General features: G+C 39.6%; 2 protein-coding genes and 1 non-coding gene across 8 annotated transcripts in view; 2 read left to right on the top strand and 1 right to left on the bottom strand.

Moving 5' to 3' along the window:
- SUB1 (SUB1 regulator of transcription) overlaps positions 1–7397 on the bottom strand; it is a 16089-nt gene extending 8692 nt beyond the window's left edge. For 2 of the 4 annotated variants that reach the window (XM_034773004.1, XM_034773007.1), the window contains exons 1-4: positions 7290–7397; positions 4143–4215; positions 2763–2882; positions 383–491 (exon numbers count right to left, since the gene is read on the bottom strand). In XM_034773004.1, the coding sequence (XP_034628895.1) occupies positions 383–491; positions 2763–2882; positions 4143–4214 (301 nt within the window). In that variant the 5' untranslated portion in view covers position 4215; positions 7290–7397. Of the gene's footprint in view, positions 1–382; positions 492–2762; positions 2883–4142; positions 4216–5875; positions 6044–7053; positions 7192–7289 lie in introns of those variants that run through there. The other 2 variants (XM_034773005.1, XM_034773006.1) reach the window with 2 other exon arrangements.
- A 12678-nt stretch (positions 7398–20075) lies between these two features.
- Positions 20076–71558, top strand: ZFR (zinc finger RNA binding protein). Of its 3 annotated transcripts, none has more exons than XM_034773136.1 (20): positions 20076–20228; positions 20406–20490; positions 38635–38917; positions 40661–40805; positions 44958–45176; positions 46530–46777; positions 47800–47991; positions 49169–49457; positions 50410–50606; positions 51166–51285; positions 51908–52053; positions 53157–53319; positions 54569–54774; positions 55029–55179; positions 56959–57100; positions 62120–62217; positions 63035–63130; positions 68016–68127; positions 68265–68362; positions 69052–71558. In XM_034773136.1, exons 1-20 carry the CDS (start codon positions 20192–20194, stop codon positions 69229–69231), a joined length of 3207 nt encoding a protein of 1068 aa, XP_034629027.1. In that variant the 5' UTR covers positions 20076–20191; the 3' UTR covers positions 69232–71558. The 3 variants fall into 3 exon arrangements, 2 of the variants coding, with proteins under 2 accessions (XP_034629027.1, XP_034629026.1); XM_034773135.1 differs by having other exon boundaries at positions 49169–49469; XR_004646063.1 differs by lacking the exons at positions 62120–62217; positions 68265–68362; positions 69052–71558 and having other exon boundaries at positions 49169–49469; positions 68016–68037.
- LOC117879699 lies at positions 35045–35181 on the top strand. The gene has a single exon (XR_004646354.1). It is a non-coding gene; the product is annotated as a small nucleolar RNA SNORA66 (small nucleolar RNA).
- Positions 71559–72089: the final 531 nt, after the last annotated feature.

Raw genomic sequence — 72089 nt, 5'->3', positions numbered from 1 at the left:
TTTAAGTTACGGGGTTGTATACCCTGTTCTAAAACTGTGGACCGTATCCTCATTGCCAAGGAACCAAAGTAGACTTTTAGGAGTGGGAGAAGAAAAGGAAAAGGACTAGAACTGCAGCATGTGCCTAGATTCCCCCTCCCCCCCGCCAATATTAACGCTTTCCCATTAAGACATCTTCTAAGTAACTCTAAAATATGTTATCAGGTAAGAAGAAAGTAGAATCAAGGCACATTAAAATTTTGTATTAGAATCAAGAATGGCCTCATTATTTAGCTGTGAACCATATGAAACTTCAAGTTAAACAATTGTCCACTTTCCTCAATAAAGCTAAGCTAAATATATTTTAATACTATGCAACCAATGACACAAAATAGAAGTTCACCTTTTCTGCCAGGTTTCATTTCACCTTCTTGATCCATCCAGTATTCTCTAATATCAATTAGGACTTTCCCTTTAAAGTCACGAACACTGACATACCTCATTTTGCCAATCTGCCAATAAAACAAATCAGAACAATAATACATTTTACACAGTACAGGATTATTAATTTTTCTAATCAGCATTAAATACTTTGACATGAGGCACTGCATATTGCTGCAGCTTATTTTAGATTTAAGTAGAAATGATTGGATTAAGTATTTTCCCGAAGTAGTATATCAGGACTAATAAGTGATGACAGCATTATTGGATGAAGGACTTAACACATTAAGAGAATTCACTATTATTTCCTGGAAAAATGGGTGTCCTCAAAAGAAAATTCATGTGTACGTAAAAGCTGAATGCCTAATAAATATTGCCAACTTAAATTACTGATTCTTTCAGAAAAAAAATCCTGCTTCCTTGTGCAAAATTTTTTAATGAAACTAGAAAATGCTAGAGAAGACAATACATTCAAATTTGTTTTCAAGCTATGAGACTAATGAAGATGATAGAAGAGCTATCACCTCCTCCCGCTCTAAATCGGAGTTCATTTCAATGCTTCCAGAAACAAAGATCTGCATGGGTTAAACAAACAAAAATCCTTGAAGTTCTGAATGTACTGGAAAAATTAATGTGGTGGAGGCCACAAGCTCCAAAACACACACAGATTGTCTGATGCTTAGCTCAAGGCTAAATCCTCACAGAATTAGAGAATTGGATATCACAACCAAATTAAATCCTATATGGCAAGCAACTGTCTGGTTTTCTCAGATTAACTGCACCTGACAGCACCATTAGAATTTCCAGAAGTCACCCTCTCACTGTGAAAAACCCCTATGAAGCACTGTATTGGGTCCACTATTTTCAGACACCAAATTACATTAAAAGAAGCTTAAAAGCACAAACACTTTAATATTGCTTTTCCAGGTAAGCAATCGCTTTACTTGCCATAGGAATTTTTAAGTAATCAAGAATGGGAGGGAACAGTACTTTACCCTACATTTAAGAACTCCCTGCCTATAGATGCCAAATTCTGAAGTATGTTACAAGTTTGAAAGCAATGTAAAATAAGTGAAAAGTATTCCAAGATGGGAGACTTTCATTCAACATAAAAAGTAAAAACATATTTTACTGGTTTTCCTATTAATCTTCATATTTAATTTCAGCACCGATATGCCACTGACACTGCTAACAGACAAAAGTAAGTCCGAACCAGAATCCCAATCTTTGGAAATGTTCTGATTCAAGTCAGATTCTGGATACATCACAGTGTGCTCTATTTTTAAATACAAGGCAGACTGAAGAGCTAATGCGGAGTACTAAAGTTCAAGCCCAACTCTCACTTGCTTTGTCCCCCACCCCAAGCTACTCCCTTTGCCAGCACTCATGCCCTACGTTTAGGCTTCTTTTCAGGCCCTTTCACCAAATTCTTCAAAAGCTCCTCCCTCACTCCTTGAGTGGAAAAACCCTGTCCCTTTCTTATTGTCTTAATGCAGGCATTCTCCCCTCCCCAATCTTTCTTGCAATGAGGAAGAGAAAACTGAATAGTTATATTCCTGCTCCTTTCTCAGCACACTGACTGATGTAAGGCTTACAACTCCCAGATATCCTCAGGAATCCCCCTGAATGCCTCATTGCAGAAATAGGACAGTATTGAACCCTGGGCCTGTCTTAAAGAGGCCAGCATACTCTGTTGCAAATACCACTAGCAGTTGTCCATGAAGATCTGTTTCAATCTTCTCTGATATTCTGTTAGTAAAAACTGAACCACAGAATAAAGAAGCACATATAAACTGAAGGACAAACTTATCCTGAGACCCTGTCTGGTACAGTGAGAGCTCTGACAGCTGCTCTTGGTCTAGTTGGGTAGACAAGAGGAGAAGCCATACTGATTTCTGGGAACCTCTTGTCAAAGTGCCCTGATTAAAAGCATTCCCATATAGCTCTGGTTTTGAACTAACATTTACAGCCTAATCATAAGCCTATTAATAGAGTCTACAATAGAAATGCCAAACTCTCAAAAAATGACACTATAAACCAAGACAAAATACTGGGAACAAGTGATACAATCAATGAACCAAAGTTACAATTGAATGGCATAGCATTGATTATTTTACTCTACCAAATCTCATCATTGTTTTTTCTGGGTATCTCACTTTCACTCTAACATTGTAACCATATTTAGCCAAAAGATGACAAGAGATTGAATGCTATACTATACCTGGATAAAAAACCAAAGCATTCAAAGTTCTCTTCATAAAGATTACAGAATACAAACTATAACATGCTTCCTCAGGAACCCTTCAATCAACAGCCTCTAGAAGTAGCATTATCAATATTACCTGGAACATATTCTCATCTCTGTTGCTGCTTTGTTTAGAGGAAGCTGCACCTTTAGAACTTTCACCAGTCTTTTGTTTCTTTACAGGCTTTTCTGGAGCTGCTTGCTTTTTCCTCTTTGCCTTTAAACCAAAAATACCAAGCACATCCCATTTTATTAGTTATTAAAAGAAGAAATTAGAGGCTGCAAAGAACTATTCTATTATGTAGTTCATCTCACTACCAATACAAGACTTTAATACAGTGAAATTGGGGTGGGATTTTCAGAAGTGCTTTAAGATGTCCTAATTCTGCTCCTACTGAAGTCAATGGTAAAACTCTCATTGGACTCCAAGAGGATCATATTTAGGGGAATAAGCACTTTTGTAAACTCTATCTTTTGGAACCCAAAGAAGATCCAAATAAAATTGAGGTGGACAGTACATTTTCTTTTTATACACACTCACCTTGCATTTTTTACATCTCCCCAATTCAAGGGAAAGGGAAGGAGAGAAAGAATGTTCCTCTCTCTCTCTTTTATTCTGACTTTACCATTTTGTTACTAATTTACATACAGCACTCCATGATCTTCGTGCTTCCACACCTTTAGGCCTTGGCTACACTCGCAGATTCATAGTGCAGCTGCGGCAGCGCTGTGAAGCGCAAGTGTAGTCGCGCCGCCAGTGCTGCGAGAGCTCCACCTCTCTGAGGAGAATAGCTTGCAGTGCTGCGAGCGAGCGTGCAGCGCTGCAGGCGCTGATTACACTGGCGCTTTACAGCGCTGCACTCGGGGGGGGGGGTTCACACCCCTGAGCGCAGCAAGTGCAGCGCTGTGAATTGCCAGTGTAGCCAAGGCCATAGTATCTGCAGTGAACTACAGAATATACATAACAAAATAATACTGTTTTGGCCTATCTACAGAAAACTCAGCCAGCACTTCAAATGCAGAATGCTCACTACAATCATTGTAGCCCAGCGTGTATATCAACTCTTGATGGGCTTGAGAAGCTAAACAATCATGTTTAGCAACATCAGCTTTCACAGCTGTTTAGGAGGAAAAGAAATGTTAACAGAGCAAGGGAACTAAAATGGTTTAGTATTCTTGCTCTCACCACAGATCTACAGAACTACAAGAACCTTGTGGTTAGATGCCACAAGTGAAATAACAAATGATACAAAGCCAATCAATCTTAAAACAAAAAATAGATTCATTCCATATTTAGAAGCATCTCACCTTCCCACCACTGATCCCAGTTTTAACAAAAGAGCTAGGTAACAAATAGCATGGTATACATATTCCATCAGAATTGAATTGCCTCCTAATCAAATCCAGAAGTTTGTTTGGTGTTTTGTTTTTTAATTACTACACTAAAATGCAGTAAACAATTGTGTCCAATATTCACCTTTTTGTCAACTTCACTATCTGAATCACTGGCAGATGAGCTTGAAGACACAAGTTCCTTTGATTTAGGCATTCTGGAGAGAAGAAAGATATTGTGAAAATATCATACCGGAAACACTGCCCTTTATGACTGGAATGCACACCCCAAACCCCTTTGCTAAGCCTCTTCTCTCATCTTATTCAAATATCTCCTATTTGAAGTCAACAGGAAGTGGCAGGAAACTTCAATGTCTATCTGAGCAAGGTGTAATCTCATTATCACCCTAGTCCTTCATCTCCCTTTCCTTTGATCCATTCCCTTCATTTGTGTACTGTCTTACTTATTTTGAAACTTCTTCGGGACAAGGACTCAGGGCAGGTCTACACTTAAACCGCTGTACCAGCAGCGGCTGCACCACTGCAGCGCTTCATTGAAAACACTACTACACTGAAGGGAGAGCTTCTCCTGTCAGTGTAGTTAATCCACTTCTGCAAGAGGCAGTAACTATGTCAATGGAAGAAGCCCTCCCGTTGACACAGCGCTGTCTACACCAGGGATTAGTTCGGTATAACTACGTTGCTATGGGGTGTGGATTGTTCAGACTCTTGAGGGACGTAGTTATACTGATGTACGTTTATAGTGTAGACCTGGCCTCCGTTTTTACTTGATTTGTGATACACTTAACACATTTTGGGGTGCACAAAATAGTAATAAACTGCTCAGTCTAAGGGGGGGGGGAGGGTTGATTTAAGATACGCAAATTCAGCTACGCTGAATTCGGCGTATCCTACTCGACTTTCCCTGCTGTGAGGACGGCGGCAAATCGACCGCCGCGGCTCCGCCGTCGACGGCACTTACTCCTCCTGACGAGGTGGGAGTAAGTAAGTCGATTTGGGGATCAATTTATCCGTCTAGATGAGACTCGATAAATCAACCCCCAAGAGATCGATTTCTACCCGCCGATCTGGGCGGCTAGTGTAGACTAGCCCTGAGTTACTAAGTATTTAATTTATTAACAAAACAAACTGAAGTTTTCAATTAATGTCACAAAACATATGGGTACAGCATTATCTAGCAAATGACTCCCTTCACTCTTATGTATTGTTATTTTATCTACTTTGATTTCCAGGTCACAGAATGGCAAGTACTGGTAAACAGATACAGAACCATCATTATAAACTTTTCTACCTATGTTTCAAGAAATTAAAAGAAAATATGGTGTTGCGGTTAAACCACATTTAGGTGAGAATATCTAAAATTGTATTCTCAGTTCTGCCACATATTGCCTAGGTGATCTCAGGCAAACCACTTATGGCCCAAATTTCATTAGTTAGGCATGCATGGAAATCCATATCTTTTTGAAGGCATTCTGCCAGATGCGTATACTCTGCAAACCTATCGATACAGTATGTGAACATCTAGTATTCCATGTAGAGAAGAGGCACAGGAAGGATTCTAATTAATTGCTTTTAATACCTTCCCAGCTTTTGAAAGAACAAAGCAGAAAAGTATGTTATAAAGGGGAATAGTTTGTAAGGAAGGAACTATAGTGGGAGATTGGGGAATATGTGGACTACTGGTTTATGTCAAGTAAGGGGAGGATGACTATCAGGGCAATAATATAGTACAAGGTAGTGTTTTAGGAGGAAGGCACAATAATATATGGCATGGATAGCCAAACTGGCTCATGAGCAGCATGGGGCTCTTTTACAGTTAAAAAGTGTGTCTCATGGAGCCCCCTACTCGCCACCTACCAGACTTGGTGGGGAGCGAGGAGGCTCAGGACCTCTGCCTTACAGCAGGGTGGTGGGGTAGGGGCTTCTATCCAATGGGGAGGGGACCTCAGGGCTTCAACCCCATGCGGCAGGCCTGTCCTGGCTTTCGAACTTCTAAAGGTGGTCTTCTGTGGCTCAGGGGGTCAGTAAGTTTGGCCACCCCTGACATATGGAATGAATACATGTGGGGAAAGAACAGTGTCAGGTGAAAAAGCAGCCAACATGAGGGGAAATGGAACACAGGTGAGGAGGAGAAGGGAGAATAGGAAATTGGAATGTGCTGGGGGTTACAAAAGGGATGAGAGGGGGAAAAAAAACGGTCTGCCATGTTATAGGGTTGGAAATATGTTGAAGAGGGGCAGGACCCACTACGTGGGTGGGGAACAGGATGAAAGAAGGTAGGCCAGTGAGTCTGATACAGTGTGCAGGCAACAGTACAGAATTTTTTTAAGGGGGGGGGGGGGGAATAGCAAAAGGTGCATGAAGGGAAGAAGGAGGAATGGGCACCAAGAATGAGAATGGGGTGAGGGGGATAGAGAACCAATGGGGAATAATATAGGGGATGGGTTCAGATTAGGGAGAGACCATATGGAGTAACAGGGCAATGGGGATCGAATGGGTCACTCAGAGGCAAGGTTATCTAGTATATAGGGATGGGATGCGGGTCACGAGGTGGGAGTGGATGTGGGGCACCCAGAGGAAAATGGCGTGGAGGGGAGTCACTGAAAGGGGAATGGAGGGAGATGAGACTGGACAGGTCACTGAATAGAGAATGGGGGACAGCCTACAAACACAGCAGAGAAAGGGGGGGAGACGGTTCTCAGCCGCCATTTTCTCCCTCGTTCAGACGCTCCCCTCCCCCCAATGACTAGAGAATGGGGCAAAGATGGGACGGGTTAAGCAAGGGAGACGCGACACCGAATCACTGAGGGCGGACGGGGTGGGGGACGGGGGCGGCTCACGGCGTGGGGGGGCGGCTGTCATGTCATGGAGTGGAGAACGGGAGTGGGTCGCGCAGTGGGGGATGGGGGTAGGCGGTTCCCCGCCGCCATTTTCTCCCTCGTTCGGATGAGCTTTCTTTGCCCCCCAAACATGGCAGCGTCTCCTGACGCAGCGCTCCTCCCGCCCCCCCGGTGACCGGGGGAAGGTCTTCCTACCCCACGGCACTGGGCAGAGCAGGAGCTCGGCGGGAATCCCGCGGGCCGAGCCTTCCCCAGCGTGCGAGACGCGGCGGCTCAGCCTCCCGCCTGGTCCGAGCGCGGAGCTGCCAGACCACCCCTCCCCCAGCACGACAGGCCCTGAGCTGGGGAGGAGGGGGATAGAAGATGGCGGCGGGTGCAGGCGCGCGGCCTCCCGGGGGGGGGAGGGGGCGCGAGAGCGCTGCGATACTCACGTCCCGCTCACTCTGCGTGCTGCTCTCTTCTCCGAAGCACACCACCACTAAGAGAAGCGGAAATGTCGCAACCGGCAAGCCCCACCCTCCTGCCTGCGTCATTGCGTCACGCAGGGTACTCCGGAGGCGGGGGTGTTTAAAGAGGAAGGAAGCGTCTCTTTATTCCAAGCCACGAGGCGCCATGGGCGGCCCTGTGCTGCCCTCCCCGGCCTAGAAGGGACCAAGCCCAGAGAACGGGCAGGAAGCTGAGCCCTATTCACCCCCTTCAGCTAGGGGGGGGGGAGCGTAAAAGCCCCTTTGTGCAGGGCCTGTCTTGGTTTCCCCTGCACCCTAAATTGAAGGGAGACTGGACACATCAAGAGCAGGGACTCTGGGCCCAGACTCCCCTTGCACAGCAGGTGTATCTCAGCCCCCTTAGTAGCTGGGGGACTACTAACACTATGCCACCCTGCTGATAATCTCAGCACATTGGGGGAGTAAGCTAGTTTCACAGCCTTCAGCAGTGGCCTTTCCAACCTGTGTCATGGCTATCACAGAGCAGTAGCTTGTAGCTGCATAGGGCCCTATCACGTATCCTTGAGATTTTGTCCTTCTCTAAGAAGTCTCTAGGTTGTAGAGTTGCAAATAGACCCTTCCAAATGTGAACAGATGCAGTGCCATCCTACCAATCAACAACTAAACATGCAGTAGCTCTAAAAGATTCCCTCATTCATCCTAATGGGTGTTAATTCTGAATGCTAGTGACAATTTAAGTGCTAGTTTAGTGATGAAATAGAGCGGTGCTGAGTTTCAGGGGAACATGTATCATCAGTTGCAGAGTTGTACCAACTGCCCTACTAATAGAAGACAATGTTCCAAGGCGGTCACCTTCCACAAGCACTAAATTCACACTATTACTATTTCAAACTATTACTTTATGAAGCTTCGGCAACAGTCTTGGGTAGGGTGATCAGATAGCAAGTGTGAAAAAATTGGGAGGGGGTGGGGGATAATAGGTGCTTATATAAGTAAAAGCCCAAAAAATCAGGACTGCCCCTATAAAATCAGGACATCTGGTCCCCCTAGTCCTGAGGGGTTGAAGCCTGAGCCCTGCCACATGTGGCAGGGCTTTGGCTTTCTGCCCTGGGCCACAGCAAGTCTTAGTGCTGGCCCTGCTGGGCAGCCCTCCTGCAACCTGCTCACACACACCTAGAGGCCCTCAGACCGCTGGTTGAGAACCACTAACTTAGAACGTCCTCTGTACAAGAATATAGCATGCACGCCATTATGGGTATGTCTACATTGCAGCTGGGAGCAAGGTGTTCCAGCCTAAGCAGACAGACTCACATGAGCTCCACTCAAGCTAGTACACTAAAAATAGCAGCATGGTATGGTTATTGCAGTTCAGGCTCTCAAGGGTCTGAGTCTCCTCGGAAGTGGTAACGTCCACACTACTATTTTTAGAGTGCTAGCTCATGCCAAGCTTGTGTGAGCAGGCTTACCCAGCTGGGCCTGGGATGTTCGCTGCCAGCTGTAGTGTAGACGTACTCCCTGCTAATAGATGGTAACCATGCAAATGAGATGATGTAACGCTAGTACAGTAGTGACTTTGCTATGTATTTGTTAAATGTCAGAGAATGCTCAGTATGAAGAAGGCATTTTCCAGAAGCCTGAAGAATCTCATTCTGAATTCTTCCATTGACCTACCTCCCAAGTGTTTAGTACATGTTGCACATAAGGGTCTTTGACACTGCTGGACAATCCACTTCATTTGGTGTCCCATGCCTGCCATACAAGATACTGTACCTGAAAGAGCTAGTTCTCTTCTCTTAACTCTAGTGAAGGAGTTTAATTCCTTGCTGCAAGACTCTGTGGGGAATACATGCACCTTATCATTTGGTCATTTGTATTAGCTAGAAGGTTCCATATCTTCATTGATAGCTGGGGCCAGATTAAGGTGTAGGCACTAAAGGCCTATGCCTAGAGCCCTAGGAGTCATGTTATTACATAAAAACAGATTCTTATCTTTTTTTTTTTTTTAAGAAAAGTTTCTAACCCTTCTAGTTGGAAAGAATAGGTTGAAAAGATGACCTGAGTGTATCCAATGCACTGACGTCTGAATAGGTCTACAGAGTCTAGAGCCTAAGACAACAGCTCTAAGATGGATGTACTACCCCATTTATCTCAATGAGGTATTAACAACAAGAATCACTGCTTTGGAGCGCCATGCCAACACCAGTCCAGCAGAGAACTCTGGGTAGCAGGAGAACAAGAATGCAGCACCTATCCAAGTAGATGCACTCCAGCTACTGAGATAAACAAATCTCCTGGCAGCTCTTCCAGGGAGACAAAGGGCCCCAGTGTCCCTGCCTTTCTGTGAGGGAAGAAGGGGGCTACCATTTTCAAGTTGTGCTTTAAAAGGGCCAATTTCACAAAGCTGGAAACAATTGAGCTAAATCAGTTCAGAGGAAGAATTTTATCAGAAAAACATGTATGATAATTGGGAATTGTTTAAGAACATTATACTAGATGCCCAAAAAGACACAACCAAGGGAAAAGGCTGCATTGTTGTTTTTTTTTTTTTTTAAGAAAGTTGGTTTAGAGAAGAAGTGAAGGCAGATATAGAAAATAAAATAAATTTATATATAAATAAATAAATAGGAAGAAGTGGGAAGTTGATAGTCATTAATTTAAATCAGAAGCTAGAAATTCTAGAAAATTGATAAGGGAAACAAAGAGACATAACGAAATCTATGGCCAGCAGAGTTAAACACAATAGGAAGGAGTTTAAGCATATTAGGAACTAAAATAATTCTAACTGTTATTGGTCCATTAATAGAGGGAAATAATAGAATTATCAATAATAATGCAGAAGAGTTTGTTACATATTTCTGTTATTTATTTGGGGGAAGAAACATCAGATTATGAGTACATCACCTACACTCTTTCCATTCCACCCTCTCAGGAGGATGTTAAACAGCAGCTACTAAAAGTAGTCACTCTTAATTCAGGAGATCCAGATAGCCAGCCCTTTTAAAGTCTTGGATTAAAGTTAAAGGGCTAACTGGACCATTAATGTTTATTTTCAATAAGTCTTGGAACACCAGGAAAATTCCAGAAGATTGGAAGAAAGCTAATGTTGCACCAGTATTTAAAAAGAGTAAATGGGATGACCCAGATAATTATAAGCCTGTCAGTCTGACATGGATTGCAGGCAAGAAAATGGAACAGCTGATTCAGGACTCAGTTATTAAATAATTAAAGGGGAAGGAATATAATTCTATAAACCCATGTTGATGGGCATTAAAGTAGAGCCTGTCAAACTAAGTTGATATATTTTTAGGAGATTCTAAGTTTAATTGATTAAGGTAGTAGTGTTGATGTAATATACCTGAACTTCTGTAAGGCTTTTGACTTGGTACATGACATTTTGATTAAAAAAGTTAGAAAGACATAAAATTAACATGGAATGCATCAAATGAATTAAAAGCTGTAAACAGGGAATGGGTACCTCGAGTCCTGCAGGGTTTGCCCTATGCGATTTAACGTTTTTTATTAATGACCTGAAAGAAAATATAAAATCATCTCTGATCAAGTTTGCTGATAACACAAAAAGTGGACCACTTGGAAACCTGGGCTCAAGCAAACAGTATGCATTTTGATATGACTAAACTTATATATCTATGCACCAAGAATGTAGGCCATATTTATTGCTTCCCAGGATAGTCCTGCATTGTGAGAGTCTGAAAAAGACTGAGGGTTTTGGTGAATAATCATCTGAATATGAGCTCCCACTGCAGTGCTGTGGCCAAAAGGGCAAGTGCAATCCTTGGTGCATAAACAAAAGTATCTTGAGTAGGGGGAGAGGGAGAGAGACTGTTTTACCTCTGTATTTGGTAGTAGGGCAACCATTGCTGAAATACTGTGTCCAGTTCTGGTGTCCTCACTTCAAGAAGGTTGTTGGTACATTGGAGAGGGTTCAGAGAAGAGCCATGAGATTAAAGGATTAGAAAATATGTCTTATAGTGACAGATTTAAGGAGCTCAATTTAGTTTAACAAAAAGAAGGTTAAGGAGTGAGTTGATTACAGTCTATAAATACCTATGAAGGGAACAAATATTGAACAATGGTCTTGTAACGGGTTCCCTCCAGGATGCCACTTGGAACTGGGGTACCACTGAGCCTTCTGACCCAACAGCCTAGGCTCCCTCTCTCACTGAGCTGCTGTGACAAGTTGCAGACCCACTCCTTGTCCTAAACGTCCACCAGCATTCATACAGCTAGGGACACACCTAGCTGCAGTTACCTGCAGGCTCTCTGACCAGCCCCTGCATGACCCAATAATAGAGAGGCTACAGCCAATGTAACCACCAGCTTCCCACCCTATGGCCCAGAGCTGTACCGTCCTGCCCTGGTCCAAACCACAACTACTATGAATTTATTATCCAGGTCGCCTCCCCCTCAATGTGGAAAGGAATATGCAACAGTCTTCGTCCCTTGACCTATGATTTTCCACGCACTTCATTCCAACTCGTTGGTCTAGATTAAAACAAAAAACAAGTTTATTAATTACAAAAAGATAGCTCTTAAGTGATAGCAAACAGATCAAAGCAGATTACCTAGTAAATAAACAAAAATGCAAACTAAATCTAAGATACTAGACTGATAGGATATTAATTAACAAATTCTTACCCTGGCTGATGATACAAGCAGGCTGCAGATTCTTAAGGGACAAGCTGCACTTGCTTTACAGCTTGGAATACCCGGTCTTTCATACACAGGCTAGAAATCCTTTTAGCCTGGATCCAGCACTTCCCCCAGTTCAGTCTTTCCTGGAAACACCTGAAGAACAATCTTCTTGTGTGGGGAGTGAAGAACCACTGATGATGTCACTCCCTGCCTTATATAGCTTTAGCATATGGGGGAAACCCTTTGTCCCAAACTCAGTTTGTGGAAAAAACACGGACATCCCAAGATGGAGTCCAGAGTCACGTGGCCTGGTCACAGGCCCTTGCATACCTTGTCATAGAAGTCATTACTTACAGGCTGTCTGGAGCATTCTCAGGAAGGCTCACCAGGCTTGTCCTAAGGCCTATTGTTTTCCCTAATGGATCTTTAATCTTAATAAGCCCTTCCCCACCCACTGAAATTCTCTGAAAGCATCTTGCCTAATGGACATCGCCCAGGTGTAACTACATTTGAAGTACAGATACAGTCAATATTCATAACTTCAGATACAAAAGTGATAAATGCATACAAATAGGATAATCATAACTTTTCCAATGAATGACCTCTTACATAAAATGCATTATGATTATAGCATAATTATAATATCCCTATGAAGAATATGGGGTGCAGTGTCACAGGGCTCTTCAATCTAGCAGAGGTATAATGCAAAGTTGAAGCTAGCCAAATTCAGACTGGATATAACTTTTTTATCAGTGAGAGTAATTAACCATTGAACAATTTACCAAGCGTGGATTCCCCATCACTGAGAATTTTTAAATGAAGATTGGATGTTTTTCTAAAAAATACGTTCTATGAATTATTCTGGGAAGTTGGGGGGGGGGCGGAAACAATTTCAGATATGCAAATTCAGCTACAGGAATAGCGTAGCTGAATTCAATGCATCTGATCCAACTTATCCCACTGTGAGGACAGTGGCAAATCGACCGCCGTGGCTCCTCCGTCGATGGCGCTTATTCCTACCTGGGCTGGTGGAGTACGCGTGTCTATTTGGGGATCGATTATTGCGTCCCGACGAGACGCCATATATCGATCCCCGAGAGATCGATTTCTACCCACCAATCCGGGCAGGTAGTGAAGACCAGCCCTCAGAAGTTAAGATACCCAGGGTCACTCTACACTAGTTCTCCCACCATGGTTATTACTAGCAGAGCTGCACTAGTGCTACACCAACAAGAGTGGATTGTCCTAAAACACTCAGCATAGACAAGGTATAGGAGAGGGGAGTGGGAATAGTCTCAATATTACCATCCAAATAAAGTTGTTTGTTGAGGAGCGATACAACTGATGAGCTGTTGGGTCATCAGCCTCATCAGTTTACTCTAAAGGACAAACACATGCAATAATGCATTAGAAAACAGGGTTACAAACGTCTCCACTCCCCAAAATTTCACAAACTTATCAGCTAGCTAGGCCAGCAGGATGTATAATCAACTACATGTCAAAGCAAGGATAACCTCAAAAGAGTCAGAGTAAATATCAACAAACCCCTAATAGCATTCTTGGGAAAAAAAGACTTATTTATAGGGATAAAAAGGAAACTTTTTCTGTAGGAAGACAAGCATTTTCTGTAGATAAACCCATTCTGTATTAAAAGCCAGCAATACATCAAAAGTCTTCTCCATTTTGTTTAATATGAATGCAGTCAGTCATCAGATTTCTTTGTTCATCCCTAATCCACCACATATAAAGAACAAATTCCATACAAATGAAAGTCACAAAATAGGAGGTAATCCTGCTCTTCTACTCCTGCCCCTCCCACACCCTTTTTAAAACCTCTTTAATGTTCATAGAATAACTACAGTAGAAGGAGCAAACAGAAAGACTGCCACCCAGAAAAAAGTTTTTACAGATAACCCATTCCATACTTACTCAACAGTTATTACACTGACATGCAGGGAAAAGAAACCTTTGTTATTTGAAAGAATAAAAAGTTTTAGTTCAATTATCGCTAGCACTCGGTAAATAGCCTATACTCAAATTTAAGCTCAAAACTTTCCCCATCAATTGTGTGTGTGTTATACACACACACACAGAGTGTGTGGAGAAAACAAAGTAAATTCATCCCAAGGCTCAGATACTAGAAAAAAAAAAAAAAGAAAATAACCCAGCATTATTTTAAAACAAACATACACACAATTTTTGAGCCAGTCTCATGACTTTTGAGGGCTTAACTCATGATTTTTGAATGCTTAAAGTTGGTAATGTTATGCCAGTATACACTTGAAATTCGAGTCACACACAGCTAGTCACGTTCTAAATTAGAATGGTGAAGGGGAAGAACAAAAAAAATAGGAGCTCTAAATTAGGAGAAAAAGAAGGCAATGTTTATCACAACCACAAATACATTCAGCAGGTATTTTTTTGACTACTATAAATTACAGTAAGGAAGACTGTAGATAAAGAACAGACCTGGGTTTCAAGAGATGAGATTTTCTTTAGGAATATTCAAAACATTCCTAAATACTTAAATACAGAAGGTGTTCTTTTTCAGACCCTTACCTCACGAACAAACCCTTATACTAGACTAAAAATGCCTGCACAGTCCTTTATAATTTGCAAGTATTCCAATGCACTTTGCTCTCTTAAAGGGCTAACAGCTTTTATTCCTTATTCCTAATACAAGAAACTTTTATGGACATTAAACACAAATCAAAATAGAGAATGACAGACGCATTCTAAATTATGTTTATATTTTAAATCAAGGACTTGGGCCCTAAAAGAAATCAAAATAAATAAAGGAGACAAGGATTTTCCCTCATGGTTCTTAATTAGTTAATCCATCCCACCTGGGCTATTTTCCTAAGCAGGCACCAAATCTGTTCTAATATCCATAGCTCCAAGCAGCAGAGCAAGCTCAGGAAGGGAATGTTCGGTTAAAATGAGGAATCTAATGTTAAACTTCCCTATGATGAGGGGTTCCTTTGGGTAGTGTTTTGCTACTTAAGCCTGTTTCAAAAGAAAAAAACAGATTCTAGCCATTTTAGGAAAAAGGTGAAGAAGACTTACTCTCCCAAGGTAAACCCTTCTTCTACTTGCTGACACATGCTGACCCAGGTGGTTCAATTCTACTTTCAGAACCCTTAAAATACCTTCCATAGTGGGTGTATTCTCTGTCCAAACTCTCTTCTTCATTAATTTCCTTAAAAGGATGTAAATCCTTCTCCTAATTCAATAATTGCATGAAAACTTCATTTAATTTCACATCCAAGTTTGGCTGGAAATAATATTGTAGTGCTCTTTGCTCTTCATTCAGAGGGAAAAATTTTAGCCAGCATGCTTAGGTAGTTGGATGAGAATGAGGAAAAATATGATACTGCCACTTTTCCAATAAAATCTGCTTTAGCCATATAGTAGTAATTAACTGCATGGTTCTTGACTCCTAAAGCTATAAATGGCACAATTAACATTTGACAAGGTATATTTTTATTAATATGTCTATAGTACTTGTCTTTTTCAGTAATGTTGAGCTTCAATACATTTTAATGGATGTGAAAAAAAACTTGTCAGTTACAAATGAAGGCTCTAATTTTACTCTTCTACCCCACCACACCCCAAAATAGGTTCTAGACCTATGCAATGTGTGATGACAACACACTGGGCTGAGGGGAGAAAGTCTGAAGGATACAATTAGGCTATGCAGTTACTTGTGTGTCATGATTGGTTCTCTGTGTGTCACATGTATTATGAATTCTAACTAACTAGCTTTATAATTTTATTATGAATTTTATAAAACTCAAGATAATTGCATGTTTTTTTTTTTTTATGACTCTTTTTGCACTGAAACAACAGGGTGGCACCTTAAACACTAATAGACTTATTTGAGCATAAACTATCTGAAAAAGTGGGGATTTTACCCACAAAAGTGTATGCTCAAATAAATCTGTTAGTCTCTAAGGTGTCACCGGACTCCCTGTTGTTTTTGTAGATACAGACTAATGTGGCTACCCCGATACTTGTTGCACTGAGGCTTTGTAAATGCTGGTAACCTATTATCTTTGGTTTAATTAATGGTTTAATTAATTTTATTTACTTGCATGTTAGCCAGGAACATCCACCACCTAGGCCTATTGCCAAGAGGTAACACATTTTCTTTAATCACCAGTCTCTGTGATAAGAGTGTTAGCACTGCTCATCTTAGGCTTTTTCTTCACTGCTTAAAAAGGGGTGTGTGGAGGCCGGGGGTTATTTTACAGAAAGATAACTAACTCTCTGTAAAAAGATACATTTTGGGGAAGTGAAGACCGGCTTAGTCTGGATCGTGTGTGTGAAAAATTTTAAATTCATCTTCTTTTGTAGAAAATTCTGCCTTGCCCTCTGGTGGCCAAACAAGGGCCATTTTAAATTTAAGGTTTTTAATAGCCTGCAGGAATATCGTTTAAAGAAACCTTTTCCACTCCTTGTACAAAAACTTCCAAGTCTACTCAAGGCTGGCTCAGTCTATGATTTTGAGAGCTTCGAAAGAGGCTAGTTTTGTGGGGAGAGAAGGGATGGAGGGAAACCCACATCACGCAATGCTATGATACAATAGCAGATATTTGCATCCTGTCTAGGCATCATATACTCAAATTAAACAGTCAAAATGGATGGCAAAATGCTAAACTGCTTCTTTTTCTATTTCACCATGAAGTGGAGATCTGTTCCTGTTTCTCCTACTCCCAAAGTTGAGGAAGATTCACTTTCCATTTGTGTTCCTATCTGTTTTTAGGTGCATCTAAGTTCTAAGTGAAGGAGGGACCCCACCCTTTGGGCTAAAATGTATCATGCTTATTATTTCCCCCCCAACAACATTTTTCCATCACTTGTTAAAAAAGTTTTATTATTTTTGTGGTATCTCAGTGGGTGAAGAGATGGGAGAGGACTCTTCCCTTATTTAAGAAATATTTTCAGATATATGTTAACCTGTTTGAATAATTTTTTTCTTTGCCTACTCCCTTTCCCACCTACTTCTTCACTTCCCCCCCCCACACACACACTTTCCTTTTCTCGCATTTAAGGATGCAGAAACAGCTGCATCTCAAACTGCCATGGGGAGAGTTTATCCAAAAGTAATGGTGTATCCGATTTGCTTCAGATTACAACTCCCATCATTAAGATGTGGGATGTTTTTCTTCTAGGTATTATTGTGCCTAATGCTGCAGTTCATCCTGTGCACTTGATCCTGCAAGCTACTACTCACGTGAGTAATGAAGTATAGTTCACATAATGATTTCTGGTGACTATATGAACTGTGAGCACTCTAATCAGTTAGAAATTGCTGAGGAACAATGTTTAGTCAAATAGTGCTGATATTTTAAGGAAAACTCTAGAAAATTTTCTAAAAGTAGTTCCTTGCTCTACCACCACAGGGATATTTTAAAAATACTCTAACATCAAGTTGTTATAATTCCATATCTAAATGAAGTGATTATACTACTGTCTCTTTAAAACAAGAGAAGTATGAAGAATCAATCAAAATTAAACTATGTGGAAAAGCAACTTCTGTGTAGCTACATCAGGCAACAAAGTGGGAAACCCAAGTTTGCATCTGGAGTGAATGCAGCTCAATAGTGCTGAACTCTTAAATATTCTGCACTCAGTTTGTATAACAAACTCCTTGTGATCTACATAGAAGCTCCTTGTGCAGAATGAGTATGAAATAGAAATCTGTACTGTAGATAAGACAAGAGAATGTTCCTCCCAGATTTTTAGCTCCAAAAGTCTGTGAAGAGACAAATGTTGCAAATATATTTGTTGAATCTTGGAGATAAAGTGGAATCACAAGGTCTGCACATCTCCTGCAGATGACTTGTTTAGCAATGTCATTTAAAAACAAAACTAAACACTCAGAGGTCATTTGTCAGAGGAGGAAAAATTTCAAGGATGAAGTGAAAAAGAGAATCCCAAACACTGTAAACCTGAAGTCCAGTTATGGAAAATTAAGTGAGTCAACAGTTTCTTAGGAGCAAAATGACTCTTTTTTTTTTAAGTGTCCTGACTCCAATTGAGGCTCTAATGACTTAATTCCCACTTCTGTGCATTTTTTCTGTGTAGGTGTCAGCTTGTGCAGGATAAGATCTTTAGCTGACATGAAAGCAAAAGCAATTAAATGGCTTTAATTACTAGCTGCTTTCTTCACAGAGAGAGGATCCAAGAGAGCACTTTCACTCATGGCACACTATCTGTTACAGGAGGTTGGTAATTTTGGTAGTCTGAGATGTAAACTAAAACACCTATGTTCACCTTGTTCATTCTCTTACCAGTGCAGGTTTCTTTCCTTACTCTGCCTGAGTGGGAACAAAGATAACAAGAGGAGTACATATCTTTATTTCCTCTTATGAAGGTACTCCATTGGCTTACGAAGCTAGGTGGAGTGATTTGGTACTACTGGTATGCCAATAATTGTGTGGAAAGTTATGTGATTAAACTATTGCAGATGCATAGAGAATCAAAACTGCAGATGCCTCCCTTTTGTTATGCAGATGACATCAGATGCCTCCCTTTTGTTATGCCTATTTTATAAATATGTCCATAGTGAAATAAAAGGTAAAAATTATCACTAAGAAGTCTGCTAAAACATTTTGGGAGTCACTGTTTTTTAATGATGATAGATACGCTCAAGCTGTGATAATTACTTAAACAGCTTTTTTTTAAAATCACTTTGAAAGAGAGCAAAATCCTTCCTCAAGGAGTGAAATTCTTTTAAATGACTAATTTAAAATTAAATTTAAAAAGAGTGCAACATGACAGGCCTTTGTTAGTTTATTGAAGCTGCTGCAGATATTGGGTCTTAAGGTCAATATTACCCACTGAAGGGGGGAAAAGTTAACTTGTGTGTAGTCATTCAATTTCAAGGGATTTGCAACTATCGGTTTCCTAATGAAGATTGCTTAAAGGTGGAACAGAATGGAACTCAATAGGTGAGAAGTAAATGCATCTAGCCTACCGAATATAACTTTGACTATAGTTACACAAATGGTGAACTTGGTCCCATATATTTGGAGATTCTTTTAGGGTTTTTTGAGGAATCTTAGGATGATAGGTTTCCTAACAAAGGTGATCATATTCACTGTCTCTAAACTGTTCATACTGGGTCAACACTAAGGACTGTATTTTCAAAGGAACCCTCTACTCATCCATTTGTGTGAGTGGAATGGGTAGTTTGTGGACTTTGTGCCTCAGCTTTGCAAAGGGATCCACCTATGTGGACTCTTACTTTCATGCCATGTTGTGTTGGTAGACGCAGTAGGCCCCCACATGGATATTAGAAGGGATCTACCCATTTCAGATTTTGCAGGATCAGGGTCTCATGGGCAGACCCCTGCATGTGCCCAACAAGACCCCATTGATTTAAAAGGTGCTCTGTGCAGCCATAAGAAGCTCACTGCAGGATCAAGGTGTGACTATTCATTTGCTCTAATCTCCCACATGTGGAAATACAATCTGTTCAGAGGGAGGGACCTGCAAAAGCTGAGGATGTGTATAGAAAGAAGATGGGTGAAAATCTAGTGACTACCACTGACTGACTACCTGTACCATACGTCTGACGAAGTGGGTATTCACCCATGAACGCTTATGCTCCAATACATCTGTTAGTCTATAAGGTGTCACAGGACTCTGTCACGTTTTACCTGTGTCACATGCTACTAGTATCACTATATTTTAATACTGTATATAATGTGTAACTGTATAGATGTGCACTTGTACAAAGATAGTTGTAATGGAACTACTGATACATGCAACGACATATAAAATAATGTCGGTGCAAAACAAATGAACATGTTTTCCCCAGAAGAAAGGGCTGAAAGTGCATGTGCATGATTATAGGCAATACGTCAATGGCTTCTTTACGTCTTCTGACTCTGGGATAGTGGCGGAAGGGGAGAAACTACATTTCCCATCAGCCGCTGCCCATCCCGCGCATGCATTCTCACTGCGGCAGCCTTCCCCAACGCCCGCGAGTCAGCTACGACATCGCGCGCGATGGCAGGATGAACGGGGACTACATCTCCCATCAGCCCCTAGTGCCCATCCGGCGCATGCGCATCACCCGGGCCTGCTCGCGCATCACTTCGTCGTTGTTGAGGCCGTAGGTGGGTGGGGGGAAGGGAAAGAGAGCGAGCGAGCGCGGCGGTGAGGAGGGAGGGGGTGAGAGTTGAGAGTTCAGCGGCCGCCGCCACTGCTGCCAGCCAGGACTCATGATTCCCATATGCCCGGTAGTTTCCTTCACCTATGGTGAGTAACACCACTCGGGTGGGGCGGGGGAGGGGGACAGCGGCTGCGGGCCGCGCGCGGGGGCTGCCTGAGGCGCCGTGTCTGATCTCGCTCGCTCTCTCTCTTTCTCCTCCCCTCCCCCCCGCCGCCGGGCCTCCCGCCATGGCCCCGACCGTCGCCGCTGCCTCGCCGCCGCAGTGCCCAGCCGGCTGGGGGAAGATGCCAAAATGGCCACCGGCAACTACTTTGGATTCACCCATAGCGGGGCTGCTGCCCAGTATAGGTAACCGAGCGCCCCGCCCTTCGCCTCCCTCTGCCCGCTCGTGTGGGTCCGCGCCTGGCCCCCGGCCCCCGCGTGCGTGCGCCCAGCCGGAGCCCCGCGCCCACGCTCGCACCCCATGGGGGGCCTCTCCCCATGGGCCTGGCATTCCTCCGCCGTGTGCGGCAGGGCCGGGGCCTCCCCGATCCGGTGGTGGGCGGGGCGGAGCGGAGCTGGGCTCCGTGCGGAGGAGGAGCAGCAGATCTCTAGGCCCTTAAATTAAAATGGCCACTCAGTCTGCGACGCCAGGGAAACAGAGCTGCCTCCTCCTTTCACACCCTCCTCGATAGGGGGGATTTTATCCCCCCCGCCCCGACGCACACATGATGGGAGAGTCTTTGTTACGCTGCAGAATCCCCTCTTCCCCCTCGGGGTGAGCGGGTGAATGAAGGAGAGTTTAAAGCACCAGGAACATGGGGTGGGAGGGGGTGTATTTTCCACAGAAATGCGCTCCGGAAAAAAAATCCTCCTTTGCAGAAGGGGTAGAGAGGCAAGGCCGTTAAAATCCATTCCTACTGAAGGTCTCTACTCAAATATGTGAGACTTGAAGTTCCTGTAGTGGAGTTTAGAGTATAACTGTACATACTGCTTACAGATAAGGTGAAGAAAGTACTTCAATAAAGCATTAACATGTCCATAGTTATAATTATGTCACCTGATCTTTTAGCTAAGACTTCTTTGTCAGCACTGTCTGCTTATAGTGGCAGAATCTGGTATGTGATCTGACGGGTTGGGGTTGTTTGTATTACAGAAGCACCTACTGGACCTAATCAGGGGACAAAACCAATTTTTATTAAGAGCTGTGCAGGCCCTCCCTTTAGGAGTCTGTTTTATTCACCTATGTCTTGTTGTTAACTAATAGCTGAGAGGGGTTGAGATAATCTGATGCTAATACGATCGTGTTCATATAGATTAGCTATTTCCTAATAATATAACTATTTGCCTAACCAATGATTTGGGGAAGGTTTATTTTTAAAAGGAACCTTGAGATCATTCAAAATCTATGGTGATTGTTTACCAAAATTTATCACATGGAGAGACACTGAAAAGTACTCTTAAAATAACTCAAAATAGAATAATGGATATTGGAAATTTAGAGATGATTGCTTCCATTCTCTCCTGGAAGTACAGAATTAAACATAAAATGTGAGATAACTGGCTCTTAATGCAAAGAACCTCCCTCCCTAAGTGAGTGAGATTTGATAGGTCTGCCAGTTATTATGTATGCACAGTAAGCATACATGGCATTTAACAATGACTGTCATATTTGTAAATGACTTCCTGAGAGAACAGCAAAAATCCTTCACCACCTGGAAGAAAAAGTGTAAACACTTCTCTTAACTCTGAATAACAAACACTGTTCTAACACAAAACAAAATTTGTTTTTTAAAATGAATCCCAAATTACTGAATTCTGCCGTTCTACAGTTTTGAATTGTAGACCGACACAAAATAATTAATATTCTCTTTATATTGGGTCGGGGGGAACTTACAGAGTTGACAAGATGACAACTTGAAAGAGTGAGGTTTGGAATTTCCCATTGAAGCACACAGTAAAAGTCCTTCATTGCAAGAGGATGAGACTTTAAAAATTGATTCTGTAATTAATTCTAAATAGAATCGTAGGAATTAGTGATAGAACTGTCCTAGTTGATTATTGTGTTTCCCTCACAAATGCAAGATATTGTTTCATAGATACATTAGTGCAGGAATCTCCTTCTGCTAAATGAGTTAGATTTTACAAATGTAGATGTGAAATGAGATAAAGTAAGCAGTATTCAACATACCCTTTGTATACAAGACAGATTAAGACAAAAAGACTGTAAATGTTTTGTTGGAAAAACACAGCCAAAACCAAAAATCCATTACAAGAGGAAGAGATTCCAAAAAAAACTTGCCTAAAAATGAATCTCTTACAAGGGACTTTACTTCCCAAGTGTGTAAGACTCAGTAGATCCATAGTAATTTATTTCTAGAACTGTATGTGTCACTGTGCAATATTTGAAAAAGACAGGGTGGTGAAGGGCAATTCAGCAAAAGTACTAACATGCCCTTTATACTAAAATAAAAAATAACCCTACATGGCTGAGTACCCTCATTCAAAATGTTCCAATTTATCTTAAGTATATCTCTGAAACACACAAAAAATAAAGTTTGTGTTGGTGGAGGATAAGACTTCAAAAACTAGGGTTACAGAAATTACAGAGAGAATAAATCTACTTACTTATTTGTAAATAGTCTGTTGCTGTGAAGGTACAGGATTTAATACCTGGGCAGAGGACATATCAGCAGGTCTTAAATAAAGATGGACAAAATCATGAATTGTTGAAGACTAACTCGCAGATTTGAAATGTAAGACTTCAACTGATTACACCTGTAGCAGTTATGACTAAATGCTTTGTTACCTGGTTTGCATCAATACTCTATTTGGACATATAAAAAGTGGCCCATCCCATATTAAAGGTGCACTAATGTAGCTAATTTTTGTAGTAAGTACCAAAATGCCTATCCCACTAATATACGTCAAACACATAATTACATAATCTTTCATGCAGACATAAGTCAGACCCTTCCAACTCTTTACAAATAAACACTCAAAACTCTGACCAGTTGGGACAACATTAAGGCTAGATCCTGGAAAAAGATCCACATGGACTATACTTTATGATAATGTGAAGTCCCATTGACTTCACTGGACATGGATGAAACTACAAGGATCTCTTTGCATGAATTTCTTTCCTGGATCTGAGCCTTAATTAATTTATATTTTTGAATATCTCAAAATACGAATTAAAACTTAAAATCTCTCACTAAAAACATCCAAAGCAAAATAATTTTTCATCCCGAGAGAGACTAAATAGTTCTAAATTTGTCAGGTGCTGAGGGGTATCTTTTCCTTTAGTTCAGAACAGATTTTTAAAATGAGACCAAGTACCAACTCTGTTAGCACCCCAAGTACACTGATTAAATATACAGTTATGCAACAGAATAATGATAGATATATTAGAACTATTGTCAAAGTATAAATAAACTAGGTAATTCCTCAGTTTATTAAAACTGACAAAAAGTTAGAGGAAGATGAAAATGTAACTGGAATAGAAATTGTTTGTGTGCTATCAGTATTGCTGTGAACCTAGTTTGTTGCCTAATCTAGTTTGATTTCATAACTAAATATTCACATTCTTTGTATGATGGGTGAATCAAAAGTATTGTAAAAAAATCTAAAATTAATACATTTATTTAAAAAAAATACAAATGTAGAAGGTGAAGTAAGAGTCTTTTTAGGAGTGAGGGTCTGAGTTCAGGTAATTCAAGATTACTGTGTTGTGCAGCTGTTCATAACATCACTTACACATAAAACTATGGAAGCGCAGTGCCCTGAACTGATTAGGTGGTTAAAAAAGCATGGAAGTCCCTTACGTTGATAAGTAGGAGATGAAGTAAGATTTTGAACATGTAATACGTAAACCAGCTGCATTTGTACATTTGTACAAATTTGTAAACTGAAGGCAGATAAGGAAACGGGCAAAGTGCCCACATTTCACACACACAAATAATGGAATAGAAGTGTTATTTCCTTCACTCTTACACCACTATGTATAATTTCCTACTGCCCATCAGTCATTTCTATATAGCCTTTATTCAAAACCATTTACGCAAACTATATAGTTGTAACATTACAGTCTACAAGGGAAAAACATTACATTATTGAAATGACCAATTAAGGTAACTGCTATAAATACTCCATTACCTTTATAGTTTGTACATTCTGTTAATGGTATTGACACACACAAATTCACTTTACAGACTTTGATTTTGCAACATAACTCTTTCAACATTTAAAGAAATATTACTATGTAAATAAAATAAACTATGATGGGATATGTTGGGAGTTCATAAGTACATATGGTACCTTGTGAAGTAATCCTTTCCTTTTGTGGCCCTGAGCTCCCTGATCCACCATTTGCCTAGGTTCTTATATTGGCACCTATCACCATTGTATCTGATTGTGTTGAGTATAAATGACAATAGCATAATCACTTCCCTGCTGACAAGAGGCAATGTTAGATTCTTGTTTTAATTACTACTGACTGTAGAAGTGAGAGTGTGTTGGTATGTGAGAGTGTACTATTGAGGGAAAGCTTAGGCAAAGAGGTGAGGTTTTCATTTGGCTCCAAATATGATGAAGTTAGTGGTCTTCCTTATTTCATCTGGCAATAAGTTCCCAAGTCTTTGTCTGGCTTCTGTGAACATCTTGCATCTCCCACTGTTGGTTGACAGTTTCGCTGTTTCAGTAAAAGATGTCATAGCTACAGAGAGAGAGAGGCAATTTTTCAAACTAAGACTAGTTCAGTGACCTTGAACAGGACTATATTCTCTCAGTGCAGAGAGTAGTGAACTGGTAATCTGATCTTTCTCAGAGTTTCTCATTTTTAGATAAAAAACAATTGCAGTGATCTGTGCTGGGCTTAACTGTAGCCAGAATTGGGTGAGATCTTCTGGTGAGCCACAGATGGAAGAGAGTCTTTTGCCACTGTGACTATTTCAGTGTCCAAGTGCAGAGCAGAATCTACAAGACCCTAAGGCTATAGAATAATTTAACAATCTGACATCAAGTGCCTTGGATGGATTGGGTTGTTGTATTGGAGAAGTCTCCTCCATATTTTCCTCTTCTCGCTAGCATTACCTCTGTCTTGTCTGGGTTCAGCTTCCGCCACAAAACATTGAGGAAGCTGTGAAGTGCTGCACTTAAGGCTCTAACCTACAGCCCTAAATGGGCCAGCTAGCTCAGGTTGAAAGTAACAGTAAATGTCAGTCAGAGGTTTTTGTGGGTGGACAAAAGTGGCTCAGTGGTTTGAGCATTGGCCTGCTAAATCCAAGGTTGAGTGTTCAATCCTTGAGGGGGCCGTTTAGGGATCTGGGGCAAAAATCTGTCTGGGGATTAGTCCTGCTTTGGGCAGGGGGTTGGACTAGATGACCTCCTGAGGTCCCTTCCAACCCTGATATTCTATGATTGTTAGGGGCACCACCTGAGTAAGAACTCAGGTTAGCTCTGTAGTGAAGAAATGCCCTTAGTCTTTGACTTCACTGCTTTAAAGAAAAATAGTATGTTTTTATGGTGGAATAACTAATGCACATTGGCTGTCCTTCCGTAAAATCTTTATAGAGACAAGGCACCTGTAGTTATTTACTGCAAGGTAAACTAGGAGAAGGCTTGACATGGGCAGAGGAAGTATAGTGTTGATCTTTCCTAGCTACCTTGTGTTTAAAAATTACAGGTGCCTTGTCTCTACTGGGATTTTGCTTGAGGTTAGCTATCTTGCATGACTTACCTTGGGTTAATTAAAAATGAATAAATAAAAATTTCTCAACTCTTTGTTAATGAAGACATAAAGGAGATGAAGTGTTTTGAGAAGGGGGGGGTCCTTGTCATCCACCCTTCAGTCTACGTCACTCTGGTGTACAGATCCACACACACTGTTATACCTCATTGGAGTCTTCTTGTGCATTTTAACTGTTAGTTTTGCATGGGTGCATGTATCAATGCACAGATATCTTTTAGAGATTTGAGAACTTGGTCAGATTTCTATTGGGGTCTGGACAATGAGCTAAAGGGAGGGAGTTTCATGACAGAAGGTGCCTGCCTAGCAACGTTTAGACTTTAGCTGAGCAAGCAACTTCAGGGCAAGAGTTTTTTCTCTCTTAGATGTTCTTGCCCCAGAAAAGTACAGAATATGTCTAATAGTAATGTCAGTAAGGTAGTTTAGTGCATCAAGTTTTCAGTGCATAAATCCATGTGTAGTCCATTATAGTGTCTTGACTGATGATGTTCCAGTTAATAATGATCATTATGAATAACTTTTATTTAAATCTAGCTTTGTTCTAAACCATACTGCTTGCAAGCATCTATGTGTATGTGAGTTTGTGGGTTTATAGTCTGTCTTGAGAAATTACACATTGGTATCTTGTTTGCATTTTATCAAATTGGGATTGAAAAATCATGACTCACTACTTACAGGTTTGAAAAATAGGGTTATTTTTGAGGGTTGGGCACATAAACTTTTTTTCTTTAGAATAAATTTTTTCCCATAGAAACAGCTTACTAAAGTTAGAGTTTAATTCTAGGGTGAAATAACTTAATGGTGCCCAGAAAAAAACTACACCATACTTTGGGACAGGAAATATAAAATGTCTGACCAAATTGATTGGAATTTTTCATATTGATGGAGGCTCTTGCACCGTACGGCTGCGGTTTTCAGTATCATTGCCAAACAGGAAGTAACTTTGGAGTTGTTTTTATTATGTTCATATAAATTCTTAATTTAAAAAAAATTGTAAAATAAAATGTGATGCATCTACTAGGCAGAGTACCACAGAGTAGCCATTGTTTTTCCTTTGTCCTGGGCAGTCCTGGTATGGTATCAAATACCACTACTGGCAAAAGATTCTTTCATAGAATCAGTGACTGTCTAGGAAGGAGATCTCATCATTGAGTTCTCCACTGTGTGCAGCTGCAGTCAAAAAGGAAATCTATTAGGATGCATAAAGAATGGGATTGAGAAAATATTGTGCTAAAATCAGTGGTTTGCCTTCATCTGGCGTACAATGTGCATTAGTGGTCATTCCATCTTAAAAAGAATTACAGAATTAAATGTGATTTAGAAAAGGGCAACAAGAATAATTAGGAGAATAGAAAAGCTCATAAAAATTGGGATTCATACATTTGAAAGGTGATCACTAAGAGGGGACATGATAAAATTATGCAAAATAATGAATGGTAAAGAGGAGACAGTGGGAGCTTCTATTTTTCCCCTCTCATACTACAAGAACAAGGTATTCAATTAAAAGGGGGGAAAACTGATGAAAGGAAACACCTTTTCATTCAATGCCTAATTAGACTGTGGAACTCATTGCTACAGAATGTCATTGAGACCAAGAATATAGCAAAATTCAAAGGAGGATTGGGCATTTATATGAACTATAAGAAGATCTGGAGGAGTTATAATAAATAACATTTTGGAAGAGAGAAACACTTCATATGTCAGGGTTTAAACCAGTCTCTTAACTGTTGGGGGTTAGGATGAGATTTTCATGGGGGGACAGATTATTCCACATCTATGTAGGTAGTTCTTGGACATTCCTCCAAGGCATCTGGTGTTAGTGTGGCAGACAGGATACTGGACTAGTTGGATGGTGGGTTTGATCCAGTATGACATTTCCTATATTTCTTTAGGCCTACCCTTGGAAATACAGCTGAACTTGGTCATCCTCAGAGGGTCTCTCATTTTTTTTCCAAAATGTAGTACCTTTTCAAATGTTGGGGGTGTTTTTATAGCATAGAAAACAGTCACTTCTGCTATAATGCATCAACATTATTAATCAACAACTATCAAACGTTAACTCATATATAGTACATTTAGTGATTGTTTCCAAGAGGAATTTCCTCTTCCTCCTTGCAGGAGAGCACCTATATGAGACTTATTTTGGAAGTCCTGTTGTCTGAGGGAGTTTGGGTAGAGTCAAAATTTACTTAGTCCCAACCTTAATTATAAAGCAAAATAGTATTTCCATAAGATTAAAATTGCAAGAAATAATTCAATCTTTTGATTGCCTTTAGTTTGATAAGAGCTCTCAGTGCTCAGAATTGTAGACAAATGGAGTAACAGCAACACTAAAGTTTATTGTATGCAAGCACACATTAGATACAATGTGGTAAAAGTTAATCCTCTCACAGAAATAGTATATAGACCATATTCTTTCTGAAAAATGAGCTGCTTTTCCAGTAATTGCTGCAGATTTAAATAAGTTTACTAATGTGTATTCTACCCAGTTAGTTCATAGATGCCTTAAATGTAGCCATCAAAGACTCTTCAGAGCTTGCTTCCCAAAAATTCGTTTTCTGACCAATCAGGTGAGAGACTTTGCAAGACATGAAACGTTGCATTAACATTGTCATTAACAATAGTTAATAAACCACAGTACTTTCTAACCCTAAAAGACCTGCTTTTGTGCTGCAGGAAGTCCACAGTTTGCTTTCAGGTAAGGCCAATATCAGGGAAGAAAACGGGGCAAGGTTATAGTAGGCCATTATCTGATAAGCCACTGACAATTCTTCCTATAGTCGTTTCAATATAGAAATATAAAAATAACCCTTGCTCTAGCCCCATTTTGTTGACTGATCTATTGATTATATGTTGTTAATCAGAACCCCCATTTACCATTCTGTGGTTTGGCAGGGTTCCGCCCCAAGATCAGAGCCAGAAGTCTTGGAGTCACTATGAGGATTCCAATGTCAACAGCAGAGACACTCTCAGTTAGGAAAGGCCTCTTGACTTTCTAATATTTTTATTAGGGCTCTTATTAACAATTAAAAAATTTCATTGTACTGTTAATAATAAATACCATTTATTTAAATATTTTTGGATGTTTTCTACATTTTCAAATATATTGATTTCAATACAGTGCAGAATACAAAGTGTACAGTGCTCACTTTATATTTATTTTTATTACAAATATTTGCACTGTAAAAAACAAAAGAAATAGTATTTTTCAATTCACCTAAAACAAGTAATGTAGTGCAATCTCTTTATCATGAAAGTTGAACTTACGAATGTAGAATTATGTTAAAAAAAACAACCTCTGTATTCAAAAACAAAACAATGTGAAACTTTAGAGCCTACAACTCCACTCAGTCCTACTTCTTGTTCAGCTTATCACTCAGACAGACAAGTTTGTTTACATTTGCAGGAGATAATGCTGCCTGCTTCTTGTTTACAATGTCACTTGAAAGTGAGAACAGGGGTTTTCATGGCATTGTTGTAGCCGGCATCACAAGATATTTACTTGCCAAATGCGCTAAAGATTCATATATCCCTTCATGCTTCAACCATCATTCCAGAGGACGTGTGTCCATGCTGATGACGGGTTCTGCTTGATAACAGTCCAAAGCAGTGCAGACCAACGCATGTTCATTTTCATCATCTGAGTCAGATGTCACCAGCAGAAGGTAGATTTTCTTTTTTGGTGGTTCAGGTTCTGTAGTTTCCGCATCGGAGTGCTGATCTTTTAAAACCACAGCTCATCCCTCTCAGATTTTGGAAGGTACTTCAGATTCTTAAATCTTGGATTGAGTGCTGTAGCTATCTTTAGAAATTTCATATTGGTATCTTCTTTGCATTTTGTCAAATCTGCAGTGAAAGTGTTCTTAAAATGAACAACATGTGCTGGTTCGTCATCTGAGACTGCTATAACATATCTATGGCAGGATGCGGGCAAAATAGCAGGAGACATACAATTCTTCCCCAAGGAGTTCAGTCACAAATTTAATTAACACATTCTTTTTTTTTACAAGCATCATCAGCATGGAAGCATGTCCTCTGAAATGATGGCCAAAGCATGAAGAGGTATATGAATCTTTAGCACATGTGGCACGTAAATATCTTGCGACGCCAGCTAAAATGGTGTCATATGAACGCCTGTTCTTACTTTCTGGTGACGTAAATAAGAAGTGGGTAGCATTATCTCCCGTAAATATAAACAAACTTGTTTGTTTTAGTGGTTGGCTGAACAAGAAATAAAGAACATATCCGATATTAAACTGATAACTACTGGATTTGTAGGCTTTAAACTTTTACATTGTTTTGTTTTTGAGTGCAGTTACGTAACAAAAAAACCTGCATTTGTCAGTTGCACTTTCATGATGAAGAGATTGCACTACAGCACTGCAGATATAAAGTGAGCACTGTATACTTTGTATTCTGTGTTGTAATTGAAATAGATATATTTGAAAATAAACATCCAAAATATTTAATAAATTTCAATTGATATTCTATTGTTTAACAGTGTGGTTAACAATGATTCATTTTTTGTTGATCATGTGAGTTAACTGCAATTAATTGACCGCCCTAATTTTTATTAACAGTTAGCAAAATCACAGACGCTCCAACCCAGCAAAGTAGTCAGAGATCATAGAAATATAGGACTAGAAGTGACTTCAGTAGGTCATTTAATCCAGTCCCCTTCACTGAGGCAGGATTAAGTATTATCTATTCCATCCCTGACAGATGTTTGTCTAACCTGTTCTTAAAATCCTCCAGTGACAAAGATTCCACCGCCTTTGTAGGCCATTAGTTCCAGTGCTTAACTACTTTACAGTTAGGAAGCTTTTCCTACTGTCTAACCTAAATCTCCCTTGCCTCAATTTAAGCCCATTACTTCTTTTCCTGTCCACAGTGGATAAGGTGAACAATTTATCACCCTCCTCTTTATAACAACCTCTTACATACTTGACAGCTGTTATGCCCCACTTGTTCTTCTCTTCTCCAGACTAAACATAACCAGTTTTTTTAATCTTTCCTCATGGGTCATGTTTTTGAGACCTCTAATCATTTTTGTTGCTTTTCTTTAGACTTTGTCCACATCTTTCCCAAAGTGTGGTGGCCAGAGTTGGACACAGTACTACAGTAGAGGCCTAATCAGTGCTGAGTAGAGAAGAATAATTACTTCTTGTGTCTTGCTTACAACACTCCTGCTAATACATCTCAGAGAATGTTTGCTTTTTTTCAATATTATTACACGGTTGATTCTCATTAGGTTTGTGATCTACTATAATCCCCAGATTCTTTTCTGCAGTACTCCTTCCTAGGCAGTCATTTCCCATTTGTGCAATTGATTGTTCCTTTCCAAGTGAAGTACACCTCTACCTCGATATAACGCTGTACTCGGGAGCCAAAAAATTATATCGCATTATAGGTGAAACCGTGTTATATCGAACTTGCTTTGATCCACTGGAGTGCGCAGCCCCGCCCCCTGGAGCACTGCTTTGCCGCGTTATATCCGAATTCGTGTTATATCAGGTCACGTTATATCAGGGTAGAGGTGTACTTTGTATTTGTCCTTGTTGACTTTCATCCTGTTTATTTCAGACCCATTTCTCCAGTTTGTCAAGATCATTTTGAATTCTAATCCTGTCCTCCAAAGTGCTTGTAAACCCTCCCAGCTTGGTATTGTCTGCAAAATTTATAAGCTTACTCTCTATGCTGTTATCCAAATCATTTATGAAGATATTGAATAGAACTAGATCCAGGACCGATCTCTGTGGTTTATTTATGAGACAATCGTGTGAGACCGTATCAAAAGCTTTACTAAAATTGAGATATATCACATCATCTGCTTCCCTCCTATCCACAAGGCTTGTTACCCTGTCAGTGAAGGATATTGGGTTGGATTGACATGATTTGTTCTTGACAAATCCATGTTGACTGCTGCTCGCCACCTTATTATTTTCTAGGTGCTTACAGACTGATCATGTGCTCCTTTATCTTTCCGGGTACTTTGGTCTACAATTCCCTGGGATTTCCTTATTATCCTTTTTATAGATAGGTACTATATTTGCCCTATTCATCCTCTGGGATCTCTCCTGTCCTCCATGAATTCTCAGGAGATAATTGCTAATGGCTCAGATCTCTTCAGCCAGTTCATGTATTTTAGAATATAGTCCATCTGGCCCTGCTGACTTGAAGACACATAACTTGTCTAAATAATTCTTAACTTGGGCTATGTCTACACTATGGACCTTGCAGCTGCACTGCTGTAAGGTCTCCTGTTTAGCTGCTGTATGCTCCTGCTGGCATAATTAAACCACCCCCAAGGAGTGGTGGTAGCTGTGTTGGCAGGAGACTGTCACTCGCCAACATAGCGCTGTCCATACTGACACTAATTGTAGAGGTTTTTAGAGGTTGGTAGTGTTATTCCTCAAAGATTCCATCTGCATTGTGTATGCTCCATCCCCACCCAGATTCTTTGTGCTGACTGTGGAGCCCCGCTGATCAACTCCTCCCCCTCCCAGCGCCTCCTGTGCACCAGGGAACAGCAGGGACGGGGCGGAAAGAGGCGGGGAAGGGTGGGTTGGGAAGAGATGCGGTGGGGCCTTGGAGGAAGGGATGGAATGGGGGCAGGGCCTGGGGCTGTGCAGGGAGAATGGGGGTGGGGGGGTTGGCAAAAAAAATTAAATCAAAATGGGGGTCCTCGGATTGCTAAAGTTTGAGAACTGCTGCTATATATGACATTTTCTATTAATGTTCCTCCTGGGAGTCACTGCAGCACCAGAACTGCGAGCAAGGAGATTGTATCTCTCCTGTGCTTGCAATGCTCCAGGTGTGATTATGCAGGCAGTGTGGAGGAGATTGAGGAAGCCGAGGATAACAGAGGTGAACAGGCACGGGCTGACAGCATAGGCTGAAGGGTTAGGAATTGGCTGGGTTGGACTAAAGCAAGCTAAGGGGTGCAGGCTGAGTAGGGCAATGGAAGTAGAGGGAGACAGGGACAGGCTTTGTGTGGGAGACTTGGAGAGAAGCAGAGAGGCTAGATATAGTCATACTAGGGGGAGCTGGAGGAGATGGGTCAGAAAGGTCTGTAATGGCTGGAATACATTTCCCTCAAACTTGAAATAGAACCCAGAATTACAGTGTGCATGTCATTCTCTTTCTAGTGGCTGGTCCAACACAGAGTATAACAGCCTACTTACTACTGTTACCAAATACCTCGTTAACTCAAGTAGTAGAGGTCTATTCTGGGGGTCTAAAGATTCCAACCGTGCTGATTACCTACACGGGGGCCAATTTGGTTCCACATGGCGCTATGTTTTTTAATTAGTATTTGTTTTTAAATGGGAAATAAGTCTTATTTGTATGTAAAAAGAGCTCACTGAAAATAAGGATTTTTTCATCCTTGTTTGACCTTCTGTCTACATTTCTCCTGAGTACTTTGTTCCTGGAAAAAAAAGTCTCCCTTTTGAGAGTCCCTGATATCCTGCCCTTAAGAAAATTTGTCTAAAACATATACGTGACTTTCTGGAGGAACATTATAATCTATCAAATGCAAACATTGCTTGCAGAGCCATTGGAGGCAAGTTTTGCAACAGCTCATGTACATAAGGAAGGAAATGTCCCCAGGCTTGGTCTCTGCCTATATGACCACTGGGGATAGGAGCAAGGCACAGGAATGGATAGAGAGCATCTAAAGCAGCGTTTTTCAAAGTTTGGGATGCAACCCAGTACTGGGTCACAGCATGAAAGGCACTGGGTCTCTCTCGTCAGCATTGCAGGCTAGTCTAAAAATTCCCATTGGCGGTACTGGCCAGCTAAGGCAGGCTAGTGCCTACCTGTTCCGACAACGCACTGCACTCCAGAATTGGCCAGGAGTGGGTCCAGCTTCTAAGCAGGGGGGCCATGGGGCTCTGCGCACTGCCCCCACCATGAGCATGGGCTCCAAAATCCCATTGGCCACTTTGCTGCCAGTGGGAGCTGGGGGTAGGGGAGCGGTGCCTGCGGGTGAGAGCCGAGTGCCTAGAAGCCGGACCTGCTGCTGGCCGCTTGAGGCAGTCCGCGGTGCCAGGAGAGGTGGGAAGCCTGCCTTTGCATCCCGGCTGGGCTGCTAACTGGGAGCCACCAGAGGTAAGTCTGCACCCCAATCCCCAGCCCTGAGCCCCCCCAAACCTGGAACCCCTTCTTGCACCCCAAGACCCCCAGCCCAGAGCCCTGACCCCCTCCTGCATCCCAATTCCCTGCCCCAGGTCAGAGTGCCCCCCCCAAAAAATCCAGAGCCCCTCCTGCATCCCAAACCCCTCATCCCCAGCTCCCTTGAGTTGTGAGCATCAACAATTTTCTTAAATTGGGTCCCCAGAAAAAAAGTTTGAAAACCACTGATCTAAAGTACCCTCAGATAGTGAGTTCCTTTAAAATTAAATGAGACAAAATTTATCCATTTATCTAGTATCCTCTGGAAAGACAAATTGCTGTGGATCGGGACTCTAGGGTTTAAGCAAACCAAGAGAGCAGAAGGTAGATAATCCAGAAGTAATCAAATTTTTTGTGGGGTGGAACTTAAAAATTAAAAGATAGGAATGAGTGGGTTGAAAAGAAGTTGGACCCAAAATTGCAGTGTAACTGAAGTTCTTCTTTGATAATTGCTTCTGTAGATTCCCCTGATTAGATGAGAATCAAAGCCATTTGAGGTTCTGCAGAACTACCCAGTGCCTTTTTTTTTTTTTTTTTTTTAATACTTTCTTGGAACTTTAAGATGTCCATTTGTATTTCACATGCAGGAAAGTGTGGGTAATCATATCAATGATAAATGAGCCATGCCAGTGTGTGTGGCATTAGGTTATTGGTGGTTTTGTGGGGTGGTTGATTACAATATACCCACAGTGTGCACCATATCTTGTTAATGCACATCTTGTGGGTTATATCCATATGAACAAAAAAATAACCTATGACAGGGAGGGAGTTCTGAAAGGTAGAATCAGTAAAGTGTGACACTCATTAGATAGGGACCAGTTGTGATAGAGTAAAAGAAACTGAAAAAAAGAACCATAGAGGGATTTTTGTGAGTACTGAGCCAGATTTGAAGATTCCAGGGAAGTGTGGTGAGTTCTTCAGAATGCTAAGACTGTAATGATTGACAGTAAGCATCTAAAAATTGCCTAAGAAACTGTCACTTCAGAATACTTTCCTATAATCTTGCAAACTCGATCACTAGCTCTGCATGATGTTGCAGAAGCAAGGGGAACAGGTTTGCTAAAGTAAGCATGGTAATAGAACCTTATTAGCCTTAGAAATCACATGACTAGGGCTGTTAATTCTGTACCATTACAAGACAGCTGTTTTTGCCAAACACTAAATATTTTTCAAATTATGATCCACCTTGCTAAACTCTCACTAATGACTGGGAAATTGGTTCCTAGTTACAAATGAGATTTAAAAAAAATCAAGGATAAAATGAAAAAAAGCCTTATTTTGATAGGTATGATGCTAACCAGTATGTGAGCAGTGGTATTGTAGTATAACTTAAACAATAATGAAGCTTTATTACAAGAGTTGCCTGCTCTCAACATTTTTGAGCATTTCATGGTTTAGCTTATTTTTAGTAGCTGCTTGTCATCTCATGAACAACTTCTCTCAAATTCAGGAAATCTCTGTTATTTCCACATGCACAATTCAGTATTGATAAACAGGCAGCTGTTTGTAGCCTGATCTAATGTCTCTGGGTAGCAGTTCTCACCTTTTACCACCAGAAGCCACCCCTCCCAGACTGGTCTGCTCCTGCTCCGCAAGAGGCATAGAGCTTAAGTCGATGTAGTTAGGTCAACGCTGTGTCAGGGTAGATGCTGTGTTGCTTACATCAGACTGTTCCAGCTGACAGCGTGGACTCCAGCCACACCAGGGCTGAAAGCCCAAAGCCACGATAGGGCTCGGGCTGTCAGCTCCAGGCATCGGGGCTGCCAGTGACCCACATTGATAGTTAAATCAGTGCAAGCACGCCTGGTGAGGATGCACCCCGCCAACAGAAGGAGTTAGCATGGACATGCAAAACAGATTTAATTACTGTGGTGGCTGTACGTCAACGTAACTTAAAGCGAGTTCACTTTGTAGCGTAGACTTGTCTGAAAAGCAGCAGGAACCATTCTCAAGTAGTGGTAGCAACGGCTCCGACCTGTTTCTTGCCCCCATGATTCTTAACATTGCAATGAGGGAGAATTGAAAGAAAATGTGGGCTTCATCATTAAGTCAGTGGCACATCCCTGCATTGATTTAAATGGAACAAAGTTGGGCTGTTATTAAATAAAATTTTTGAGGAGTGGGGAGTGCCAACCAACCTAGACTCTTTCAGAAATATAAACTTGCTGGAGCTACTGAAAGGACTGTAGCATCTGATTTTCAGTGAAGATTATAGTTTTTTGAGCGTCAAGTTTAAACTTCTACAACACAAATAAGATCTTCATCCAATTATTTAATTCTTCCTTTGTGTCCTGTGCAATTACTGGCATCAAAATACTATCTCAGTGTTTTTAGTTTCAGGACTGTATTACATTTGGCAAAATAAGAAATATATTAAATATGATAACTTAGAGCATTCTTCTGTAATTTCTTGATTTCTTCTTATAAGTCTAGTGCTGTATTCAGCAAGAACAAAGCCAGGTGGTTTCAAAGGATTTTTCTGTGATATTCCACCCTTTATTATATTATCATATCACTTTTTCTCCTATAAATTTTGTGTGCGTGGGTATTGTTCACTGTACTAAAAGATTCATTCTGTTCTTTCCAAATGCTCACTTTTCTTGTGCCTAAATACTGTAGGAGGTTATCCTGGTAGAGACCCATCCCACATAGTTAACTCTGCACTTCCGTGTTCAGAATCCCCTTCACTTGAAAGATAGCATTTTTTATTTTTTACCTTAGTTTAATTTGATTTGTGATTTTTGAACTAATTGATCATACAGTTAGATGTTCATTGCAAACTAATTTAAAGATGTGTACTATTGTCTTTAAAAAAGGATAACTAAAGGGCATTTTATTAAAATTAGAGTTTTTAGTACATCTTTACGTTTCTGAATAATCATAACAAGCAATGTTTTAAACATTGTTTGACTTTTTTAAATATAACTGCTGTATTTACTTGGACTTGCCAAAATTGGCAGTATATTTTACTACGTTTCCACTGGTATTGGAATGCCATTTTGATATGTAGACTTACTGCAGTTTTGACATTAAAATGACAGAATCGTACAGCATTTTTCTCCTGATAAATTTTGATCAAGCATGAACACTGACAAGTTATAGAAGCAGTAAGCATACCCTTAGACAAGAGGTAATACGGTTTTTGGCAGCTAGTGCCAGACTGACTATTGGAAACTTTAGCTAGGTATTATAACTTTAGCTCTGGTATCTAAGCAAACCCAAAATTACAAATAGTCATCTCGGCCACTGACTCAGTATGCTGTTTTAGCCAAAGCATTTAATATCTCTGTTTTGATTTCCCAGTTTATAAAATAGAGATAATAGTATCCTCATGTAGGTGGTGTGAGTAATTAATAGTGTTATTGGATGAGAGTGCAGGAAACAAATCATGCTGGTGCATGGGCGGTTTGTCAAATAAACGTTCCTAGCTTTTGTTTTGTAACCCCCATTTCTTTTCAGGGTTGTAATAAGTACTGATTTCTTGGCAATAATTATTTTACTAATTTATTTATATTTTTAAATTAGCCTACCTAAAGTCTTAGGCGTCTTGTATAATGCACTGTGTATATATTACAAATCAAAATAGAGCAATAGCAGTTATTAGATTCTACCCTTCAAATAATCACTGCACCTTCTGAGACTGTCCTTCTCTCACTGGACTGTTAATATCTGCCTCTTGTTAGTTAATACTTACCTGTACACTGCTTCATGCATGCACCTTCTGCAAAGGTTGGGGAAACAGATGAGTCTTACAGCATTCTCTGAAGATTGGAAGAATCTTGATAGACTCTTCACACTAATTTCTATAGTACACTTGATTTGGCTACCAGACCTTTTGTTAGTACATTTTTTCTTAGTTTTTTTCTAGATACAATGGCCTACCTATCTAATCTCAATATTTGGAGGGGGGACTCCCTCATCAGAAATTAGTTTCAAAAGTCTTTCCCTGTTGAGTTTAGGGATTTTTGCATTGACTTTTAATTAAAACATTTTAAAAGTCACTCTCCTTCATTCAACTATTCAGTCAACAGGCCTACATGGGGTGGTATATTTTTGGCGAAGTAATTAGTCTTACAACTCCAGTAGCATAAAAGGAATCCTGTATTTTGCCCTGAAAATGCCATGCAAGATGGAATAGTTCAATAATAGCTTTCACGGAAGTAGTAGTTCTTTTTGCAGTGCGTGAGTTGTCAAATATGCTACCCAAAGAATTATTATAGTACTTCCATACCATGCAAAATCTGATTATTTGAGATCTCTTTACTGTTTTGAAATGAAGAGATTGTCTGCCAGTGCCAAAAGGTTTACCTTTATCAGATGGGCCCCCATTTTGTTGAATGTTTCAGACATAAGCACTTCAATGTGTAGTGATACTTAAATAATGAGTGCCATAAAAAAGTCTATATATAAAATAAATTAGTGCTTCATGTAAACCTGTAGACCTCTCCCGGATTATTCAAAGCTTAGTTTTAAGACTTTTCTGGTATTTTGAAATTGAATGAAATATTTAGGTATCAGTCTAACATGTTTAGCTGTTGAACTAATGGACTTATTACTCCATGGGTAATACTTACTGTTCTTTTCCAATATAGCCAGCAGCCAGCTTCGGGTGTAGCCTATTCCCATCCAACTACAGTTGCTAGCTACACTGTCCATCAGGCTCCAGTAGCTGCACACACGGTTACTGCTGCATATGCCCCAGCAGCAGCTACAGTTGCAGTAGCCAGGCCTGCACCAGTAGCTGTTGCAGCTGCTGCCACAGCTGCTGCCTATGGAGGTTATCCTACGGCACACACGGCGACAGATTACGGTTATACCCAAAGACAACAGGAAGCCCCACCACCACCTCCTCCGGTCACTACACAAAACTACCAGGTAAGTGCCACTTTGAATCCATCTCAGGTTGGTAGTGATCAAAATTTATCTGATGGATGTTTGGTGATCTGTGTGAAATTAGTTTGATAATCTGTCTAGTTCCCACTGGGCAAATGTCCAAATCGTAAAAACTACCATTAAGTTTAGCAAGCTTGTGATATCTTCTACAAAGGCCAAAAATGGCGGGGGTGGCATGCCCTCTTCTCCAAGTCAGGGTTGAGGCATATAACCAAGGGACTGTGAGGAAAGTTACACCAAGAATGGCAGTACGACATCTGCTCTCTCTACAAAGCAGATTTCAGTCTCCAGAACTGTTAATCTGGCACTTTTCTCAAGCCCATATTCACTCAATTTAAAAATAAATAAACTAAAAGCCGCCATCATCCCTATCTGCTAATTTAGGCTCAAATACTGCAAACATTCACACATGTGAATAGCCCATTGAAGTCAGTGGGACATGAAATAAAGTCATTGGGGCTCTGTGTGGGCACGTCTGCCCATGTGGCTCTTTTTACAGGGTATGGGTCCAGTTTAATAAATTATTTATTTTGCTATCTCAGCTCCCATTAAAGTTAGTCGGTGCCTCGGAGTCTTCCTGGTTATTGAGGCTAGTATCTATATTTACAGGATTTATGTGAGGTAAATATGCAGGCACTAGTCGTATTTAATGTGTAATGTAAAGTATTAAAATTATTTTCAGGTATTAGATTGAAGGTATGGACACTACTATTTTCCTTTATGGGTAAAGCAGAATAAATTGAAAAAGACTGCCCTATTTAAAGGGCCATGTTATAAAATTATCTATTAGGGGTGTCTTCTAGTTTTAAAATACTTATTTTCATTTGATGAAAAGCACTTTAGAAGACCTAGGTGGTATTAATGATTATTTAATTGTTCCCTCTAATTAAAAAAAAAAAAAATCCTATAAATAGCCACTTCTGGTTAGAGTCCTGAAAAACAAGCAAGCTCTTTCCCATGGTCTGAAGCAGCAATTAGCTAACATATCCTAATAATTACAGGAGCAGTGCATATGTCTGCTACCAGATGTTGATGCACAGACAGAGAAAAAAGGAGCCTTAAACAAAGAGGGGAAAAAAATACAAGGTTGCCAAAATTGCTAGGGAATGAAATGTTACTTTTTAAGCTTCTTAACAAGTGCTGTAAATCCAAGTAGAAAATTCTCTGAACTGCAGAATGGTTGATGAGATATAAAACAGAATGCTTACAAAAGGTACAGTTAATATATATGTAAATAGGAAAAATGCTACATCAACTTTGTAATACCTAGAAAGTGTTGGTGGGCTTTTTCTTCTTTGTGAAAATACACATTTTGAGCAGGCTTGTGACTTTTCTTAAAAGTATATAGAATTTCTGCTCTGATATAAATGTAATAGTGGAACCGTCTGACAGTAGCATCTTTCTGTTCCTTAATGGAAATAACTAAGGGGAAAAATGAGAAAATACTTGTAAATGCAAGAGTTGAATTGCTGCTATTTATTGTGTCTGTTAATGTTCATCAAAACTGTTCAGCACTTGTTCTTCTTAGTCTCTGTAAATTAAGATGAAAGATTTTTAAAATATATAAGGCTTATTTAACTCTAGAATCATATACATATTTAAATGAATTGTTTGACTTAATTCAGTAGACTGTCTCTCCCTATAGATGCCTTTGATTATCCCAGGCCCCAGACATATTTAAGCAGAAACTCAGGTCCTTTCTTTCTGTTTTGCATGCTTTTTAAGGACTCCTACTCATATGTTAGATCCACTGCCCCAGCTGTGGCTTATGACAGTAAGCAGTACTATCAACAACCAACAGCAGCAGCGGCTGCAGTAGCTGCTGCTGCCCAGCCTCAGCCTTCTGTAGCCGAATCGTACTACCAGACAGGTGGGTGGCGTGCATGAAATTCCTTGTTGGTCAGTGCCAAACAGTGTGCCGCTTTGTTTTTTAAAAACGTTTCTTTGGATACTTCAGACAAATTGATTTTTATTCTTAGCTTTATAATGTAACCCTTATAAATATAAATGTATGGACAAAAATCCTGCTGTTACCCAACACTTAATAAGAAGACATTGCCTCAAATACCTTTCTTGCCCAAAAATAAACACACTTTTTTCTATGTAAATGGAATTTAACAATTTTTTCTGTTTTTAAAATGTTATGCCTACGAAGTTCAAATACACTTTGGCTGGCCAGGAAGAGACCTGGACAAGAAAAGTATTTTTGAACACAGTTTTGTTATATTAAATAGTACACGTCAGTATTAACCCATTTTGGCCATCACAAAGTTTAAATCCTGTTTTTAAACAGGTTTTAAAGCTTTATAATGTTGGTGTGGATGGGAAATTAAAGGCAAGCTTTAGCTATAGGGTGGGAGAAGGTTTGCTTAAAGAAAGCAATAGGGTGAGCAAGTTGCTTAAGAACATGACAGAAGTCTGTGGGGAGAGAGACCAGTTACTGTGTATGTGGTTTTAAAAAAATGCCATTTGTACAGTATATGGCTGCAGTTTAAAAAAAATGGTATTAGGAGGGGCTTTAAATCCAATAACAAAGAGAAGGCACAGTTTGAGACCTACATTCAGAGTTCATACTTAATGCCTCTCACTCTCCAGCAAGGGGAGGCACTCTTCTCTGCTCAAGAGAGGAATACAGTGTGAACTTAAGTGTCATTAACTCTAGGGCCCTACCAATTTCACAGCCATGAAAAACCTGTCACGGACAGTGAAATAAGACCTTCCCTGTAAACCTGATCTCCCTGAAATCTACTAGTTCAGCAGGCCTGGGGAGGGACAGGACTTGTCCTTCCCCAGTATAGTGGTTATGGGAGGAGATCGGACCTACCTCGCAGGCAGTGCAGAAGTGAGGGTAAAATACCCTCACTTCTGCACTGCAGCAGCCCCAGGGTTTCTGCCCTGTGGCTCCTGCTGGCGTTCGGGGTGCCCAGATGGGGGGCTGCTGCCCCCTTCGGCTCCTGCAAGGGTTTGGGGTTCCCAGGCTCCAGGTTTTTGCCTTCCCACGCCCCGCAGCTCCTACAGGGGATGGGGGTGCCTGGGCTCCAGCCGGGGCTTGGGGGTGCCGCCCCTTGCGGCTCCTGCCCGGGCTCAGGGCTTTCTCCCCTGGCTCCAGCTGGGGCTCGGGGTGCTTGGGTTCGGCCCTTTTCTCCCCTCCTTCCCTCTTCTTCCCTCTCTCCTCTCCCCCCCCTCCCATTGTTACTGCCAGAGCTCAGGCACTAATTTTTCAACTTGGCATGGACCCAGTGGCCCCATGCATTAATCTGCCACTGACCGTGACTAGTAGCTGGGAGCCCCTAGTAGATCGGACCTACCATCACCTCCAGCTTCAGGAAACTCCACAACTGCTGCCTTCAGAGCCCAGCTCTGAAGGCAGCACAGAAGTGAGTATGGCAATCCTATGACCACCTTGTAACAGCTCTGGGATCCCTCCTGCCCCACAGTCCCTTTTTGTGTCAGGATCTCCATGGTTACAACACTGTGAAACTGACTAATTTTAAAACCCTCTAGCCCTGAAATTGGCCAAAATGAAGTGTGAATTTGGTAGATCCCTAACTATCTCTCTCTAGTTTACTGGAATTCTGAAAGGAGTCAGTTCAGTCTTCATGTCCAGAAAATAGTTGTAACCTGAGATCTACATACAGAAGAAAAACTTTCTGAATGTTTGTTGCCATGCCATGCCAAGGCTTTCAAGATTCTGCGAGGTTCCCATGACCTGGGAGGCCTATATGGGGTCAATGGGAAGTAGTACAACTGGGAAATTCCAGATCGCTGCTCTATGGGTTATAGAAACCTAATACAGCAATAAGAGGCCAAAGAGAATTGGACACAAGTAGAAATTATTCTTCTGTGATTGTTGTTGGACCATCTGTAGATTACTTTGCTAAATTGTGAGTACCATATTAGAGAAGGGATTTTGAGGAGGTTGAGAAGGATCAAAAGAAGCAAGGGGGATTATTTTCCGTGCCATTCTGGAAAAATTGGTATTCTCTGGTTTCAGAATTCTAAAGGAAATAGTAAAGGTAGATGCAGATATGCAGTCTAAACAAGAAACAAAGTCTAGGACTCAACACTAAATACTCCTAAAGCTATGGGAACAGCAGGCTAGAAGTGAGTGACTCACAAAAATCATAAAAATGTAGGCCTGGAAGGGACCTCAAGAGGCCATCTAGTCTATCCCCCTGTGCTGAGGCAGGTTTAAGTATATCTAGACTATCCCTGACAGATGTTTGTCTAACCTGTTTTTAAAACCTCCAGTGATTGCGATTCCACAGCCTCTCTAGGGAACCTGTTCCAGTGAGTTAGAAAGTTTTTTCCTAATTAGTTTGAAGGTAACCTTTTTGCCCTGAAGTGAGTGAAACCTGTGATATTTCCTACCAAGTACAGCAGTAGAGGAACAACTAGAACAGCTATGTTACTAAAGGACAAGAGAGAGATTTTACAGGAAATAATATTCTGGGATATTTATGCATAGCTAGTTTGGACTTGAAGGGTTTTTGTGGCCTGAGCCTGTAGTAGTGTTCTTTGTGTGAAAACACCATGTTCCTGGCATAGTATCTTTTTTTTTTTTTTTTAGGAAGTATTAACAGGTTTACAAATCCTTGCCATACAAATATCAGAAACAAAACAGTAATCATTAATCTTTTGTTTAAAGAGACATGCATGAATATATTCATCAGCTCTCTCTTGCATCTGAAGAAGTGAGGTTCTTACCCACGAAAGCTTATGCTCCCAATACTTCTGTTAGTCTTAAAGGTGCCACAGGACCCTCTGTTGCTTTTTACAGATTCAGACTAACACGGCCACCCCTCTGATAGCTCTCTTTGTTCATCAGGGAGTTAGCCATATTAAAGAGTGAGCATTGTTAACAACACCTATGATGTTATTTCTAGTGATTTTATTAAATTGAGTGAAATCTCTGATTATACATAATTAATGGACCAGACATGTCTATCAAATGTTAATAGTTTGGAAAAAAAGGACACTTGCTGGGTGGGTTTTCTGGTGAATGTACGCTGAGTGTTTACTACTTCTCATAACACAAGAACTAGGGGTCACCAAATGAAATTAATAGGCAGCAGGTTTAAAACAAATGGAAGTATTTCTTCACACAACGCACAGTCAACCTGTGGAACTCCTTGCCAGAGGATGTTGTGAAGGCCAGGACCGTAACAGGGTTCAAAAAAAGAACTAGATAAATTCATGGAGGATAGGTCCATCAATGGCAATTAGCCGGGATGGGCAGGAATGGTGTCCCTACCTTCTGTTTGCCAGAAGTTGGGAATGGGAGACAGGGACTGGATCACTTGATGATTGCCTGTTCTGTTCAATCACTCTGGGGCACCTGGCACTGGCTATTGTCAGAAGACAGGATACTGGACTGGATGGACCTTTGGTCTGACCCAGTAGGGCTGCTCTTATGAGTACTGAATAAAAGGTAACCCAACCCAACCCTAAGTATCTATTTGTCCTCTGTCTATTTTCTGGGTATGTAATTGGTATGTTAATTTTTCCATAATAGCATCCTTCTATGCTTTTTTAAACCATTCTTCTATGGTAGAACTTTTTTCTTTTTTTTCTTTTTTCCCCTCCAGTGAGAGGTTATAAATTACTGAGCAGCTACTAGCAGATGAAAGATTAGGCATAATATACTTGTGTTGCTTGGTTTTTCATTTTCAGCGTAGCCAAAAAGTATTTTGAATACTACAAATAATACCAGCATCTGTGTAATATGCGTCTGAATTTTTTTGTCAGTTAATGAGCTTCAAACTAAACCCTTAAGAAAAATGCCTGGCTGTATTTAGAGAAGAAAAGTGAAATGGGTTATGCAGATGCGCTTTGGGATTGTATTCATTTTATTACATGGTCATTCTCTCTGGCATATGTGTTTTGTAACACAAAAATCCTCATTTGTTATATGCTTAGTTACTTGTATATAATTGAATGTAATTATTTTAATGTAGTTTGAAATTCTCCTAGTCTCAAATGTTTAAATCTTTGTACAATTTTACTCTTCTATCTTAATTAGCTCCAAAAGCAGGATATAGCCAAGGAGCAACTCAGTATACTCAAGCCCAGCAAACTCGACAAGTGACAGCCATAAAACCAGCCACCCCAAGTCCAGCTACAACTACTTTTTCCATATATCCAGTATCCTCCACTGTGCAGCCAGTAGCAGCTGCAGCAACTGTCGTTCCATCCTATACTCAGAGTGCTACTTACAGTACAACAGCAGTTACTTACTCTGGTAAGAATTTTGCATGTTATATTACTGTGCGGTTTGTGAGTCATGTTATGGAAAAGGATTTTGTAGGCTCAAAAATTTGGTAATTAAGTTTGTGTTTAGTTGTGTCATAAAGCACCAAGAAATATTCAGCCAGTTAGATCACTATATTGGCAGAGTATTCGGACATATTTTTGGACGAGAACAATAGTTGTATGTGGTCCTGTTTTGTACATAATCAAAGCGATTGCAGCACTGTTTGGATAGTTTTTGGTGGTGGTCAAGTATGGGAAGGGAGCAGAGACCATGGAATGGAAAAAAACAGACAGTTGTCCAAAGAAAATGTTTGGGAGGCAATGTACCACCATCAGACAACAGTTGTGAAGAGTAGACTGGGCAATCCAGAGTAAAACTTAGACTTTGGATTACTTTCATCTCACGTGGGAGGAGGGGGTTGTACAAGAGCTTTGCTCCAAACATAAGAGATTCAAGGCTCGATTAAAAGTGGAAGGAATCCTGTTTTGCTTTATAACCAGATGGTAATCAACTGGAAAGTTGCAGCTGCTTGGATCTTTTGGTATCCTGTTTAAATGGGACATTTAAAATGTTCCTTGAAACAGGAAAAGCCTAATCAGTGGATTCAAGTAGTTGAACACTAGATGTGGAGAGTTTATGGGAAAACTGGCTCAAAGGTATGAAAACACAGTTTTCTTGATTTATTCAACTGTGGTACTAGAAATTAAGATGTGAATAGATAAGGCAAGTTACAGAGAACCAAGCAGGCCAACACTTTGTTTGCACCAAAGTGCATCTGAGGGTGCTGGATGGTTAAATACCAAAGAGAAGAGGCTCCTAAGCACTGTTGTGGTTTTTGTTTCACATCCATTTGTGTCCTTTTCTTTGCATTTTGAATCTTGCACCATAAATTGTTGCTTATTAATAAACCTGGGTTTGAAGAAATATTCATTTCTAGTGGCTTTTATCTCATCTTTGCTGTGCACACCCAGCTCTCCCAGATGTACCAGGAGCATTGACACATTCTTGAATGGCAGCTTTGATACTGCTGCCAGCATAGTGGACCGCTGTATATTTAAAATTGTATAGCTACAAAGATCTGTCTGAGAGAATACAAGCCCTGACATAAGTGGGAAATGGTATTTAAATTTGTACATCATAAAAAGTCAAGTAAAATTCTGATTAAGTGATAGATCATTTGACCACACATTGCATCTCAGGACCGTGTCAAAATGTTTAGATCACAAAATGTACCTTTATGGAAAAAAATTAAATGTCATGCAGCATCCCTGGAACTAGCTTGTGTGTAACTGTGATGTACAATGTGTTATAATGTAACATTATCATATTTTGATCTTTGAGGTACCTCGTATTCCGGCTATGAAGCCGCAGTATATTCAGCAGCATCGTCCTATTACCAACAGCAGCAGCAGCAACAGAAACAGGCGGCGGCAGCGGCGGCTGCTGCTGCTGCAACAGCTGCCTGGACAGGGACCACCTTTACTAAAAAGGCACCATTCCAAAATAAGCAGCTGAAACCAAAACAACCTCCCAAACCACCACAGATCCACTATTGTGATGTTTGTAAAATCAGTTGTGCTGGACCACAGGTACCTGTATTACATGACATTCCACTGTACCTCTTAGTCATCGTTTCATATAGCTAAAAACAGGCATTCTTTAAGAACAGTTGTGGATTGAGGAAATTATTTAAATAACTTTGCTCTAGAAGCAGTTTGAAAATGTGTACAACTATGAAAAGGAAATACTGATGTTTGTGCTCTATGTGAACAGCTGAATTCTACTTCCCACCCTAAAAGTTTACATTTTCCATTTGAAGCACTGTTCTGCTCAGAAGCAAACTTCCTGGGGAAAACTCTTCTCAGACCCATAGACCCTTGAGAATTTAAGCTTTTATAAAATTTGTCCTTGAAAAATAATCTACTTTGAAGTATTCTGTTTCTCCTTCTAGCACCCCAGTCTAGTTTTGAAATGGCTAAATGTAGTACTGTCTTGCCAGGGCATTCAGATTAAGACAGCAAAGAACATGAGTTTTTTACACATTTGGTTAGAATATTTGTTGTTCTGCATGTCATGTTAAAAAACTGTCATTGTTTTCTACTTCTCCTCCCACTTGGACTGCCCCTTCCCACGCAAGGACACTTTCAATTTTAAAAGTCTTACTTTGCACCTGGATGTATTTATTCAGTGTCTCCTTCTGAATTAAGTTCTTTGGGGTGCTCTAAATCACTCGGGACTTGGGTACAGCCTACTGGATAAGATCACTTGATTGTTAATATCTGTCACTTGGCATTGACAATACTTGATGATTTGGGAAGTAGGAAGGTGAAAAAAGTCCTTACTGCTTTTTACCAACTATGGAGTTCTGTATATCATGAAAGGAAAATTATTTCCTGGTCCTTGCCAGCAGTTGGCTTATGCCTCAAAGCATGTGCACAATAAAATGGCAGTGCTATGTATAGGAAATATGTTCCCTAGCAAAACTAAGTGTTGATGATTATTTCTAGCTTATAACCTATTGTATATTTTATAGTATCATATGATTGACATAATTAATGGAGTAAAAATAATTTATTGAGGATGTATGCTTTTTCACTGCATTTTTAAATAGACTTATAAAGAACATTTGGAAGGCCAGAAACACAAAAAGAAAGAAGCGGCATTAAAAGCATCTCAGAACACTAGCAACAGCAGTACTTCTGCTCGTGGAACTCAGAATCAGTTGCGCTGTGAGCTCTGTGATGTGTCTTGTACAGGAGCAGATGCATATGCTGCCCATATTCGTGGAGCTAAACATCAGAAGGTAGGAATGGAGGTTGTTCATAACTCTGAACAAACCATTATGGTTGTTCTTTCAAAAGTTTACAACTGAACATTGATTTAACACAGCTTTGAAACTTTACAATGCAGAAGAAAAATGCTGCTTTTAACCATCTTAATTTAAATGAAACAAGCACAGAAATAGTTTTCTTACCTATTCAATTTTTAAAAAACTTTTCATCTATTTTTTAGCTTACGTTTTCTAGTTTACGTTTAACACAATATTTTACTACATTTGTGTTTTATTTTTTTGGCTTTGCTGCTCACTGATTGCATACTTCCAGTTCCAAATGACGTGTGTGGTTGACTAGTCTGTTCATAACTCTGGTGTTTGTAACTCTGAGTTCTACTGTAGTTGTCAAACTTTTAAGATTAATCTACCATTTTTATCCCCTTCTCCACCCTCACTTCCCATATTGTACCTTTTATTGAGCACTAAATGATTCTTTTTTTGGAGTCTGTTAATATTTCTTTTAAATCTGATCTGTCAGAAAACTGAAATGTAATTGTATTAAGGTGTCCTGCAAAGGACTTGATATGATATATAAAGGAAACCTGAATACTTGTTTTCCTGCTTGTTTTTTACTGTATATAATATCAGGAATGTCATTTGCTGAAAGACCTGTTATTACTCATGTCAGTCTGTGTTGTGGAATCTCGTACTTTAAATGATGGGGCAGAGTTATTGAATCTTTAATAAAGACTTCTGTTCTCCAAAGTGTTCATCAGTCATAGTAGTTAAAATAGTTTAGTAAGCTCCCCACCAAGGTGCATGGAAGGCGGAAGAGAGCACATGAAATCTTAAACAATTTGACTAGAAATCCCTCCACCATCTCGGTTTCTTGGCTTTTTTGACTCTTGACTCTGATGATGTCACGTTTTCACTAGTTGTCCAGTCATCGTGGAGTTTTTCTGGGATAGATAAGGCCAGTATTTCTAATGTAAAAAGCAAGCAGAGAAAAGTTTACAGAGGACTGAAACTTCTATTCATAAATCATTAAAGAAACAAAAAATTGACACAAGTTCATTTTTTTTTTCCCCATGTACAGATCAACCTTTTAAGGATATTAGCCATATTATTTTTTTTAAATGTAAACCAAGTGGTTCATGTTTTTTAATGAGGAGCCTATTAATTTTATTTATTTTTTTTATGGTTTTAGGTGGTTAAGTTGCACACAAAACTTGGAAAGCCCATTCCTTCAACTGAACCAAACGTTGTTACCCAGTCTACTTCCTCAACAGCTGCATCTGCTTCCAAACAGACTGCCTCTGCTTCAAATATTGCAACTAGCAGCAGCACTGTGAACTCCTCTGTTACATCTTCTGCAGTGAAAATTCTTACTCCCACAGCAAGCACACCAATTAACTCCGCATCCAACAGCAAAGTGTCCGTAGTTGCTGCTAATATACCTGTAAAGAAAATATCTACACCGAAAATAAACTTTGTTGGCAAGTACAGAAGTCAGTCTTCATTTTGAAATCTAACCTATTATAAGGATTTAAAATTTATATGTATCTAGTCTCTATGGTTTCAGTGCTGCAAACACTTCTGCATATGCATAAATTTATGCATGTGAGTTATCCATGTTAACTTTGTCCACATAGAGTAATCCCCTTGAAGTCAAGTGCATAAGTGTTGGCAGCATTGAGGGCTATGTGTTTTATGTGATATAAACATGCAGTTCTGGTATGCTTTCCGTTTTTTTATCCTGTTAGCAAAAAATGTATCTTATGAAAGCAGTTGTACAGTGGGTTACTTCTGAAAGCAAAAAGATTGCTCATCTGAATACCTTTAATATGGAGATATACTTATCTCGTAGAACTGGAAGGGACCTTGAAAGATCATTGAGTCCAGTCCCCTGCTTTCACAACAGGACCAAGTACCACCCCGCCTCCCCCCCCCTCCCCCCGACCCCTAAATGGCCCCCTCAAGGATTGAGTTCACAACCCCGGTATCAGAGAGGTAGCCGTGTTAGTCTGTATCCACAAAAACAATGGACTCTCCTCGTTTCTTTGGTTGCTCCCTTTCAATCTTGCCTCCTGCTTGCAGAACACTGAGCTGGCTTTAATACAAGTCTAAATTGCATAAGCCTACTAAATCTTTACTGTAAAAATGGAGACCTTTGGTCAACAGTTTTAAAAGTTTGGGTACCATTAAAGTATTTAAGAAAAATAAACAACCCACCCTAAATGTTGATTATAGCTGAACTTTTACAATGTTCTCTGTTTAATTGTATGTTTATGGTGTTTAAATTTATTCTTAAAATAATTGAAAAAATTGAGGTACTCTGGCCAAAATCTTGCCATTTGCAAATGAAATCTCTTTAATCTGTACATAATCTGTAAGCATATAATCATTCTACCAAAATTAAAATGAATTGTTAAACTTATTTGATTTTAGGTGGTAATAAACTACAGACAACAGGAAGTAAACAGGAAGATATGAAAGCAGTTGAAAATGTTAAGAATACTCCTTTGGTTGCTGTTGTACAGACGCAGGAAGTAAAACCAGATACGGCATCAGAACCAGTGACTCCAACAACTCTTGCTGCTTTGCAGAGTGATGTCCAGCCGGTGGGCCATGACTATGTGGAGGAGGTATTAATCTGAACATCCTTTTAGTGTACTTGTTTGATTAAATAAAATGTGTCAATTAGAATTATAACGCAAGACCCTGATCCTGCAAAGACTTGTGCATGTGCTTAAATTCAAACTTTGTGAGCAGAACCTTTGAAGTCAGTGGAGCTGCTCACCATGCATTCTGGTAAGCATGTGTATATAAGTTTTGTAGGATCCAGGGTTTAAGTTGAATATACTAAAAAAGGTTTTCCACTATTTTTTTTTTAAGTATTTGTTTGAATCTAAGGAGTAAATAAAACAACTATATTTTTAATCCTGTAAGCTCTTCTGGGTATGAATCATGTGTTCCTCTTCGTACAATACCTAACACAGTGGGGATCTGATCATGATTGACAATTCTTATCTTGACAATACCTCTTTTAAAGTGCATACTAAAATATATGTGTGTAAATATGTTAACATATTTTGAGTGGGATACAATTAAGATTCTTGTAAAATTAGGTTAATTTGTAGACAAGGTAAATTGTGGGATTTTTAATATCCAAAAAAACTAATACAACATTATTTTATTTCCAAGGTACGGAATGATGAAGGGAAGGTGATCCGCTTTCACTGCAAACTTTGTGAGTGCAGCTTTAACGATCCTAATGCCAAGGAGATGCATCTAAAAGGAAGGCGGCACAGGCTTCAATATAAAGTTAGTTGATATACTGCTGACCGTATTTAAACTTTACAAGACCTTAATTGTAGTAACTTGTTACTTAGATTCAAGATTAGTGGTTACCATGCCCAAATGGTATGTAAAAGGGTAGAAAAATATTGTATTAATCTTTCTTGGTGTGTATTTTAAGATGATATATGGTGGCTTAAAGAAGTGATATGTGCTGTGATTTTTTTTTTTTTTTAATGAAAATGTTAAGCAGCACTGTATTTGAGTGTTTGGAAACACTAAAATGTAGTAATTAAAGTTACGGTAGGTCCTTGCATGTTTTTTACTATGAATTAGCAATAGTACAGGATTAGCATTGGGCTACATTTTACAGAACACTTTTCTTTAAATTGACTTACTTAGGGTGATAGGAAGAGTAAAACTTTCTATTTTTGGCAGTATCTTCTTAATTTTATATTAATTCTGGGCATTGCTCAGTTATTCCAGTCTTTAAAACATGATTTATTAAAATTGCATGTTTTAACCAAAACCTTGTGTTCTAAAGTACTAATGTCTGACATGGTAGAAAAATACTATAAGAGTAAATTTCCTAAAGCCAGGGTGAAATGAAAAGTAAAACCAACATTTCATTCTATCTCTGAAACATTAGAAAAAAGTAAATCCAGATTTGCAAGTAGAAGTAAAGCCCAGTATCCGAGCAAGAAAAATTCAAGAAGAGAAGATGAGAAAGCAGATGCAGAAAGAAGAATATTGGAGAAGACGAGAAGAGGAGGAACGTTGGAGGATGGAAATGAGGTAACATGTCTAATATTATAAGTATCGGATGAGTTGAACAAAAGCTGCAGTGAGGTCACCTGAAGAGGGTTCCCATCCTAGGTTCCCTGTAAGCTGTATGGCCACGCAGCAGACTACTTAGGGCTGCGCAGGTCCCCTGGCCCGGCCCAGCCCCTCAGGAGCTGCCGGGGAGAGGAGCCCCGGCCTAGTCCAGGCCCTCAGCCCAACCCTCTGCCCCCACCCAGAGCTCGCACCCACAGCCAAAGCCTTCATCCCCCTGCAACCCAACCCTCTGCCCAGCCCTGAGTCCCCTTCCGCACTCTGAACCCCTCGGCCCCGCCCCACCCCACCCCATGAATTTTGTTATGTGCGCTCACTGGAGCTGCCGCAGCTGGGGACAGGAGCCCCTCCCCTGACTCGGCTGGAGCTGCTGCAGCTGGGGACAGGAGCCCCACCCCTGGCCCGGCCCAACCCCGCTGGAGCTGCCACAGTGGGGAGAGGCGCCGCTCCCTCCCAGTCCAGGTGCTGCTTGGGGGGGAGAGAGCTTGGCGGAGTCCTCTCTCCCCGCCATAGCCCCGGGGCAGCCAACACCTCAAACCCCTCATCCCCAGCCCCACCCCAGAACCCGTGCCCCAACCCTCTGCCCCAGCCCTGAGTCCCTTCCCTCACTCCGAAACTCTCTGCCCCACCCCGTCACGTGAATTTTGTTATGTGCACCAATATAGAGGTAATGTGTCACACATCATTTCCATATTGGTGCACATTGCAAAATTCATTCTGCACATTGGTGTGAAAAATTAGAGGGAACTCTGGTTCCATCCTATTTAATTTCCTCCTGATGAATGCTCATGTTGAGGACTCTAAACCTTTTTGTCTTCAGGCCATCGTACAACTCTGAGCATTTTTTATTTGATCCATCTGAGGAATAGGGGTCTGTTTAAAATTGTTTGTATTTAAGAGTAGGGGTTGCTTCTAGTGCAACTATCCCTTTTTACTTATCCTTTGGAGCTCCCAAGGTCATGACTACTAAAGATGAGCTAGTGAATAGTATCAAATAATTTTTTAGAAGAATTGAAAACTGCTCTTTGCTATGTAAAGAACATACTTTGGTTCATACAATTCAGACGCTACGAGGAGGACATGTACTGGAGGAGGATGGAGGAGGAACAGCATCACTGGGATGACCGTCGCCGAATACCTGATGGAGGATATCCTCATGGCCCTCCAGGACCTCTAGGCTTGCTAGGCGTCAGACCAGGAATGCCTCCTCAGCCCCAAGGACCAGCTGTAAGTTTCTTAAATTGGAAAATTTAAAAGTTGAAGTCTCTTAAATCAGGCATAGTTCTTGGGTATATTTGATCTTGGCCATCTGTATTACTACATTAATCTGCTTCAATATTATTCTCTAATAAAGTGCTTGGAAATGTGAAAAAAACGGGACTCTGTACAGGTATAAGGATCTGTCGGAGAGTCCTGCTGGATTAAGTGTCAATATAAGAGCCTATTAAAGGTACATGTTGACCAGCCTCGCGTGCAAGTCTACCTGCATAAATTTACCATGAGTTAATATTCATATACAATATTATTTTCAAAAAACAGAAATAAATACTTTACAAAAAATTTAATTGATTAATAAATATCTATTTCCCAATTAACAGTAAAACAACAAACATTACATTATTTACAAGAAAGAGGATAAAAGTTAAGGTTAGATTTTGATAAACAATGCATTTCCTTACATGTAGAGTTGACAGAATTTGATTTTTATAGTTTTGAAGGATAATATCCATGTTTATTTTTAAGCATTTTTTAATTATCAATTTAAATTTTAATTGTTGCAGGAAATTACGGGGTAAGAGTAAGACAATAATAATTTAATAAGAGTAGGCATTGGAATTCAAAAAGTTAAAGCTTTTTAGCGGTTAAACCACAAATTGTAACGTGTCCAGATATATAAAGTCAGTATCCTTAAAACTCTACTAAGTTCTCAAGCAGACTTTTCTTTCTTTGCCTAGCTGCAAATTTAGAATAGATGGAGCTATTTTTTCATCGTGTGTGTGTGTTCAGCATTTATCTACATTTACCGATTAAAAATCTAATCCTTCCAACCTTTCTTATATTTGGTTATACAGACGCTCCCCAGGTTACGCAAACCCGCACTTACGGAAAAAGTTCCGTAAGCAGTGTGTGTTTGTGGGTTGGTTTTTTTGGTGGTTTTTTTTTTTTTTTTTTTTTTTTTGCATGATTGTCAGGTTTACATCCCTGACTTATGCAAAATTTGACTTATGGAAGGTGTTCTGGAACGGGACGCTTGCGTAAGTCAGGGAGCATCTGCATGCATGTTTACTTGAGTAGTCTTAAAATTACTGTGTCTTTAGCTTTTAGTTTTTGTTACTTTTAAATTGCCAGGTTTTATATGTGATTATGATGCTGTCACTCAGCACTCTTACTGGTTTTGTTTTTAATTAAGTTTTCTTGCTAGAACTTGTATTTTAAAAATTCAAGTAAAGTTACCATAACATTTTTCTCAATGTAGCCTCTGCGTCGTCCAGACTCATCTGATGACCGTTATGTGATGACCAAACATGCAGCCATTTATCCAACTGAGGAGGAACTTCAGGCAGTCCAAAAAATAGTTTCCATCACTGAGCGTGCTCTGAAACTTGTGTCTGACAACATGACTGACAATGAAAAAACTAAGGGCAAAGAGGGGGATGATAAGAAAGATGGCAGTAAAGACAGGTATGTCTGTCTTCAGTTTAAAAAAATTTTGTGCTGAGGTGGAAAAAGTCATCCCATGTTTCTCCCCCTATATCATCTTTAGTGCCGCCTCAGATTCTGTTCTCTCTAGGTTCTGACTGCATGCATCACGATGGTATCTGAGTATGTGGAGCGCTGTGTTTTACTTTATCTGTTTTTTTAATCTTCAAAGTTGTTTATGAATGATTGATATGATTTGAAGCACGTCTTGTAACTATAACTTCACTTCCCCACAGAGCTTTGAAAGGAGTTTTACGGGTAGGAGTTTTGGCTAAAGGCTTACTTCTCCGTGGAGACCGAAATGTCAACCTTGTTTTGCTGTGTGCTGAGAAGCCTTCAAAGGCATTACTCAGTCGTATTGCAGAAAGTCTTCCCAAACAACTTGCAGTAAGTTGGATTTGGATTTTTGAGAAGATGCCATAAAGAACGTTTTCTGGAGTCAAATTATTTGTAGGGCTGACTGTTCCCTAGCAGGGACATTAAAAGTTGTGTAGCATTTTCCCAGTATTTGTATCTGAATTCAGTGCCCATGAAAAGTCTTTTCAACCCATTGTATGGGTAAGCAAGAAGCGGGATCCATTTCACAAGAGCATGGAAATGTTTGTTCTGCTCCTCACAGGTAGTGCCAGTTCATAGATGTAGTAATCTCTCTGTCCTTTTATATGTGGAGACAGAGGTTGGTGTAAGAATCCTCTTTTGCCTAAACTACCATCAGTGCCAAAGACGGAAGTAATATACATACATGGTAACAGTCGTAGGTGGTTTACTTGAATGGAGATTATAAATAGCAATACAGTTATCCGTTACTATGCCCCCCCAAGATGACTAGGTAAAAATAGCAAAAACTGTATGACCCTTTCATAAGCCGACCCTATATTTCAGGGGTTGGCAAACTTTGGCTCCTGGCCCGTTAAGGTAAGCCGCTAGCATTAGCCTGGACATTTTGTTTACCTGGGGCGTTCACAGGCACGGAGCCCCTCCGCTCCCAGTGCCCACGATTTGCCGTTCCCAGCCAATGGGAGCTACGGGAAATGGCGTGCCTGTGAACGCTCCAGGTAAACAAAACGACAATGTATTAGATATTCAATTCAATGATTACATAGAGTTTTTTAAATCATCAAATTTTGGTGTAGACCCGTTTATAAGCTGACCCTGCTCTTTGATGCATCATTTTTTTACCAAAAATATTCGGCTTCTGAACGGCACCTACCTCATTACTCACTCTAAGATTGCACACACATACATAGCACTGAATGTGAAGTGAAACATCTGCCATAAATCCCCGAATAATGAAAAATTCATACTTAGAACTATGATCTTATCTCTCATCTACTCCAAAAGCCTACGTATGTTATGGAATCATAGAAGGTTTGCAATGTTGTCCTCTGTTCTGATGTCACTTGACAGAGGATAATATTGCAAGACAATATGCTGGCACAATGGATGAATTGAGAAATAACTAGCTTTCACTGAATTTTTTGTTTGCTTTTGTTGTTGTAAGCAAAATATGCAAACCTTGGGCCAGGTCCTCGAGACCAGCCATTTGCCTGTGCAGCTTGTGGAGGAGGGGAGGACGGTGTTGACAGGTTTTCCTTGTGTCATTAGGAGCCAGTAATTCTGATCATAAGGAATAACTTAGACTAGCCTCATGGCTACTCTTTAAGTTATTGCGTGGTCTGTTAGCTGCCCCCGGGGGCCACTCCAGCAACCATTAATAAAGTAAATATAGCAGTTTACCTGCACTCGAAGGGGTTGTGGCATAGGAATCACTACTTCAGCTCTGTGCCATCTAAAGATTTCTCCAAACCAGGGGAATCCTCCATTGATTAGTTAAACCGGGTTTAAGACTGTTTTTTTTAACTTAAAAATTGCTGAGAATCTGACCCCTTATTTTAATATATTTTGTGCATGAATTTCCTCAGTGTGGTATCTTTTAAAAATGCTTTTGGGGCAACTGCTCCATGTTTTTAGTTACAGTTCCTGATAAAACTGCATGGCATTTTTTTTTAAACTGCATGATTAAAATCATATAATTATGTATTGAGCAGACACCATTCTTATATTGTAGTTCTGTGACCCTCTGAGAATGAATGTCCCCCCCCTTCCACCCCCTCTTTTTTGTAAGTGCTAAATGTGCAGTTGCTTCCGATTTTTTTCATTATTCAGGTAATAAGTCCTGAGAAGTATGAAATAAAGTGTGCAGTACCAGAAGCAGCGATAATTTTGAATTCATGTGTGGAACCCAAAATGCAAGTTACGATCACATTGACATCACCGATCATTCGGGAGGAGAACATGAGGGATGGAGGTTGGAAAGTTGTTAAAGATGTTACCTCTATATTACCGGTTTTTGTATATTTATCTAGTCTGTTTAAGATGACATTAAGTCCTGGAAGGCAACATGCTGGCATAATATACGTATTTGATTGAAACCCTACTTATTCAACAACCAGTCTTGCTAGAGATCATTAAAATTCAAGGCTTATATGATGCATTTATTTAGATCAAAAAATTATCATCTTCCCCCTAACTTAATGTCCAGCCTCAGCTTTCTGGAAAAGTTACTAAATTGTGTCTCTTTTCTCCTCCCTCCCCTTACAAAATTCAGTTATTTGGAAAACTAAATGTTTTACAGCAAGTTGGTTACAAGCCTGCCCTCAGAGATTTTGCAGCATATTAGAAAACTAAATCTTTATATCTTTACATTCTGGTTTTGAAACCGGATCTGTCTTGCCACCACTTACATCTTTAAAATGGCATTGCTGCGTATAATATACACGTTATTTTGATGTTCATAGTGCTTGTAGCTTTGTCTGAAAGAAGATGTGAATTTTTCCAGCTGTCTGAGGTTGGTCTTCGGACTGGAGTGCTTTTTTAAATATACAGGCTCCTAGTATTAAGATCTGAGTATTTTACCAAATAGCATACACAGAGTAGTACAGTAATAACAAATGGTTTGGTCACTGAGTTAAAGTAGAAGTTGGTTGGCGCTCTTAAAACCGATTTATATTTGTGAATGTGCAATCCCACTGGTGCCAGCAGTGTTGCTTTAGGGTCTGTTCTGTAACACTTTCAAAGCTCCAAAAGCTTTTTAGCCAACAAGCATGATTAATGTCTGCAATAGGTTGGTTCTATTGTTCTGTGGGTCAGATAAAATTAACTTTGTTTCCTTTCATCCTGTGTTTTCATAGTCAAAGAGATCATAACAAACCAGGGTCTGTTGTTGAATATGAACCTACAAGCAGGCAATTTGTCTGTATTAACACTTTTTCATGATGCAGGTTGGAAAAAAAAGTGTGTGTATGTATATGTGTGCGTGTGTATATACATATATAGTTATTTAATTAAAATCATAGAATTAATTCTTTTATTTTGTCTCAGCAGTTTTATCTATCCTTTAAAATATTTGAGGCTTTTCCTTATGTTAGATATTTTTGAAATTAGAGAATTATCATCAAGCTTTGTTGTCAGAGCTGCTTCCTACGCCAGAAAACAAAGCTGGAATATGTGTTCTCTGGATTGGATGACTTCTATTTTTGATCTTTAGTAATATGCTGTGCACAATTAATGAACTGTGTGTATATCTCCAACTATACATGCTTTGTACCAATATTATTACATCAAACCCAGCCATTTTCGTCTCCATTTTTGGCAATTGAAATTATGCCAGAAATGTGATACTCGGTTCACCTGGACTGAATCATGCAAAGCATTTCACCTTGTTAACAATTGGTTTAAAAAAAAAAGAAAGAAAGAAAAAGCAGTCGCCGTTATAGGTTTGATTATAGATGCTATGAAATTAGATTAATTTTAACCATTATCTTTATTCCTTAATGTACTGTGGAAAACTACAATTAGTCCACACTGAAGTTCTAAACTACAGTAAAATTGGTTTGTGGCCATTAGAATTTTATCCTATAATAAATGTAAAAAGATAAATCACAGGTGTTTTTCAGTTCATTAATACTTTATGCCCCAAAGGAAACAAAACTATATTTTTGTCTGACCCAGACTTGAGCTAGAATTGTCATTCTGAGTTTGAGTCACCTGCTGAGTTGATGGTATTGCCTTTAGGGAAGCAAAATCAAACAAGGTAAATCGATTTCACTTCAAGACACTGAGCAGTGTAAAATGGATGTGCGGAAAAGTTCACTCGTGAAACTAGAAGAAAATGCAGAATATTGAACTGCAGATTATTGCAATAAACCAGGTCTTATTATGAAGATTGCTGCTTATTTGCTGCAGAATAACTGTGTGTTTTTTCTTTTACTGCAGCTCCTAATGCTCTGTGTCTTAAAATGGTTTAAAGTCTTTTGCTGGCTTTGTGGGAGCTAGTTTAGGTGATAACGAAGGCTTTGCCGGAAGAAACAGTTTGATTAAAGATGAGACTGTGACTTGCATGTGAAGTAAAATCATATTTAGTGTGTGATAATAATCCCATTAAATGACAAAAGGATAAAAAAGAAAATGAATTATTTTAAAAATAAAACTGTTAACCGCACGGCAATTGTGCCATACATTATTGTGCATTTGACAGTTATCCAGCATTTCCCTGAATTGACTTGGAATCTGATAAGTTCTAAATGCTCTAACCCTTGCTGTAGAATCTTTCTCTCAGCAAACAAAGTATATTATGTGTGTGTGTGTGTGGGTTTTTGGTTTTTTTTTTTTTTTTTTTTTGTTGTTGGTTTTTTTTTTTTTTTTAATCCTTAGTTTATCAGTCCCGGTCCAAAGCCTTCTAGCAGAGGGAGTTGAATCCTGTCAGGGGTTGCTGCCAAGACATCGGAAGGATTTTTGACCAAGGTTTTCTAAAGCTCAGTGTCACACCTGCCATACTGCATAAAGGATAGGCTTTGGTTGCATAGTCCTAGCATTTACTGTTACTTTGTGTTTTTTCTTTTTGTCTTTTGTCTCTCTTCTAGAATTAAGCAGTGTTCACACTAGTTTTGAAATAGTTGACTGGGTAACATGTATTTCACATAGTGGAATTTACTGAAATTGATATACCTGTTAACTTTTAATGAGGAAATAGTGTGGACACAGCATGTCTTCTAACCAAAGATTAACCCCTTATGTTTAGGTTATTTATAAAATACAGTTACATAGGGTAAGAATTTGTACTTGTTTTTGTAAATTAACATAGCTTTTGTTTTAGGTTAACAGGGTGGCAGGTTAGGAGTCTAATTACTATAGTCTTTAAGGGGTTAATCCACTTGAAACGTAAAACAGGTGCAAAAATCCACAATGACATTTTACAAGAGTTTCTCAAATATATTTTCAGCCAAAATTTATTCTCAGTTGCAATAGGTGCCTTGGCATCTTCTGACTTTCACAATAGCTTTAAGTTTCAAGGTTATTCATGCAGTCTCCATTATTAATGGTACATGGCATATTTCAGATCCATGTTTCCAGCATAAAGTAAGATTGTCTACTGTGCATTAAAATGTAAATATTTCATAATGGAATTATTTTCCAAAGTGTTTCAGTGCTAGAAACTGAGTAATTGCAGTTTCAAGTTATATAGTATATTATTATGCTGAAAGATTGCACAGTGTCACCTATTTGCACATTCGTGTTATAAGAATGTAGATAATTGACTGACACACAGGCCACTTGACCCCCCCCCCCAGTTTGGGTTAATTTCTCAACCTCCCCTTGGTTTTCTACAATGGGTTTTTCTCTAAATGTATTCATTGTCTCTAATACTCACATTATGCTCCTTTCTTAGATTGTCTTGCTTGACAGCTTTTTTCTGTAGGTTTACTATTCTTGACTGAGATAATTTTACTTTTAATGTCTTCACTTACTCTTTGACCCCTTCATCAGTGTAAATGGCTCCTCATTTCACCTTATCAAATACAATCTCACAAATATACTCAACATTAGTATCTACTTTTTTCCCAAAAAAATTCTTAATGTGGAATCATTGTGGCTTCTTATATTTCACCTGGTGCAGAGCAAAATAAATTTTCCAATGAAAAGGAGACCAAATCCAAACAGTATTCTAGATTTAATTTTTAGTAATTTATATTGGAGAGTTATAGTATCCTTTTTGATTTATATGCTTTTTAACAGTGGGTACATCCTAATAGCCTATTGACTTTTTTTCCTTCATTTTATATGTTGGCAGCTGCCTTAAAGTTTTCCCTTAAATCTTTTTCAAGTCAGTATGCTTTATGAGTGTTACAGTGAATGTCATCACTTTGTTTGGTACTCTAACTTGCTCATGTCACATTTTCCAACACCAGACTGCTTTTAATATATTGCCACTCTTCTGAATGAGCCAAATGGAGTGTTGTTTAATTAGTCATCCTCTGCCATATCAACATATTTTGTTACTCATCATGAAGGCCATTTTCATATATAATAAGCTAAGGGCGTTATATAACTAATAATTGAGTTACACCATTAGCCAGCTAGAAACTACCTTTTGGAATCACTCAGTGTTGCCTGTTTTGTTGGGACAACCAATTTGAAAAAGCTTATTGTACCATTAGGTAGTCATAACTTGATCAAAACCCCGTTTCTTGAACACTTAAATGTACAAGATCTATTGTTTCTTTTATCTTCCAAACATTCTGATACTGCTTCTACTTCTCTTCTTTCTTCTTTCTCCTGCTTAGACTTAACCAAGATATGCCTTTTTCAGCTGTTCGTTAATATTTCTTAGATGAAATTGGACGGTGTGCACGCGCACACCGTGGAGATGCAAAAGCTATAGAAATTATAGTAGAAAGTAATTAAACTGATTGGAATTCTAGAGAGTATTTCACATACTTTGTCATATTAAAGCAAAATAATTTGCACTATAATTTAAATTTTAATGATGATATCACCAGATTCTGTGTGCTTCCAGAGCTTATTTGTTATACTTGTCCCTTTTTTATTAGAAGTAGGTCCAGAGTAACATGAGACCATTTAAGTTCAGCAAACTCAGTTTGTTGTAAATTCTACTCCATTAAAGTGGATTTTTGTGTTCCTTCTGTCTGTGTTCTCTGTGCTGGTGCACTGTGTCCAACCATCCTTCCTTCAATATTTAATTTTAGGGGAAATCTATTTTTACAGAGTTAGTTTGTATGAATAACTGCAGACTACTGCATAATCTGCAGTCCATTAAAAAATTAGATTGAGGGCTAAATTGTATTATGCTCTTGATCTTTATACTGGGTTATATTCTAATCCCAATTAAAGGGATTTTATTGATATGTTGGATGGGGGTTAAACTCTAAATGGCACGTGTGACATTGAAGCTACTTTAAGGAAGTGTCTTGCTCACCTGGTCAAACACCCATTCCTCACTGCATTTTGCCAATTCAATCCATTTTAGATGTAACCTCGGGTATGGTGAAAGACCCACCGGACGTCTTGGACAGGCAAAAATGCCTTGACGCTCTGGCTGCTCTACGCCACGCTAAGTGGTTCCAGGTTCGGAACATCATTTTACTTTCTTCTTGTAGCCTTATGAGAGATTAGTTCAGTTGCAATATAAATGTTTAACTGTGAAAAAACTCAAGGTTGCCCATGGTAATAATACTTTAAATTAAATGAACAGAAAAATGTTATCATAGAAAGCTCAGTATGGAAGAACTGCTTTATGCAGTTATTGCTGATCTGACATAAACTCTTTTTCTGATCATTGAGAAGGCGATGTTGAAAGCTTGACTCGCTTTGGGTGATCATATGTTGTGTGTATTTGTAATATATTCCATAAGGCTGCAGAGTAACTTTGCTTTAAATAATGGAATATGTGTTTAAAGCTTTGTGTTTAGATTTAAGACTTTTTTTCCCTATTTCTTGAAGTGCATTAAGTGTAGGGAATGAAAGGTGAGAAATAACTGTTTGGTTTAGTGACTTTGCACTCTGGCAAAGGCACAACAAAGAAACCAAACAGATTCCCTTGACCTTTCAGTCTCTATACATACTTTTTAGATCTTTATTCTTTTTATTTCTAATATAGAAAGATATTATATGTATTGTTACAGATGAATATAGGTCAAAGTGTACAGGGGATCAAGAAATATTACTCTTGTATAACCTGTGCACTTTGACTTCTACCACCTTAAGTTTACTAACCCTGGCACAAAATACTGCTGTAAATGGCAGCTCATGAACACCGTTTTAGTGACTTGTTTCTATTCTATATCTGAGCTTCCATTGAACAGTGGTGTTTTAGCTTTTCAACCTGTGGCCTGTTTTCTGTAGGTGCTGGGATTAATTAACTTGATTTTGTATTGCTCTCAAGGCTAGAGCTAATGGTCTGCAGTCCTGTGTGATTATCATACGTATTCTTCGTGACCTCTGTCAGAGAGTTCCAACTTGGTCTGACTTCCCAAGCTGGGTGAGTAATCCTCTTTTGCATGCACTTTAAGGCAGCAGCATGTTGCTACAAGTTCAGTGTCAGAAAATGCTGGTGCAACTTTTTTTTAAATAAAGCCATATGTCAAGAATCAGTTTTTTGGTTGGTGTTTTTTTTTCCCCCCTCAGCAGACAATTTCTTTTAAATCTTTAAAAAGAACCCAGACTTCTGGTAACCTGTGATTTCTGAGGCTAGATCTTTACCAAAGAATTTATTTTCTTCTACAAAACAAAAATACCACCAAAGAATTCAGTACTTCTTTTTTCTCTTCTTCAAAGAGTTTGTATAGAAGTTAGGAATGATTATTTTTCATCTCAGTTTACTCTGAATTGCTTGGCCTTTCCTGAGACTTGTTTGAAATAATTTGTCAAATGTATCTGGATAGCCATTGCAGAACAAACTTTGTGTAAAAGTTACTTGCTAAGGACCCCTTCTGTTACCATTCTCCTTAGGCCTGGTCTACACTAACCCTCCCAATTCGAACTAAGGTACGCAACTTCAGCTACGTGAATAATGTAGTTGAAGTCGACGTACCTTAGTTCGAACTTATCGCGGTCCAGACGTGGCAGGCAGGCTCCCCCGTCGACTCCACGTACTCCTCGCGCCGAGCAGGATTACCGGAGTCGACGGGGAGCACTTCTGGGTTCGATTTATCGCGTCCAGACAAGACGCGATAAATCGAACCCAGAAGTTCGATTGCCTGCCACCGAACCAGCGTGTAAGTATAGACAAGCCCTTAATATCTGTTGCTGCTGCCAGATATCGTACCAATGTATTGATATATGATGATCCATCTTTGACAGGGAGCGTGTTGGAAATAGTCCAAGCCACTTCATTGTTAGTTTGGGTTTGGACCAGAAATGAGTTCTAAGATAAAAGGAGGGCTATAAAAGAATTTACCAATTCACTTCTGCTTAACTGAAAATAGTGTATAATAGTTACATTTTTTCATTAAGGCTTATTTGGCTTTAAAATAATACTTGAGCAATCTAAACACAGCACCAGATTCTGTGCTGCATCTCTTGAAAGAGCCAGCACACACAGCATAGCTCAAGGGGAGAGAGGGCAAAGGTGCCCTCCGTAAACCACCAGCATTCCAGACTGCTGAGAGGCTGGTACAGTCCCCAGTAGAAGCTGGAGGCTGCTCTGACTTAAGACTGTTTTCCTCGGGCTGCCCTCTGGGCTGCAGTGTCACCATAGTGATAGGTACTATGACTGTGCCCCCGAAACACACCCCTTAAACTGGAACTTGCGTGTGCAACTTGTGTTGGCCCTATGTGCCTGCTGCATCTGTGTGCGATATAGGAGCCCGAGCAGGCATAGAATCAGCTTCATAGTTTCTTTAGTCATCAATGTAAAGTTACAAATTTCTGCAGAAAGAAAAGGTATTGAGTTTCATTATTTATGGTTCAAACTCCCTCTTCTAGGAAAATAAAAGCGAGGCTTTAACTATTTAAAATGGGATGATGAGCCAGAGGGAGGAGGAAGTTTACTACTACGCTCTTCATTAATACACACTTCCTAGAGGCCCCGAGGAATTTAGATACAAGTTCTCTTTTTCTACAGAAGAAGTTATATAATGCATTGCATACAGGAGAAAAATACTACAGCAAAATATTTTAGGTTGCAAAACATCAAACACTCAAAAATTAGGTTTCAGAGTGGTAGCCGTGTTAGTCTGTATCAGCAAAAAGAACAAGGAGTACTTGTGGCACCTTAGAGACTAACAAATTTATTTGGACGTAAGCTTTCGTGGGCTAAAACCCACTTCATCGGATGCATGCAGTGGAAAATACAGTAGGAAGATGTGTATATATACACAGAGAACATGGAAAAAATGGGTGTTTTTGTTGTGGTGTGTGTGGTTGCTGGTGAGTATTTGCTTCAGGTTGCGGGGCTGTCTGTAAGCAAGGACTGGCCTGTCTCCCAAGATCTGTGAGAGTGAGGGATCGCTTACAGACAGCCTCCCATCCTGAAGCTAATACTCACCAGCAACCACACACTAATCCAGGAACCTATCCTTGCAACAAAGCCCATTGCCAACTCTCTCCACATATCTATTCAAGGGACACCATCATAGGACCTAATCACATCAGCCCACCCTCAGAGGCTCGTTCTCCTGCGCATCTACCAATGTGATATATGCCATCATGTGCCAGCGGTGCCCCTCTGCCATGTATATTGGCCACACCAGACAGTCTCTATGCAAAAGAATAAATGGACACAAATCAGACGTCAAGAATTATAACATTGAAAAACCAGTCGGAGAACACTTCAACCTCCCTGGTCACTCAATTACAGACCTAAAAGTCACAATTCTTCAACAAAAAAACTTAAAAACAGACTCCAACAAAAAACTGCCGAACTGGAATTAATTTGCAAACTGGACACCATTAAATTAGGCTTGAATAAAAACTGGAAGTGGATGGGTCATTACACAAAGTAAAAACTATTTCCCCATGCTAATTTTTCCCCTACCGTTACTCACACCTTCTTGTCAATGGTTTGAAATGGGCCATCCTGATTATCACTACAAAAGTTTTTTTTTTCTCCTGCTGATAATAGTCCACCTTAATTGATTAGTCTCAATAGAGTTGGTATGGCAACACCAATTTTTGCGCGCGTGTGTGTCTTCCTACTCTTATTTTCCACTGCATGCATCCGATGAAGTGGGTTTTAGCCCACGAAAACTTATGCCCAAATAAGTTTTAGTCTGTAAGGTGCTACAAGTACTCCTCGTTCTTTTTTCAAAAATTAGGAAATGCCAGTATTTAGGTTACTTATGCATTGCAAATTCTACCCCATTGCATTATGATGCATTATTTATTGAATGATCATACACTGTTTTTTTTTCCTCGTTATTCCTACCTGATTTGGTTCATAGGATGGACAGTGCTCAGAGAATGAGGCAGCTGTTTGATATTTTTGTACTCCCCGTTCAGTTAGTGGCCCTCTCTCCCTTGTTTACCAGATGCCATCCAAAGCCTCCAGTGAATTCAGAATTATTTCCTCATAGTCTTTTCTAGGGCACTCATCATCTTAGTAGGTGAGTGCCTCACAAACATTAATGAATTTTTCTATACTGCAAGACGGGAGGCATCCATTTTACAGGTAGGGAAACTGACGCACAAAGATTTGCCTGAGGCCACATAGTGAATCAGTGGCAAACCTAGGATTTGAACACACACTCCTGATTCCCAACCCTGTCCTCATTCTTTCAGACCATACTGTCTTATTGCTAGAGCTGCTGAATATTCACAGCTCCCATTGACTTCTGTTGTAGCTGTAAGTGCTCTGCATATCAGGCCCCAGGAATCTCAAGTTGAGCAGAGCAGGAATGAGGAATTCACAATTAATAGCAAAATGTTGGTTTAAGTAATTTATTCAGCATTATATTGAAAGACCGTGGCAGAAGCAGGGATAGAATTGGATTCTCCTGTATGTCATTCACCTGCCTTAACCACAAGATCATCCTTTCTCTTCTTGCAGTCCCCTGTCTTGGTTTCTACACACTATCCAACTGCTAGAACAAATGAAGCAGGGTTCTTACAGACTAATTCATTACTTGACTGTGCTTCATTCCCTGCTTGCTGTGCATCTTGTGCACTCAATGAAGCCGGGATTCTCTGGAAAACAGTCTTTAATTACCTGATCACATACTATCAGAATGAATGTAAACAAAGCTGCAGAATTACGGCCGCATAGGCAACCCAAATGCCTTATTTTCTAATGCTCAACTTAGTAAAATAACAGGGGTAGCCGTGTTAGTCTGGAGCTGTAAAAAGCGACAGAGTCCTGTGGCACCTTATAGACTAACAGACGTATTGGAGCATAAGGTTTCTTGGGTGAATACCCACTTCGTCAGACGCATGGTGCCACAGGACTCTTTGTCGCTTCTTAGTAAAATAAATAATCCTCTTTTAATGGGTGGAGATTTTTTTGGCCGGGGGATGGGGGGGAGGCAGGGGGAGGGAGGTTATGGGATTTCCTAGTCTTTTAAAAGAAAAAAAGGTAAATTATTTCATGTGCAGCTGTATCATCCTCACTATCATGCATCACCTGGTGTAGGGTTTGAATGCTAAACCTTCAGTTGTTCCACACAGCTTGACCCACAGGACTAACAATTTGAGCATAGGAAATTATCCCTCAGGATGGAAGGGGTTGATCAGGGGAAGTCTGGCCCAGTGCGCATACGCTTATTCTCCCTTTCTCTTCTCTCACCCTCCCATCTCAGTACAGGAAGGGGAGGAGGAACCAGGCTCAGATTGTGCTCTCTCCACCCCCAACCCATTCCCTACCCAATCTCCCTGAAGAGTGTGCCCACTCCTGGGATTCCCAGTGCAGTCTGTATTACTGGTGCTGCTTTGGCAGTGATGTGGGCCAGACTTGGATTAGAATGTTTGTGTTCGGGGGACTGTTTTTTGGCATGCTGCTAACAGATGTGACAGAAGGGAAATTGTGATTTTTTTTTTTTTTTTCATTTATATCTCAGCTAAGCCTGAACAGAATTTCATGGGTCAAAGAAAAGGTACTTTTCTAACCCTAGGATGTTCTCCCTGCTGAATTTCAAAGGCCAACTGCAAACAATGGAGGTGTTAGAGCATCTCAAAAAAGGTCATAAGAATCTTATAATGGGAAGTGTTAGACAATCTAAATATAGGGGTTATTGCTGTTAGGCTAATTTTGTATCCCTATTCAGCTGTCTAAAAATCTGTTAGTCTAACTTTTCCTTACTTTTCAACTGGACACAATATTCTTTGTGTAACTTATTAAGCTGTGTATACCAGAAGATCTGAGTTGAATTGTGATGGTTTCTTTTTTTAAAGCAGCCTAATAAAATAGTCTCTTTTTCTATTCTTGATTTTAGGCTATGGAGTTACTAGTAGAGAAAGCGATCAGCAGTGCTTCTGGACCACAAAGCCCTGGGGATGCATTGAGGAGAGTTTTTGAGTGTATATCTTCAGGAATAATCCTTAAAGGCAGGTTGCACTTGTTTGATACAAATTTTAGATTTTGTCAAAGGTATTTATAAGCTCAGCTAAAATGTATATTATAGTTGCTATATATAATCAGTATATGTGGACTCTAGTAATGGTAACTAGCCGTATTGTTACAGGTGGTCCTGGCCTTTTGGATCCTTGTGAAAAAGATCCTTATGATACACTTGCTTTAATGACAGACCAGCAACGAGAGGATATTACTTCGAGTGCACAGGTAATCAACATTATAATAAAATAGCCAAGTGTGGTATGCTGAAATATTTAAGATCGTTCTCCTTCAGTAGTAAAACTGGGGTGGGGGGGGGGGAGAATTGACTAATGTAACAAAAGTTTGAATAAATGCACAGATACATGCTCAGTTTAAGGGCTGAGTACTCAGGTGTTCTCACATAATGCTCAGTCTACCTATTAGAAACAGGCAATAAATCCTGAGGGCACTTACACTGGGAATCAAACTAGCTCCAAAATAAGGATAGCCTTTATGATGGCTTTATGCCCGACAAGGGTTCCCTTGTAGGGGAAGTATTCCAACTGTACGTTTGGTACAGTTTTAGATCAGCTTTATGGCACAAAGGGTACTTTGTCATAAACTAAGATGTGGACCTAAGATTAGCTGTTGCTACTGCCAAGATTAGGAAGAGGATTACTGCAGTTCCATCCTTTTGTACTTGCAAAGATGTTCACTCTTGTCTGTATTTTATCAATCTAAATGACTGTACCTGTTTAAACTTAAAACTATATTGGATTGAAAAGGATTACTGTAGATAAATTTGCGTAAGCTTTGATTGTTTTTTTTAATGTGGTTTATGAATGTTAACTGCCTCCACTGTCATATTTAGGTTTAACATTTGTTTCTGATAAAAGGTTTTTGTTTTGTTTCCCCCCTCCTCCCTCTGTTACCAGTTTGCACTGAGACTCCTTGCATTCCGTCAAATACACAAAGTTCTAGGAATGGATCCATTGCCACAGATGAATCAACGTTTCAACATTCATAACAATCGTAAAAGGAGAAGAGACAGTGATGGGGTCGATGGGTTTGAAGCAGAGGGGAAAAAAGACAAAAAAGATTACGATAACTTTTAAAAATGTCTGTCATCAGTGTTAAGACAGGAAGTGATAATAGGAGTCCATTTGTTGCCTGACTCTTTTTTATTCATAATAATGTCTGTTTTAAAACATCCAAAAAACAGATGGAAGATCAATTTTGCAGAAAGAGGACTTAACTCTTCTGTGAAGTTCTAAACTTTTAATGGATGTGCAGTATCAGACAAATTATGGATGTAAAGATACCACAAATGGAAATTGTGCTCTGATTTAAAAAAATATTAGCTTAATTTCCCCCCCCCATTATTTTTTTTTATTTAGACATAGGTTACTAACTGTAGTAACTTCCCTATTTTTTTGTCCTTTTTATTAACTAGTCACTAGTGCATTGTCTTAAATCCTGACTCTATTTAATGCAGCATTTGTGCTTCAGTAGCTATGAGTATTTTGATATTTTATTTAGAAGTTTTGTTTGCCTTTGACACTAGTTGTATAAGTTACTCTGTGTTATAGATGGTATATAGTTTCCCTCCCACTTAATATTTTACAGCAGAACTTTTTTTTGTAAAGTGAGACTGCAGGATTTCGGTTTTTTTCCTAAACGTGAAGGGTTACAACACACAATTATCCTGCCGTTTGAGTGCTCAGAATTAAATGTTTCTGCCAATCTTGTGGCATTTTGTCTCTTTAGTGTGATATAACGGTGTAATTAAGACAGATTTGTGTTAATCTAATCAAGTTTGCTGTTAGTTGTGCATTAGCAGTATAAAAGCTAATATATACAGTATGGTCTTGCAACAGTTTTAAAGCAGCTGCATAATTGATCAAAAATGCATGACATTTTTGTTTTAATAGAAGGGCTTTTAAAACTATCATTTTAGGTTTAATGCATAGGTCTTTGTATGACTGACTTTGTGACATAGCAAGGCCAAAAAAATAACTTTCTGAATTTTTTTTTCTTAAGATGCTAGTAAAAGAGGGCATTTTCCCATTTGGACAAAGTTGGCAGTTGTTTTCAAACAGCTTTGTCAATGTGATACTAATGCCATTTCATTAGCCCTTAAAATAGATGTTTGCCATATCAGTGCCTGTGAGGTAACTCCTAGTAGCTATTCCTGTATAGCTATTTTTCTGTGATTTTTTTTTTTTTTTTTTCAGTAATTTGAAAACTAAAACTAAAGTGGATAAAGTATTGCTGACAAAGTGAAGGTTATCAAAGAAGAAAACCCAGAAAATTATTTGGTGTGGCCATAGTGTATGCTTATGTCTTCTTCAAAAGCTAAATATTATAGCAATGGTGTAAGTAAAATTACATCATACTGTTGATGTATGCTCCAGTACACAGATGTGATTTGTTGTCACAGCACTACAGTGGGATACGCAACAGTGAAATACGCAAATAAAAACTAAAGTTTATTAAATGACTTTAACATTCATTATACACTGGAACCTGAAGTTTCACTCTTTCTGTTTGGTGTGCACTATGCTTAGCTGAAGACCTGAAAAAATACGTGGGTTTAATATTGACTATGATAACATTCCTATAACTATTTTACAAATGACTGTAGGAAAATGTCAGATATTGCAAAGAACACTGGTTTTCTTGATTTAAAATTACTTCAAAGCCTTTTGATCCAATTCATCAGGTCAAACTTATCTTTGACCTTTTAAGTGATTAATTATTTTGCTTGTCCTTCAAAATATACTGGAGAAATTCCGAAAACATTTTAACACAGTGGCCTGTGGAATGTAAATACAATATTAATATAGGAGGGGGATCTTGCGTAAGTTTAAATATACAGTATCCTGTGAGCATCAAACACTGCGACTTAAAAAAATTAATACAAAGATATTAGTGGTCAGCAAACAAAATAATGGAAAGCTTTCCCAGTACAGAAAAAGATTCCTTAAAAGTAATTTCATATGGGAAATAGAGTAACTAGCATGTGCTCAAAAATTATTTTTAACAAAAGAGGATTGCACTAACGTCCTTTGTGCTACCTTGGCACTCAGTTCAGCAGTATGCAGTTGCCCAAGATCCTCTGCCTTTAAAAAGGAAGACGTTTTGCTGCCATGGTGTCCAATCAGTCATTGCCGTTTATTATTTTGGAAGTTGCTTCATGTTTTATATTTCAGTTGCTGTTCATTTGGCCATTTTAACTCCCTACGGAAGTTTCCTACCCAAATGAGAGATGCTGTCAGTTTAGTCATGTGACCCTATTCTTTAGGATGAAAAGGTCAAAGATAAGTTTTGGATTTCCTGCATTTTTGTTTCACTGACTTATACCTCTTAACCAGTTTCTGGATGTTTGAAATATTGTATACTTGAAGTGATTTCCCCATTAAACATGAAACTGTGACCATGATTTTTGTAGTAAAGAGTGGATTTGCAGTTTTGTTTTTCCTATCCATGATCAATGGATTATTTTAACTTGACAAAAATTACTGGCTTGTGCAGAATTAAGAGAAGGAAAAATCAGACAATTTGAGTTTTTTATTTTTAACAAGCTTGTAGAATACTTTTGCATTAAACTGTTTAATCTACTAAATCTTTTTTATATGCATGCATTTACAAAAAATACCTAAAACTGGTTTGCAAACACACAGATAATAGATACTAAGCATTTGACTATCCAATGTAATAATCAGTTAAACTGAATAATATTGATAATATATTGCATAACTACTTAGCAATATTTACCTTCTTTGAGTAGTTTCCCTATAGTTGCTCCATTTCAGGGATGCAAGCACCCTTCCACCATTGATTATTCTGATGTATTTCAGCATCCCTGGGTTTTAAGAGGTATGGGAGGCTATCACAGTAAGTGATGGGCGTCCTTGGTGCTCCTTTGTTTGGGAGATTACCATAGCCCCAGTAAGTGCAAGATTTGCTCATC

The sequence above is a fragment of the Trachemys scripta genome, chromosome 6, assembly GCF_013100865.1.
Source record: "Trachemys scripta elegans isolate TJP31775 chromosome 6, CAS_Tse_1.0, whole genome shotgun sequence".
NCBI lineage: Eukaryota > Metazoa > Chordata > Testudines > Emydidae > Trachemys > Trachemys scripta.
This window is presented reverse-complemented; position numbering and strand designations above follow the sequence as displayed.

What these genes read in the sequence shown, in the direction of transcription:
- ZFR (XM_034773135.1), top strand. Translation starts at nt 20,192, where the DNA reads ATGATTCCCATATGCCCGGTAGTTTCCTTCACCTATG. An exon ending in TCACTACACAAAACTACCAG is followed by an intron (nt 38,918 to 40,660) that starts GTAAGTGCCACT and finishes ATGCTTTTTAAG; the next exon opens with GACTCCTACTCATATGTTAG. An exon ending in AACAGCAGTTACTTACTCTG is followed by an intron (nt 45,177 to 46,529) that starts GTAAGAATTTTG and finishes TTGATCTTTGAG; the next exon opens with GTACCTCGTATTCCGGCTAT.